At 35.0% G+C, this 72,089-nt stretch overlaps 3 protein-coding genes and 1 pseudogene across 6 annotated transcripts; 1 reads left to right on the top strand and 3 right to left on the bottom strand.

Annotated features, from left to right (window-relative positions):
• Positions 1-27,579: 27,579 nt before the first annotated feature.
• Positions 27,580-28,709, top strand: LOC141723359 (uncharacterized). The gene is made up of 2 exons (XM_074525147.1): positions 27,580-27,711; positions 27,892-28,709. The coding sequence occupies exons 1-2, from the start codon at positions 27,652-27,654 to the stop codon at positions 28,489-28,491; spliced, it is 660 nt and encodes a 219-aa protein (XP_074381248.1). The 5' UTR covers positions 27,580-27,651; the 3' UTR covers positions 28,492-28,709.
• An 874-nt stretch (positions 28,710-29,583) lies between these two features.
• Positions 29,584-33,422, bottom strand: LOC141724165 (uncharacterized). Of its 3 annotated transcripts, none has more exons than XM_074526177.1 (7): positions 33,287-33,422; positions 32,320-32,711; positions 32,038-32,195; positions 31,778-31,858; positions 31,068-31,143; positions 30,885-30,977; positions 29,584-29,976 (listed from the first exon to the last, which is right to left on the bottom strand). In XM_074526177.1, exons 2-7 carry the CDS (start codon positions 32,687-32,689, stop codon positions 29,813-29,815), a joined length of 942 nt encoding a protein of 313 aa, XP_074382278.1. In that variant the 5' UTR covers positions 32,690-32,711; positions 33,287-33,422; the 3' UTR covers positions 29,584-29,812. The 3 variants fall into 3 exon arrangements, with proteins under 3 accessions (XP_074382278.1, XP_074382280.1, XP_074382279.1); XM_074526179.1 differs by lacking the exon at positions 33,287-33,422 and adding an exon at positions 33,066-33,198; XM_074526178.1 differs by lacking the exon at positions 33,287-33,422 and having other exon boundaries at positions 32,320-32,891.
• A 16,038-nt stretch (positions 33,423-49,460) lies between these two features.
• On the bottom strand, positions 49,461-53,516 carry LOC141661403 (uncharacterized). Of its 2 annotated transcripts, none has more exons than XM_074468405.1 (2): positions 52,726-53,516; positions 49,461-52,074 (listed from the first exon to the last, which is right to left on the bottom strand). In XM_074468405.1, the coding sequence occupies exons 1-2, from the start codon at positions 53,481-53,483 to the stop codon at positions 52,068-52,070; spliced, it is 765 nt and encodes a 254-aa protein (XP_074324506.1). In that variant the 5' UTR covers positions 53,484-53,516; the 3' UTR covers positions 49,461-52,067. The 2 variants fall into 2 exon arrangements, with proteins under 2 accessions (XP_074324506.1, XP_074324505.1); XM_074468404.1 differs by lacking the exon at positions 49,461-52,074 and adding an exon at positions 52,089-52,640.
• Positions 53,517-55,091: 1,575 nt separating this feature from the next.
• Positions 55,092-57,672, bottom strand: LOC141660170 (putative disease resistance protein RGA1; annotated as a pseudogene).
• Between the last annotated feature and the right edge of the window lie 14,417 nt (positions 57,673-72,089).

Genomic DNA, 72,089 nt, shown 5'->3' with positions numbered 1-72,089 from the left:
GTTACTGATGCTGTTCAAACTCCAGAGTTATCTATAACACCTTCTCTGCATCAAGATGTTGATGCTCAGACTTTAGGTGAGCATCAGGATATGGCTGTTGATCAGAACTTAGAACCAGATCAGCAACTAGAGGATGTTGAAGCCTCCATTGCTACTCACACTGTTGTTTTATCAGAAGATACTGATTCTGTAAGTTCTGATGCTGCAAATGCTGGAGATACTGGTGATGCTGCTACCAATGCAGATGCTGATGCAGCAGGTCCTTCAGGACATGCTCCTCAACAAACTACTCTTAAGTCTGAACTTGTTAAGAAGTTTGTTACCAGGGAAGCACCAGTGCCTTGGAGTGAAACTACTGCAGGACAGGGGTGGACTAAGGAATGGAACTCAGTCACATGTGTTCCAACTGCACAGAATCTGGCCGAGCAATTGACAAAAGCTGATGAGATGTTAAATACTGATGATTTCAAAATACAGCTTAGAGTCACTGCATTGAGTACTAAATATTTACAAGGTCTTCATTCAAATACTCATGCAGAGTTACATCTCTTACGGGAAGAACTAATGAAGCAAGAACAAGTTCACAAGATTGATAAGAAAAAGTTCTTCCAACCTACCTTTGACAGGATTGCTTATATTGAGAAGACTCAAGATAATCAACAAGCTCAGATTGATGATATTCTGAAAAATCAAGCTTCTCAGCAATTACAACTTAATGAAATTCAATCTTCAGTGGAATTGCTTGTCTCTCTTCTATTACCTGCTGATGCCAAAAAGGGGGAGAAAGTAATTAAGTCCAAATGCAAGACTGACAAGACACTGAAAGGGAAGGATGATGGAAAAGATGATCGAGGAAGCTCTGGAATGGGTAGAGGTCATAGTCAAGGTAGAGGATTCACATCAAGACAAGCTGAAATCACAAGTCACAGGACAAGTTCTGATACTGGGAAAAGGATAAGTTCTGCTACTAGTAAAAGGATAAGTTCTGATGAACTTTTAGATCTTGATGAGGAAATGTCAAGACAGTTATTTCTTCAGGAAAATCCAGGAATGGACTTGGAGAGTTTAATGGAAGAAGAAGCCAGGCTTAAATCAGAGAAAGTCACATCTAAATCTGAAGCTTCTGGTAAAAAGCCACTTCCAAAACTCAAAGGCATTGTGATCAAAGAAAGGACACATTCTGAAGCAACATTGGCTAGATCACAACCACAGATAGATCCAAGATCCAAGGGTAAAGAAAAGGTTGGTGAACCTATCAAGGTTTATGTACCTCCTGAGGATGTAGAAATTACTGATGAAAAGGATGATTTTGCTCTGACTTCAAGAAAAGTTCATAAAACAACCTCTGACATGGCTCAAGTTGTTCAGAGTCAAGAAATTGTAAGTTCTGATATTCAGAAGAAGCAAGTAACCTCTGACATAGCTCAAGTTAACTTGATATCAGAAGATAGACCAAAGACACTCCTACCAGGATTCACTAAAGCAAAACAGACTCAACCTTTGAAGACTACTGCAAGTGGTTTTGAAGCTAAAGTAGTTACTGGAAAGGAAGCAAGAGTTAAAACTGGATTGGGAAGTGCTGATGAAAGGAGAATACAGAACACTACCAATGATCCAACTTCCTTGAGTGAACCAGGTATTGGAGCAACTCCTGAGAGATTGAATCAACTGGAATCTGTACAAATGGTTTACCATACCTACTTGAAAGAATACATCTTGTTGTATTTCATGACAGATGGTAGGGTTTATCATATAAGGCAAAATGCCCTTCCGTTCAAGTATTTTGAATAATTGGAGCATGTACTATTCTTACTTCAAGTGGATGACAGATTGACAGGGACTGCTGCAAACTATTTGAAGGATCAGATTCAGAGACAGAAAAGGCTTTATTCTGTTAAGTTTGACAGCACATACGTTCCAAAGTACAGAGATCACAAGGGTGATATAGTTGAAATGAAGCCCAATTTTGCTCAAATTATAACTACCTTTCTAGGGTACAGGGCTGTGGAATTCAATCTTGAGTCTGATAAAGCTTATTTGATCAGACTGGATCAGGATATAAGAAAAGCAAAGATCAATGATCTCAGAGCTGCAATCTTTCAAATTGGTGAAGATACTGCAGAGCTTAAAGATGCCAAAAGGAGAATGATTGATGAAATTAGATATGCTGAGAGATGTTTTTTGAAGAACTATCTCAGAACAACTTCTGACATCAGAGAGATCAGATAATGAAGCCAAGTCAAAGATCTACAACTGCTTAAATTCTGATATTTGTACAGACTGAAGTTGTTATCAGAAGTTAAATATTGGTAAAGCTTTAAGGAATGTAAGTTGTAGTTATCTAGTCTAATTCTCATGCATTTGTACTTAATGTTTTTGACATCATCAAATATTTGTTAAACTTGTATATTATGCTAATTTACAAGTTGGGGGAGATTGTTAGATATATTTGATAATGTCATGGCTAATATGATTTATGTTTAGATTTCAGATCTTACTTAACAGGACAAATCAGTACTTAACCATTAATCAGTACTTATACTGGAAGTCAGGACTTAAGGATATCAGTACTTTTATTATCAGGAGATAATTATCAGAAGTTAGATATCAGAACTTAAGTGATGAAGGACGTTCAGATAAGGATAGTAGCTGATTAAAGGAAAGAAAATCGAGATAAACATAAGAAGAGATATGCATGAAGAAGGAGTTCCGTGAAGAATGGAATACTTGGAAGAAAAGATATCTGATTGATATATTTTAGGAAGCAGAATTATATTCTATATCAATTAGCGATTATCTTGTAACTGTGTAGTATATAAACACAGACATAGGGTTTACACTATAAGTGTTATCATAATCGAGAAGATTATTTATTGTAACCCTAGCAGCTCCCGTGATATTTTTCACATTGAGAGGTAACAGTTCCATACTGTAACAGAGTTTATTGTTTCAATAAACTTTGTTTTCTGTTACTTAAGATATTAAAGTTCGATTTGATTGTATTATACACTGTATTCACCCCATCTACAGTGTGTGTGACCTAACACATATATACATCACCACAACAGTATAACGGGTAGAAAACTTGCCTGAGCGACTGGGGGTGGTAAAAGTCCTGGGATGAGTCTGGTAACCTATAAACCACATATAAGTTGGAATTAGACCAAAGTCGCTTAAGAATCTATACTTTAACCAATTAGACCCGAACGTTCGCTTTTGCGCTTAACGATTCACTTAAGTCGCTCGAGTACCCTCAGCTCCACCATTTTTAATAAATTAACCATTAAGGGTTTTAAGGCGATTCTTTCGCGATTGCCTTACCAACTGCATAATACACTTCACATAAATGTTTCATACTCCAATTAGTCTTTTAAGGTCTTTAACCTATGTTTCAAAGTAAGGCGAGGGGTAATGGTTCGTTCACGAAACGCCGTTACTTAAAACGGCCATTTCTCCTAAACCGTACATCGGATTCAAACGAACCACATATCAAACCGAAGATCGTAACATGAACTATCTAATCATGGCAATGGTCAAAACCTAACAGTGAGTTATCGGGTCCTGATGTTAAGAACAAAAACAGTCTAAAGTAAATCGGACATTACGACCGCTATGTTTACGCGATTACCAATTTTTATTCTACTCCAAACCAACCACCAATCAATCACAATTCATTCATACAACCAAAATCCATCCATATCATACTAGAACAGCCCCAACACCTCAAGTTCTCCAATTTATATTATTCTCAAACATGAATTAAAACTATACTTAAGTTCATTAATCAATAATCCAAGAATTACAACTCCAACTCATTACAAAACCAACCACACTCTAAGTCTACAAGAATCATGCTTCTCATGAACCATAACAACAAAACTAAACCTAATACTCAAAGTAAAGTTAGGGTTTGGAGGGGTTATACCTTTCTTGGAGAGTGGAGAATCAATTAACTAGCTTGGAATCACCCTCGAAAGTCCTATCCAAGCTTAATCTAAACAAAAACTCAAGAACAAAAATTTAAGTTCTTGAAAAACACTATTCACCCTCTTCTTCCATGATTTTTAGGAAGAGATTGTGAATGAATTTGAAGCTTAGATTCATGGGATAGCTATATCTATGTATAAGGAACCTTGGATAATTACCTCATGATTTAACAATGCTTGGATCTTGGATTTTGATTTTTTTCTCCTTGAAAATGAAGAAAAGCCGAGAGCTTCTTGTTGGATAATGAATTCAACTTTGTGTTTTGTGATTTGTGATTTGTTTTGCTTGGTTGCTTTGTTTTGTTTTGCTTAATTACCTTTTAACCATGGTAACTTTTGCATGGCCAAGAATCAACCAACAACACACTTCTTTTTTGTCATGCTTATGTCACCTTGTTATGTCATCCTCCCACACTTGTCCTCTTCTTATTGGTTTGATGACATCATCCTCACTAACCTCTTTGATTAGCTTCTAATTACTTGGCTAATGACCGCTGATCTGTTATACGGTTCGCTTAACTTTCGTTCTCGTTTATCATTTGAGGGATCATACCCGGGATCTTATTACTTGGGTTCCCCTAAACCTTTCTCAATATTTTATATTCCTTTTATGATCCTCTCTTATAATCCTTGAATTTAAATCCTTTTAATCATGTTACCTTATACTCAATTCTTTCGGTATCTGGTGGATTTTCGGGAAAAATCAAAGTGTTCGGATTTGGATTCTGAGGATCTTGACATACACTTATATACCACATAGAGTACTAATAATATCTCAGAATATTAATAAAAGAACCCCTACATAGTGTGGTATGAAAAGTTTTCTTATTCAGCATAATCAGCAAAAGCACTATTCATAAGGGTTTCAAAAATTCCAAAAATTGGGGTAATTACAGTCTCCCCTCCTTAAAAGGATTCCGTCCCGGAATCAGATAGAAAATGAATAGGGATACTTTCTTAGCATTGCACTTTCTAACTCTCAAGTAAATTTTCCCACATTGTGGTTCTTCCATCAAACTCTGAATAGTTTGATAACCCTTCTCCTAAGCACTTGTTCCTTTTTCAATCTATAACCCTTCCTGGTTGCTCCATATAAGTTACGTCTGGTTGCATGTCTATGCGCTCATATGCCCCTATTTATCTGGCATCTGAATTACACTTCCTTAACATTGATAAGTGAAACATGTTATGACTTGCTACATGTTCGGGGGTAGGGCTAGCTCATATGCTAACTTCCCAATACGTCTTTATATATCCAAGGGTCCAACAATTCGTGGACTTAAACTTTCCTTTATTTCCAACCCTCATCAATTCTTTTTTTTAAGGAAATACTTTTAACAATACAAGGTTCCCTCCTTCATACTCTTTGTCCTTTCATTGTCAAATCAGCATACTTCGTATGTCCATCTTGGGCTACTCCCTACCGTCCTCTGATTAGATCTATTATATCCTTGGTCCTTTGGACCACTGCTGGTCCGAGCATCTTGCGCTCTACAACTTCATCCTAACATAAGGGAGATCGACATTGTCTTCCCTCAAAGATCTCATAAGACGACATCTTGATACCTGACATACGATCTATTATCGTGAGAAAACTCAATCCGCGTTAAGTGATCATTCCAAATTATTTCAAGTCTATTGCACAGACTCTCATTATAGCTTTTAGCATTAGAGTTTTTGCTTCTCAATACCCATTCTTTTCTAGTTCGTAATCGCCACTACCTTCCGTTCCTAATATTATACTGGTTGTACTTTTGCTCGTTAGCATTCTATAACCTTTTAATAACCACGTCAACCTTAGTATCACGAATGTGTTTCTATTCCTAATACCACCATAACTTTACTACTCTTTTATCAGCTGTTCTATTTTCCAAAGTTTGATCCATCATATAGAAGTAAAGGAATTTGTTGAGAGATCACTATGATCATGAACACTTGTTCTATTGCATAGTTAGTACAGAAGGTGGCCAGCCTTTAGTACTTGACAAGCAATTAAACAATATGTGGTATCCTACTAGGCTTTTGTCACACAGATAGATAGTCATTCGGCAATACCTCCCCTTCTGGAAGGGTTGTTCTTCTCAGCTTACATGAAATGAAAAGAAGAGAAAAGAACGAACTGAAGAGAATTGTATATACGTAAAAAAATTTATTGCCATAAAATATCTGGCTTGGAATCTACCTCTGAACTATAGAGGTTTGTCATAGGAGAACAAAACATATATGTATTTATATTAACATCAAGTATTATAGCATCGTATTTCACATGCCTAAATATTTTTGCTATTCCGTCCATCATTCTATGGACCCATGCTCTTCCTCGAGCTTATACACAATCACCTTTGAAACTCCCTCGATATCGAAAATCGAATCTGGGATCTCATTCTAGACATCATCGTTACTAGAATTATATGCATGCATTGTAACCTTCCTCGTATAGTAATACGACTATCTATTGATAAGAAAGGATAAATATTCAAAAGGTAAATAATCGACCTAGTTTTTCTATCAAAGATAACTTATACGTCAACACGACCCGATTAGGGGTACTCAATCTCAACATCCATTCCAATACAACTCTCACGGTTGTAATCGGCTCATTACTCGCAGAATCATTGCTGCATTACTATGGTCCACCACTGACCTACTGTCGCCATTCACTTTCCATGAAATCTTAATATCTAACCATACGGAGTCCATACATGTCGTATAGAATTCTTCTAAGGAGTTAACATAATCACCATTCATAATTCATGAAGAACACTCCAAATTCTGACGTACTTTCATGACATGAAGCAGATAAAATTGCAGAAGAGTTTCAATCAAAGCAATGATAGCAAGTTAATACCATTCTTAATCATATGCCTTAAATAGAAGACTTAACTTAAGATTCGTCTAGTCCTTTTTGAAACATGGTCCTGTCTTATCTCAAGATAGTACCTTCTGAGATAGATAGCCCGCTCATGGCGATTACACGAGTTAAACCTTTGCCAACTACTATTACGGTTGGGTATTGCACAGTCATCAGAAGGAATATCAATCTTCCAAACCATAATACAACCTTCACAGCTTTAACCATCATCACTGTATTCCTTTGGCACAAGCGTCTATAATTATCCTCTTACCTTTAAAGTGTCGGCCACCTCTTTAGTCTTTCCTGATAGTAAAATTTCCTTACAGTCAATGTCATTTTAACCACCTCCAAATAAATTTTCTACCTCATTTCAATCACTGCTTATGTGAAGATGTTTTCCTTAAAATCTAATGAGTAAAAAAAAATATCACCATTTTTCCATAAGTTATTGCCTCAGTCTTTTGAGGTTAATCACTGTCACGACTGACTCTCGTGGTCCTAATTTCCCTGAACAATTTCGACCTTTACTAGTTTGATTCATACTTTCTCGTGGTTTAACACGTGCCCCACTTGGCATCATTATAATTACGTCATATTTCCTTTATCAACATTTCTATTCTTGAGAATTTCGAATATTACCTTTCTCCTTGTAAAACCTCTAAGGTTATCCTTGAATCGTTCCTCCTGTATTCCCTAGATACAGGGCATATCAAGATACCATTTATTAATACCAGAATCATTGTCTATATACTTCTGAAAAATTCCTCCACTGATTCTTAAAGGTTGTTATTACCTTAATCCTTTCCAATTAATATTGTCAAACTCATACTATCCCTATTAAGGGTGAAGTGCCAACCTTTATGCATTCCCCTAGGATTCATTTTAAGTTACTGATGTTCTATCCTTAATTCCACCTTTAGAAAAAGTACATGCATCCTTCCATGGATAAATCAAGTCATATATCCCTGATAAGGGTGTCTTATTCAATCATTCCCACCTCGATAGTATATGCCGAATTTCACAATAAAATCTGTATTCAAAATGAGGTCAATCAATATGGCCTCCAAAAGATAACAACGATTATCCGCTTTTCTTGCCTAAATTGGGTAACGATAACAAGGATGTTCTGGAAGATATTGGTCGTGTTCAACGTGAACTTCTTCTTAATAATTCCTTATTTACTTTTGTTGTTTATCTCAACAGTCATCTCAATGTTGGGATATCTTTCATACCTGGCGTCTCCCTTTCTGGGTATCAAGCCACCGGTCTTACACTTCACATTCTTGAAGGTCACTTCCTTCATCCAATTTTCCTAATTTCTTACTTTCTTGTCTCCTCGGTCCATCCGCCTCTCATTATTTATCCTTCGAACTACCTCAAGGTTTCCTCGAATCCTCCCAACTTACAGGGGATAAAATATATGTATCTCTTATTCCCTCAATCATCAACTTTAACTCATGGTGAATCACCCTCATCCTGACGATTACATACTTTTCTATTTCTATTGCTACGAGTCTTTAGGGTTTCCTCATACCCAACTCCCTTATCATTCCTCAAACTCTATTGCCTTTATATTCCTTTCCACTTCAGTTTCTTTTTATTTTCCTTTCTCTTACAATCATTTTATGAACCCACTAATCATTTACTTCAAACATCACGTCGTTCTGGGATTCTTGTCCTCATAATGAATCTTGACAACTTTTACAACTTAGATTCATAATTTATCATACTCGTCCGCCTTTGTTTCGGCTCTAAAGCTTCTATACTATTTCCATAACCTTGGGAAGTACTTTTCCGAAAACAATTGACTGAACTTAAATCAGTTTATTATAATCTCTTGCTTCGTGCCTTCCTTGGCCTTTCACCAGCGGGTGGCCTCTCTCTTAGGAGGGTAAGTGACAAAACAGTCTTTTGTGATTCGTCAATCATTTAGAATCTCAATTGATTCCTATATTTCCTTTAGCCAGGCTCTTGCCTCGACTGGGTCAGCTTGTTCCTTGGAACTCTGAGAGCTTAGCGACTTAAAGGTCCTGAAAGAATTTTTCACCGCGTTGTTTCCTCAGGGTGGTGGTTGGGGATAATAGTCTAAGTTCTGTCTAGAAAGGTCCATAAATTATCGTATAGGAGTACCGTCTCGGGTCTCCTTTCCTTACTCGACTTCTGTTTCCTTAGTCTGAACGTTCCCTCCTCCTCCCCATAATCGGGGTCATCCTACATGTTTTAAATCCTCATTTTCCACTTCATTATGTTATGGGTTCCTTCTATCTTGATGGCGACCTCCCTGACTATCACGTTCAGGGTTTGCTCTAAATCTTATTCCTCAAACTAGCTTTCATCTAAGATCTCATCTTTAAGCTCTTGAACATTTGTAACCCAAATTCTGTAGGAATACCTCATTATTCCCTTATCATCTTTCTCGGTATTAATCTTTTATCTAATTGTTGGCTCTCTGCCTTCATTCATCACTTTTTCTGGCACAATATGTTCTTTTCCAATAATTCGGACTGTATTGCAATCTCAAATAGCTTTTCGGTACCGGCTCCGGTTACCTTCACTTCTATTTCCATTTTCTCAAAATCTCTTATAAACTCTCCCAAAGACATTATCATCTTGAGTCTCTCCTTTTTTACTAAGGGCATCAGCCACCACATTGGCTTTCCCCGAATGATAAAGAATCTCCCAATCATAATTCTTGATTAGCTCTAACCGCCTCCTCTGGCGTATGTTGAGCTCTTTCTACGGGAAAATGTACTAGAGCACTTATGGCTTAGGTAAATCTCACAATTCTCTCCATACAAGTAGTGCCTCCAATCTTTAGGGCAAAACTATTGCCATGAGCCCAAGCTCATGGGTGGGGATATCGAATTTTATATTCCCTTAATTTTCTTGACGCGTACGCGAGTACCTTGTTGTGCTGTATAAGAGCACCCTAATTCCTTATGCGAAGCGTCAATATAAATCACAAATTCTCCTTTTTCCATCCGGCAATACCAACATAGGGGCCATCACCAATCTTTGCTTCAGTTCTTGAAAGTTGTTCTCGCATTTCTCTGTCCATTCAAACTTTTCAATCTTACGAGTAAGCCGCGTTAAAGGGCTAATATCTTTACAAACTTGAACGTACCTCCGGTAGTGACCGACCAATCCTACCTCTGGTAATCGCCCTAACCATAGTCATCAATTCCTTAGTGGTCCTTTATTCATTCTTGTCAGGATCCTCCACGGGATTCTCCCTAGCAACAATCCCTTCTAGGACAACATCCTCAACCGCTACATCCTCAATATGAACGTCATCTGGTCCTGCGTTAGGACGCTCTATCAGATCCACAATCCGATCTCCAATTAGTAATAAAACATCATCGCGCTGTCGCTTCTCAACCTCAGGGTTCAGAGTCCCGCTACCATATACGATAACGAACTACGCTTCTATCACGATATTTATAAGGGTTCCCATAAGGGTTTTAACTGTCAGTACTACGTTAGGTAGTCCGACTATGAACTTGGCAAGAGTTCTTATTTCCTTAGTGAACTTATTATCTTAACGTCACATCATCTCTGAGGTTTATAACGCTCAGCTCTGATACCATTTCTGTAACACCCCCAAATCCGGGGTCGGGGATTCGGGTTGTCACGAGTTCCATTTCCCTTATCAATACTTAATCTTAACAGTCAACCAACTACTGCGTACTGTGACCCCAGAATATACACACACACACCACAAGTTATAGTCTCAGAGATGAATACCAAAAATAACACAAGTCATTTTATTCCACGATTATAAACCATTTTACCATAAAAAGGGTTTCTGAATAATTTACAAATTCAATGCCATTATTACAATTCATAAGTATACATAAGTCTGGCACAACAAAATTTGAAAGCCTAGCCTACTGGTAGCTCCTACCTCAGCTACAACGGCATCAACGCCTACAGGAAACTGCGGAACGTTTCCTAACCGCTCACGAATTGGGAGCTTGATCCTATTCATCTTGTCTATCTGTTGTTGTGTGATGAAAGAAGAAAGCAAGGGTGAGCAACAAGCCCACCGAAATAATATGTATAATAATTAACAATATATGAGCATTCTCATAGTACTCATGAAAGTCTTGGTCAAGAAGAAATGAACCAAGTTGATATCTTAACGCGACCAAGTCGCAAAATATTCAGTATATACATACATATATACTTTTCACAATCTTTGAAATCCTCTGACATGTATAACATACACATAGTTCCAGTTTATAACTGTATAAAAATATCGTTGCAAGGTGATCTCATATATCTAACCTTGTCTCAATGTTTTTCTGAAAATCTTTGATATGCATAAGATAATCATTTACTAGATATAAGTTTAAAAGATGAAGTTACAAGATACTCCAATATACTTATATCTTTTCCGAATACTACTTGAACTACCACCGTTCAAGTTATAATTAGTTTCAAAAGTTCATCACACTGATGAGACTACAAGATAAGACTTGAATAGATTCAATCTTTGAAATATCATTACAAATAATGAAGTCACGAGATACTTCATTAAGTCCTGATATATATATACACACCTATATATATATATATATATACATTTCATACACTCCTTGAAAACTTCTGTTATGAAAATTATAAACAGAGTTGTAATATCCAATGAATTTGGAAAGGAGAAAACCTTGGCATAAACCTGATATCTTGTTGATCAGGCAAAGATACCAATAAGTAACATTTTTTACTAGTAGATGGACGAATTCCCCACTGGTCATCACCCTGGTCGCAATAGGACCTTATGCTGGACTGCCACTCAGCCACTTACGCATTTGATGGACTCCCACTGAGCCACTTACACTTTCATGGACGCCCACTGAGCCCCTGTTGCTTATGCCGACTCAATAGATGGACTTACTTCCCGAACGTTGGCTAAGTAATCAATTCATTTACCAAAACAGCAACCTCGTTGCGAATATAAAATACACCACAGAGCCGGATCACTCAGGTTTTGAGCGAGTATTTAAATCCCCTTTAAAAGGAAGATCTTAAATATAAAAATGAGTTTTGGGATCCGCTCTAACTTTTAAAAATCATTTTGAAGACTCGAAAACACTTTAAAGAGTGTTTGGAGTAATGCTGATTTAATAAAGTAAATCAGTCCCGATATATTAGAAAATATCTGAATATTATTAAATAATATTCCCATGAGGATAATCTCTATATAAATAACTTGAAGTAGAAGTTTTAAACTCATACTTGAAATGAATATTAAATAACCAAAGATATACTTATACGAAAGTACTATCTTTATTTGAATAATCGAAATTAAGTTTGATTATCGAAACATTATTCTTTAATAAAATAAAGAATATTAATTAGTAAATAATCGGAGTCATAAGTCCTCAAATGAATATTCAAATAATATTCAATAAGTAGAATAAACAGAGTCATAAGTCCTCGAATGAATATATTCAAATAATATTCATTAAATAGAATGAACAGAGTCATAAGTCCTCGAATGACTATTCAAATAATATTCATTATTTAAAATAAAGTTATCGAATAAACCTTATTCGATTAATAGTTTTGAAAACTATATTAATATATATACATATAAATATATATATATATAATATACTCGGGAACATCGACTCCCGGTTTTAGAAAATGTTCACATTTGGTTCCCTATACTCAGGGTATACGCAACTACTGCTTATCTCTAGCATAGGTATTATGCAACTAATAAGCATTTGAATCAATAGATGTATATCAATATTACGAAACAGACATTCGTATATATACCATATCAGCATGCTTCAATATATCGCAAAATTTGCTAATTAACCAACATGCATCTATCACAAGATAATGCAAATACATATATACAACACCACAACAGTATAACGGGTAGAAAACTTGCCTGAGCGACTGGGGGTGGTAAAAGTCCTGGGATGAGTCTGGTAACCTATAAACCACATATAAGTTGGAATTAGACCAAAGTCGCTTAAGAATATATACTTTAACCAATTAGACCCTAACGTTCGCTTTTGCGCTTAACGATTCACTTAAGTCGCTCGAGTACCCTTAGCTCCACCATTTTTAATAAATTAACCATTAAGGGTTTTAAGGCGATTCTTTCGCGAGTGCCTTACCAACTGTATAATACACTTCACATAAATGTTTCATACTCCAATTAGTCCTTTAAGGTCTTTAACCTATGTTTCAAAGTCAGGCGAGGGGTAATGGTTCGTTCGCGAAACGCCGTTACTTAAAACGGCCATTTCTCCTAAACCGTACATCGGATTCAAACGAACCACATATCAAAACGAAGCTCGTAACATGAACTATCTAATCATGGCAATGTTCAAAATCTAACAGTGAGTTCTCGGGTCCTGATGTTAAGAACAAAAACAGTCTAAAGTAAATCGGACATTACGACGGCTATGTTTACGCGATTACCAATTTTTATTCTACTCCAAACCAACCACCAATCAATCACAATTCATTCATACAACCAAAATCCATCCATATCATACTACAACAGCCCCAACACCTCAAGTTCTCCAATTTATATTATTCTCAAACATGAATTAAAACTATACTTAAGTTCATTAATCAATAATCCAAGAATTACAACTCCAACTCATTACAAAACCAACCACACTCTAAGTCTACAAGAATCATGCTTCTCATGAACCATAACAACAAAACTAAACCTAATACTCAAAGTAAAGTTAGGGTTTGGAGGGGTTAAACCTTTCTTAGAGAGTGGAGAATCAATTAACTAGCTTGGAATCACCCTCGAAAGTCCTATCCAAGCTTAATCTAAACAAAAACTCAAGAACAAAATTTTAAGTTCTTGAAAAACACTATTCACCCTCTTCTTCCATGATTTTTAGGAAGAGATTGTGAATGAATTTGAAGCTTAGATTCATGGGATAGCTATATCTATGTATAAGGAACCTTGGATAATTACCTCATGATTTAACAATGATTGGATCTTGGATTTTGATTTTTTTCTCCTTGAAAATGAAGAAAAGCCGAGAGCTTCTTGTTGGATAATGAAGTCAACTTTGTGTTTTGTGAGTTGTGATTTGTGATTTGTTTTGCTTGGTTGCTTTGTTTTGTTTTGCTTAATTACCTTTTAACCATGGTAACTTTTGCATGGCCAAGAATCAACCAACAACACACTTCTTTTTGTCATGCTTATGTCACCTTGTTATGTCATCCTCCCACACTTGTCCTCTTCTTATTGGTTTGATGACATCATCCTCACTAACCTCTTTGATTAGCTTCTAATTACTTGGCTAATGACCACTGATCTGTTATACGGTTCGCTTAACTTTCGTTCTCGTTTATCAATATTTTATATTCCTTTTATGATCCTCTCTTATAATCCTTGAATTTAAATCCTTTTAATCATGTTACCTTATACTCAATTCTTTCGGTATCTGGTGGATTTTCGGGAAAAATCAAAGTGTTCGGATTTGGATTCTGACGATCTTTACATACACTTATATACCACATAGAGTACTAATAATATCTCAGAAGATCAATAAAAGAACCCCTACATAGTGTGGTATGAAAAGTTTTCTTATTCAGCATAATCAGCAAAAGCACTATTCATAAGGGTTTCAAAAATTCCAAAAATTGGGATTATTACACTCTCTCTCTTCAATCCCTCTCTTGTACTTCATCCTCTTTCGAGTATAAGACCATGATTGTGTGAGATTTTGCTTTATCTATCCATATATATACATGCACGTCACTATCTTCAAGGTTTTTGAGAAAAATCCAAAGTTGAATTTGGTGGTTTGATTCGGTTTTCATGAAAACAAAAAAGGGTTTTGATTCTTAAATGATTTAGAGTGAAGATATGTGTTTGCATGTGTGTATTTACTTGTGCAAATTGGTGGTTGAAGGTTGGAAACCCCCGAATGGGGGCACCACCGTGAAGCCACCGCCAGCGGTGATGAACTCCGGTGAACCGGTGGTGAGTAATAATGTTAAAACTGAGCTCTAGTATCTTTAAATCAAATTTTCTGTGTTTGTATGTGGTATTTTGATGAAAATCCGAATGGAATTGAAGTTCAAAAGTTAAGGAGTTGATTTTTGTTAGTTATGGATGTTATTCTAGCATAATGTTAAAAGATTAGGGTGATTAAAGATGCAAGGATTTGAAATTAAGTTTGCATGTGAGGTTTATTTGATAAAAGAATAAGAGGCCGAATGGCTCTTAATTTTTGGGAAGATCATGTTGATTTTTGTTGGTGTGAATGATTTATTGATAATTGTTTTTATAAATTGTAGAGTAATTAGAATGAGTTATGGTTAGAGGTCCAAAGTGATGCATGCATGTTTTTATTCTTGGAAATTTCGAGTTTCTCTACTTGATTTTTAAGAAAATTAAGTTGTATTAAGTGTTAAAATGAGTGATCATCCATGATTACGTTTAAATTATGAGTTTAAATGAGTTGTAAGAATGAAATTGAACTAGTTTGGGATGATATACTTGATGCATGTCAATTAAGAGCTTTGCATGTTTGATTCTTGTTATGTTAAGTGATAAGGCCGAATAGGCCATAGGAGTTAAAAGTCAAGACTTGATTTTTGGTAATTGAAAGAATGATTGAGTGTTTATATGTGAATATCTTTGGATTCATTTGTTGATTGTAGTATGTGGTTCGAATTAAGGAATAAAAGAAAAAGTGAACTTAGTTGATAGATTTTAAAAGCTATAAGTGATAGCTATGGTCATAAACATTTAGCTGTGAATGAAATCGTGTACTCGTATGAGTTATAAATGTTTGATTTGAAGAATAGTCAAGGTTAAGCGAGTATAAGTTGAATATTTAGTATATAAAGATATAAAGGCTATGAGAAAAGAATGTGTTATGTGTTATGTGCATGTGTGTATATAAGTTATACTCGTATAGTTCGAGTCAAGAGAATAATCGAGCTATCGTATTGAGTGAACGTTTCGGGAACGAGAGTTGAGAAACTAATTAAGGTTTTGGTTTTGATTGTAGATTCGGAACGTGAGGGCATTCAGGATAGGATAGGGAAAGGTATACTAGGTGGCAGTAGTTCAACCTTCGTGAAACAGGAAAGCGAATTCAGGCAAGTAACTGTAATTACTTGTGTAAATGGTTATAGAGAGGATATTTTTCATGCCATGTAGAGTATTGAACTGTTAAAGTAATGAACCCCTGTTATTGATTTGAGATACCCTTTCTTTGATCTTGTGAAATTGTTATTGATAAGCTTATTAATCCAACCCCTTTGGTAACTCTTTTTCCTGTTCTACTTATTCGATATACCATGAACTGTTATAAACCCTATAAGTACCTTTACGAACCCCTTGTAATGATGTTTCATTCCTTGTTTACCCTATTCCCTATTGATCCTTGAAACGGTTTTGATTTTCCTAACTTGAGTACCTTGTTATCATTGATTCAAGATCCTTAGAATTGAGCCTTGCATATCCTTGATTCATTTCCTTAACTTTGGCTTCTTGAAATTGAATTTAAGAATGAGTTTCGACTTGAAAGAGTCCGAATGATTTCATATTCTTGGTAATGATAAAATGAATTTAGAAAACCTACTTTTTCAGAACTTAAGTGCTGAAGGACAGTAGCTGATTAAAGGAAAGAAGATCGAGATAAACATAAGAAGAGATATGCATGAAGAAGGAGTTCCGTGAAGAATGGAATACTTGGAAGAAAAGATATCTGATTGATATATTTTAGGAAGCAGAATTATATTCCATATCAATTAGCGATTATCTTGTAACTGTGTAGTATATAAACACAGACATAGGGTTTACAATATAAGTGTTATCATAATCGAGAAGATTATTTATTGTAACCCTAGCAGCTCTCGTGATATTTGTTCATCACTGAGAGGTAACAGTTCCATACTGTAACAGAGTTTATTGTTTCAATAAAGTTTGTTTTCTGTTACTTAAGATATTAAAGTTCGATTTGATTGTATTATACACTGTATTCACCCCCTCTACAGTGTGTGTGACCTAACACATATATACATCACCACAACAGTATAACGGGTAGAAAACTTGTCTGAGCGACTGGGGGTGGTAAAAGTCCTGAGATGAGTCTGGTAACCTAAAAACCACATATAAGTTGGAATTAGACCAAAGTCGCTTAAGAATATATACTTTAACCAATTAGACCCTAACGTTCGCTTTTGCGCTTAATGATTCACTTAAGTCGCTCGAGTACCCTCAGCTCCACCATTTTTAATAAATTAACCATTAAGGGTTTTAAGGCGATTCTTTCGCGAGTGCCTTACCAACTGCATAATACACTTCACATAAATGTTTCATACTCCAATTAGTCTTTTAAGGTCTTTAACCTATGTTTCAAAGTAAGGCGAGGGGTAATGGTTCGTTCACGAAACGCCGTTACTTAAAACGGCCATTTCTCCTAAACCGTACATCGGATTCAAACGAACCACATATCAAACCGAAGCTCGTAACATGAACTATCTAATCATGGAAATGGTCAAAACCTAACAGTGAGTTATCGGGTCCTGATGTTAAGAACAAAAACAGTCTAAAGTAAATCGGACATTACGACCGCTATGTTTACGCGATTACCAATTTTTATTCTACTCCAAACCAACCACCAATCAATCACAATTCATTCATACAACCAAAATCCATCCATATCATACTACAACAGCCCCAACACCTCAAGTTCTCCAATTTATATTATTCTCAAACATGAATTAAAACTATACTTAAGTTCATTAATCAATAATCCAAGAATTACAACTCCAACTCATTACAAAACCAACCACACTCTAAGTCTACAAGAATCATGCTTCTCATGAACCATAACAACAAAACTAAACCTAATACTCAAAGTAAAGTTAGGGTTTGGAGGGGTTATACCTTTCTTGGAGAGTGGAGAATCAATTAACTAGCTTGGAATCACCCTCGAAAGTCCTATCCAAGCTTAATCTAAACAAAAACACAAGAACAAAAATTTAAGTTCTTGAAAAACACTATTCACCCTCTTCTTCCATGATTTTTAGGAAGATATTGTGAATGAATTTGAAGCTTAGATTCATGGGATAGCTATATCTATGTATAAGGAACCTTGGATAATTACCTCATGATTTAACAATGCTTGGATCTTGGATTTTGATTTTTTTCTCCTTGAAAATGAAGAAAAGCCGAGAGCTTCTTGTTGGATAATGAAGTCAACTTTGTGTTTTGTGATTTGTGATTTGTGATTTGTTTTGCTTGGTTGCTTTGTTTTGTTTTGCTTAATTACCTTTTAACCATGGTAACTTTTGCATGGCCAAGAATCAACCAACAACACACTTCTTTTTTGTCATGCTTATGTCACCTTGTTATGTCATCCTCCCACACTTGTCCTCTTCTTATTGGTTTGATGACATCATCCTCACTAACCTCTTTGATTAGCTTCTAATTACTTGGCTAATGACCGCTGATCTGTTATACGGTTCGCTTAACTTTCGTTCTCGTTTATCATTTGAGGGATCATACCCGGGATCTTATTACGTGGGTTCCCCTAAACCTTTCTCAATATTTTATATTCCTTTTATGATCCTCTCTTATAATCCTTGAATTTAAATCCTTTTAATCATGTTACCTTATACTCAATTCTTTCGGTATCTGGTGGATTTTCGGGAAAAATCAAAGTGTTCGGATTTGGATTCTGACGATCTTTACATACACTTATATACCACATAGAGTACTAATAATATCTCAGAAGATCAATAAAAGAACCCCTACATAGTGTGGTATGAAAAGTTTTCTTATTCAACATAATCAGCAAAAGCACTATTCATAAGGGTTTCAAAAATTCCAAAAATTGGGGTTATTACACTCTCTCTCTTCAATCCCTCTCTTGTACTTCATCCTCTTTCGAGTATAAGACCATGATTGTGTGAGATTTTGCTTTATCTATCCATATATATACATGCATGTCACTATCTTCAAGGTTTTTGAGAAAAATCCAAAGTTGAATTTGGTGGTTTGATTCGGTTTTCATGAAAACAAAAAAGGGTTTTGATTCTTAAATGATTTAAAGTGAAGATATGTGTTTGCATGTGTGTATTTACTTGTGCAAATTGGTGGTTGAAGGTTGGAAACCCCCGAATGGGGGCACCACCGTGAAGCCACCGCCACCGGTGATGAACTCCGGTGAACCGGTGGTGAGTAATAATTTTAAAACTGAGCTCTAGTATCTTTAAATCAAATTTTCTGTGTTTGTATGTGGTATTTTGATGAAAAGCCGAATGGAATTGAAGTTCAAAAGTTAATGAGTTGATTTTTGTTAGTTATGGATGTTATTCTAGCATAATGTTAAAAGATTAGGGTGATTAAAGATGCAAGGATTTGAAATTAAGTTTGCATGTGAGGTTTATTTGATAAAAGAATAAGAGGCCGAATGGCTCTTAATTTTTGGGAAGATCATGTTGATTTTTGTTGGTGTGAATGATTTATTGATAATTGTTTTTATAAATTGTAGAGTAATTAGAATGAGTTATGGTTAGAGGTCCAAAGTGATGCATGCATGTTTTGATTCTTGGAAATTTCGAGTTTCTCTACTTGATTTTTAAGAAAATTAAGTTGTATTAAGTGTTAAAATGAGTGATCATCCATGATTACGTTTAAATTATGAGTTTAAATGAGTTGTAAGAATGAAATTGAACTAGTTTGGGATGATATACTTGATGCATGTCAATTAAGAGATTTGCATGTTTGATTCTTGTTATGTTAAGTGATAAGGCCGAATAGGCCATAGGAGTTAAAAGTCAAGACTTGATTTTTGGTAATTGAAAGAATGATTGAGTGTTTATATGTGAATATCTTTGGATTTATTTGTTGATTGTAGTATGTGGTTCGAATTAAGGAATAAAAGAAAAAGTGAACTTAGTTGATAGATTTTAAAAGCTATAAGTGATAGCTATGGTCATAAACATTTAGCTGTGAATGAAATCGTGTACTCGTATGAGTTATAAATGTTTGATTTGAAGAATAGTCAAGGTTAAGCGAGTATAAGTTGAATATTGAGTATATAAAGATATAAAGGCTATGAGAAAAGAATGTGTTATGTGCTATGTGCATGTGTGTATATAAGTTATACTCGTATAGTTCGAGTCAAAAGAATAATCGAGCTATCGTATTGAGTGAACGTTCCGGGAACGAGAGTTGAGAAACTAATTAAGGTTTTGGTTTTGATTGTAGATTCGGAACGTGAGGGCATTCAGGATAGGAAAGGGAAAGGTATACTAGGTGGCAGTAGTTCAATCTTCGTGAAACAGGAAAGCGAATTCAGGCAAGTAACTGTAATTACTTGTGTAAATGGTTATAGAGAGGATATTGTTCATGCCATGTAGAGTATTGAACTGTTAAAGTAATGAACCCCTGTTATTGATTTGAGATACCCTTTCTTTGATCTTGTGAAATTGTTATTGATAAGCTTATTAATCCAACCCCTTTGGTAACTCTTTTTCCTGTTCTACTTATTCGATATACCATGAACTGTTATAAACCCTATAAGTACCTTTACGAACCCCTTGTAATGATGTTTCATTCCTTGTTTACCCTATTCCCTATTGATCCTTGAAACGGTTTTGATTTTCCTAACTTGAGTACCTTGTTATCATTGATTCAAGATCCTTAGAATTGAGCCTTGCATATCCTTGATTCATTTCCTTAACTTTGGATTCTTGAAATTGAATTTAAGAATGAGTTTCGACTTGAAAGAGTCCGAATGATTTCATATTCTTGGTAATGATAAAATGAATTTAGAAAACCTACTTTTTCCAACTCAAGGTTTTCCAAACGAATTCCTGATGGATTGGATTTGGACGTAAGAGGCTAGTGGGACTATTTCAGTCATAGTAAGAGGCTAGCGGGGCTAGTCCAGTTTAAGGCTGAAATTATGCCATTAGGTACCTTAAAGACCGGATGGAGGTCGGTACGGGCTGATCACCCGTATTATAATGAAATGAAAGATAAAGTGGTCCAATCAAGGGTTCCATATTGATTTTTAAAAAGGAATTAAAATTTCCTACTCGGTAATTGATTCTTTGAAAATGAAAATGGTTTATATTGCTTTGAAAAGAGTTGATTGTGATATTGTGCAACTTATAACTCGTGAACCCTGATTTTTATTCCGTTGATTATTTAATTGATTCCTTATAATGAAAAAATTGTCGCTTTCCATTCGAAAGATCATTTGTGATCCTGTTAATGATTTGTGATGAATGTCGGCTTTCACCCTACCTTGAGCATTGTTCCCTGAAAGCCCAAAAATCTTCTTCATAACCCCCTTTTCATAACCTAAAAGATAGAAATCTGCCACCTAGAACTGATAAAGTAGAATGCCCTGAGGTTGGTAAAGTATATTGTGGATTCTATATCGTAGAACTGCTTTATAGTTACTTGCTGAGTTTTATACTCATATGTTTGTTTTAATCTAACCATGGCAGTTAAGCAAGAAGATGGTCAGGCTTAGGCGCACTGCTCGTAAGAGCGTACCTGGTGGTTCCTATTGTGTTGAGGGCTTCTGGTTGCCAGAGCAGGTAGTAAAGTTTTTAAGTGAGCAAGCGCTTAGCCAGAGAGTTGTAAAGATATAATGGGTTATCTGTCGGTTCCAAGTCGGGATCGACTATGTATATTTAATATTATTTTGGGGTTGTAAGTTATATTTTATGATTTGTAGTTGTAATCTTGTCTCATACTTTATCCTGTTTCATTCCGTTAGTAGTTAATCGGGGTTTATGCTTATTTAATTAGTAGATTAAAGGTGTGTGGGTCCTCATTTCCTAACCCCGGGATTGAGGGCGTCACAACTTCTCTATAACATTAAATATGTGACTTGTAGAGATCTTGACTTAGAGTATTTTTCTTTAAACAGATTTATTCAACTCCAAGCTTCTTCATAATTCTTCTGAGGCTTGACACTGTTTATAGAAAAAGGCTCCAGTCTGCTCCTTTGATATTTTTATAGACTTTAAATGTTACAAGTACAAAATACAGATTAAGATAACAATACAACTTACTTAGGATTGACAAAATGTCTTAGTCTTGTTAAAGTATAGGCATGTCTTTTACAACAGGCTCCTTATCAACACTTGTTTTTCGTCATCGTCTTCTACCATAGCGACCGTCGTGGTACCGTCATCGTAGCGGTCTTCGCACACTTCCTCCACCATGGTTGTCGTAATCCTTCATCGTAATGATCATTGTAGACCTTCATATATAACTTCACCAATCATAGTCGTAAATTATCATCATCAAATGTCGTCGTAAGCGATTCCATATAGGGAGCACCTGTTAGGACGAAAACACGCGCTAAAATTACACGCAAGTATACGCGTTCGCAAGTAGTATAAGATATAAATCAGATTCATTCCCACAGAGACCGGTTTAGGTTAAGTTCAGATTATGCACTTATACAACAATGTATGGTTATCGTTCAATGCTAAGACAATAACAAATTGTGTTCTGATTAAACTAATAGATTATACTAAACAGTATTAACTAAGAGAATTGAGGTTGAATTACTTATATGAGACAAACATGGGATTCTAACTTCATTAAATACTTCATTCAAAGTCATTGTTCTTAACCTTAGCATGCAATGGTGATGGCAACTAATCAGATAACACAAAACTTGTAAACTCCAACTTTCGTTGTACGAATACCCTACTACCAGACATCCACAAAAGAGATAGAAGTTGAATAGACACCAAATATGTTGAGACCCTATATGTCTATAGAATTTGAAAATATAAAGGTTTAATGCGCAAGTTATCTATCATGATTACATAGGGCAAGTAAGATGGTTAAAATTACCTACGAATCATGCATAATAAATACATGAACCTATGCTAGCATGACAAGTTCTAAACCTCTATATTCACTTTCGCTTCAATAGAGATTAACATGCTATCTTATGAGTTTGCGACACTCATAAGATGAATAAGCACAACCAATACTAGGATATCATACAATCACCACACACTTAGGTATCGAAACAAATTAACTATTGAAATGCATAAGTAAATCCGTTAGAATCCCACGATAATAATTAGTTCATAACCGAACTCATCATCACCGTGGGTTCCGATGAAAGCATGGTAAATAAACCAAGTCTTTATAAACTAAATAAATAACAATGAAGTACATTAACAAGAGTATTAGGTTCAAACAATAAAGAAAACGAGCATCCAAGATTACAACTTAAGCAAAGAATCACAAGTAAAAACTAGTTCTTCTTCTCCTTCATTGAAATTGTGCTATTAGATCTTTTTCCTGTTATCTCCTTACTCTCCGTTATGAAAAACATCTTTAAAAATCATTATATATCAGCCCAAGTCGACCAGAAGTCCAGCAGATCAATATTCTATAGAATCATGATTCTGGAAAAACCACCTGGCGCGGCCGCCCTGGGATCCAGCGCGGCCGCTCTGAGTATGGTGCGGTCGTTCCCAAGTGTAGCGCGGCCGCGCTGAGCTTCTGGAAAAACTTAATTTTTCTTCTTTAATTTCCTTTACTTGATGGTTTCTTCGCGCATTCAATCAAGGCTTCATCCTAACACTCTTTCAAGCATAAATCATGCAATTTACAGTCCTTCTTCCGATTATGCCTTGAAATGCAAAATACTACAAAAAATATATCAAATACACAACCAACTTGAGTACAAAACGCCAATTCGAGCCTTTACGAAGCGTTCTAAGTGGATATAAATGCCACTTAACAATACCCTATAGGGGCGCCCTGGGCTTCAGAGACGTGTTCTGCGAAACTCGTCCGTCCTCTTTCTCGGCGGTGATCTGACCCATTTCCTTAAAGATCTGATAAAATACTCATGACGATTTTATGGTATAACAACTGGTTATTTATTCTGCTACTTTTTTTATTAACTTTTTAAGTAAACTTATAAAATTGTTAATTGTTCATATAAAGTTAAAAATAATAAAATAAAAAAATGTTTGTGTCTGGTAGGTATCGAAGTGGGTTAGGTGTTTAACAACAACAGTGTTTTTCACTTTTCTATGTTTAGAAAACATCAAAATGTTGTTTTCCACAATTTTCATATTGGTAGTTATAATTTGGAAAATACGGGAAATCCGTGTTTTCTATTTTTTTTAGTTTTTTATTTTGAAAGTTTTACATTTGAACATGTTTTTAGTTTTTCCAATTTTCTCAAAAAAAAAATCTGAAAAACTGTTAAAGTTGTTAACACATATAATGATATTATATTATTGAATAGTTTAATTATAATTTTCTTATTAGGATATTTTATTTATTATGTTTGGTTGTTGGCTATATATAAGCCCCTCTTGTATTGTAATTAAGAATAAGTCATATTATAATAAAACTCAACTTTTCTCTCTTATCTCCATACTTTATCATGATATCAAGAGTTGTGGCTCGATTAGGGATAGGTTGATGATGAATTCTATCGGGTTGGGTTCCACATGTGGGGTTTAAAACATGTGTTATGATTATTGTTTATTTTTGTCTCCTTATTCAAATCGGTTATTTTTATTTTCTTAGATGATTTTGAGTTCAAATCATGACTACTCTTTTTTTCTTTGATTTGGTTGGATTTCTCAGGGTACTTGATTTTGGTTGAAGTCTTTTTTTTCTTCTGATTTTGGTTGGGACTCTCATAAAATTTTTCTGGTGATTTTGGTTGAATCTCTCATATAATTTTTCTGGTGGTTTTGGTTGGAACTCTAATATATACACTCTCGGTCTCGATATTGATGATATTGGCTCCTTCTTAATATTTTTTTTCTTTTTTTCCCTTCATCTTCCTTTTCTTTTCTTGTGTTGATGATGGGGTAGCTGATAAAGTATGAAAAAAGAGAAAAAAGTAGGGTTTTATTATAAGTAGAGTTTTATTATAATATGACCTATTCTTAAGTATAATATAAGAGCGGTTTATATAAACAACAACCAAATATTATAAAGAAAAATATACTAACAACAAAATTATTATAATAATAAAAATATTCAATAATATAATATAATTATATGTGTTAACAGAAGTAAACATCCCCTTAATTTTTACTTACATCTTATATTTGAGACAGATTAATGTATACTGGCATACCTGCATGCACGTCAGCATCCATATTTTTATTACGCTAATGAATAACGATGTTATCGCGGATTCTTATTGATAATCAGCCCCCTTCGAGATAATCATCGCCTTTTTCAGTATACAACTGCTTTTAAAAATCTTATCAGTTGTCTTATATATTTGATTATTACTTGTATTAACTAATAGACAGTATCCGCTTTCTGAGAAATTAACAATCTGAGTGAAAATTAAATTCAAACGCTAGCTAGATTACTTCATGATGCTCAGAAAGTCTAAGTTAATTATCAATATCTTAATTGCTATATATTGTAACGTGTTATTATCAAGACTGCAATCTAATGATTTTGGTTTTTTAGATCTTGCAATCTAGTGGTTGGATATATCAAACAGATATGTTAAAATTATAAGCAGTTATGCTTATATAAAACATACATCGGTTTCATTTGGATGGTGATGGAAGTTGACTCTCTTGTCCGTGCTTATCTCAATAATCATTTCTATTTTTTTAACACACAGTGGCGTATTATTATTGATAGTTTATATTGTTTTGTTTACTTCCCGATCAAAGTACATATCAGTTGCAGTTCATTTTTCTAAAGTATAATCCCCCAGCTAATTGCACTAATTCAGGGGGTATATATTATTGGTTTGTATGATTTCAAACTTAAAGAAAAATATCATGGCAGGTTATATTTCTTTGTCACACTTTTAAACACATTGTGCCTGTTTTGCTATAGAAAATTAGTGACACGCCTATTGGTTGCATTGTTTTTTATAAAGTTACACCCATCTCAACTAATAATAAGAAAAGAGTTGGCATAACATTTTTAGCAGACTGATAATCATGTTTAGATATATATTATTCTTAAGTGTTTCTCATGAAGTATAATTTATTAGTATTTGTTGTGCTCAAATTTAATTTCACCATAGATGAAAAATACTAGTAATATAAACTTGAATTTATTTACAAAGTAAACAGGAGCAAATATCTAAATTACTGGCGTTTGAGCTCATCTACAGCAGACAGATTACCAGTGAGCAGGAGAGAGATATATAATATTATCTTCCATCATCTTCTTGTCAAGTTAGATGATAGAAAACTAAATTAAAATGAAGCAAGGAGAATAAAAATGTAGAGGAAGAGGATATACCATAAGATATCATAATAAACAATATTATAATATGATTACTTAATTAATTAGACGACAGGCATAAATTAACAAATTATAGATTACGGGGTGAACAAGTTTAATGAAGCTTGTTAACAAATACCCACTTTTTATATAAAAACTTAATTAATTAGACCGGTCAGTGTAGTACAACTTGATTGTTTAGAGCCTAGTGCTGCGACTTACCAACTGTATAAGCCTAACTAACAATCTATGAGCTTCCATATTCAACATAGATTCCTAGCTATCTTTTAATTAAAGAGACAAAAATAACTTGTGTGCATCATGATAATATTACATATTTGGGTTATATTAATAAAGCTTTAAATTTAGTAATGTTAGCAAAAGTCACCAACTTATAGTAAACTTAACTATGACACGAGTAAAGATATCAAGTTGTATAGTCACTGTCAGCACCCCCAGTCATACGAAGATGATAATAGTGATACACATATCACTGAAACCTTGATGAGTAAACACCGTAAGTTTGATCAATTCTCGTAACTTGGTTTTAAAGGATATATATATATATAACTAGACTCTTTAGCAGGTGCATGCTACTATGCTAGCTAGTTCACGGTTTGGTTCCTTTTTGTTTAGCGCTCTACTAGAAGTAAAACTAGAAATAAGGGCACCAGTACAACCACAAGTTCTTCCCTAGCTACTGGATTATAATTATATATGTTGGTCCATTGCTAGTTTTAGTGCACTAACTATTTATATAGGTCTTTACAGATTTGTTCCGGATTCTCTCAGTACTTGATTAGTTGGTCTAACTGTTCTGCAGTTTCCCTCCAATTTTCATAATTTGGGTTCTTATACAAGTCACGGCTAATTAATTCGCTATGATAATTTTGGTTCAATCAGAACCAAAATTCTTATTTTTTATTTGAGCTACTGTACTTTAAAAGATAAAAGTACGTAGTACTGAATTCACTTTATTAAAATTGTAAAATCATATGGACGGCTATTTTATAATAACAAGTGATGTGGAATATATGAATATTGATTCTTTCTACTCAGGAATACCGTACCTTTCACCAACTGCTGGAACATCTAACTTAGTCCATCGTCATAAAATTAAAAATTTTCATTAGTTGTAATTCAAATGTACAAACGTTTTTATATTATTGAGTTATACGTCAGTCAGGCTTATACTTGTTTATTATATAGCAATACCTAAGAAAATAACTTATATGTTTTATTTCAGCACAGTGCTGCACACACAAATTAATCTTAAAAAAAGTTATAAAATGATATGGCAAATAAGATTAAAAAAAAAAAAAATCAATTAATGATATTTATTTGAATAGGCTACCTATTCTAATTAAAACCTACAGCATTTTATTTTATGAAATTTTTTGTGCAAGTTGCTGTTGGGTAACAAAATGTCAACGGCTTCATTAGCCTAGATTCCTCTCTTTAAAAGCAGCCAAACTGTTGTTTTTGAAAATATCATACATCTAATCTTTTTAGTTTTAGCCACCTCATAAAGAAATTCAACTGTTCTACCAGAGAGAAGAGCAAAATAGAGAAAGATGAAGCTAGTTTGGTCACCTGAAACCTCTGCAAAAGCTTATATTGACACCATCAAAGCGGTATGTTCTTCTATATTATCATCAGATAATATTGGTTTACAAGTTTATTCTAAAACGTTAAATGTGAGGAGGGAGACTAAACTTGATCCATAATAAGTATCTTTAACACATAACAGCCATTTACTGACTTGAAAGTCATTTAAATTAAGTAACCTTTTGTTAATTTTTTTTATCATGCAGTGTAAACTTATATCTGGATCTGGGGAGGCGGAGTTGATATCAGCCATGGCTGGAGGATGGAACCCTAAATTAATAGCAGAGGCTTGGTCTCATGGTAGCTCAATCACAACAAGTATAGGTCTAGCTATAGCTGCTAACCACTTGGGTGCACGACACGTCTGCATAGTACCAGATGATCAGTCAAGACTAGCCTACATAGCAGCCATGCAAAGCAAAGGCACTGCAGAGTATTTGCCAGAGATAGTTGTAGGAAAGGCAGAGGAAGTGGTGGAAGAACTCACCGGGATTGAATTCCTGGTTGTCGATGGCCAACGCAAGGAGTTCTGCAGGGTGGTTAGAGCTTCCAAGTTGAGCCACCGGGGTGCAGTCCTGGTGTGTAGGAATTGTAGTGTATGTAACATGGCTGGGTTCAGGTGGAGTAGGGTTCTTAATAACGCGACACGAGTAGTTCGATCACTGATTCTTCCAGTTGGAAAGGGTTTAGATATTGCGTATGTGTCGAGCAATGGTGGAAATAATAAGAAGGCTCAGAGCCGCTGGATTGTGCACATGGATAGGCAATCGGGAGAGGAGCATGTATTCCGGGGATTAATGGATTGAATTTGTTATTTTTTGTTCTTGCTAGTTACTTGTACATACTATGAACATTTTTGTTAGGTAGATGCAGTTTTTTTTTATTAAGGTAAGATCAATAATTAGTAGTCATACGAGCTCGTACCGAGATTTGCAGATACATAGAATTAAAATAAGACCTGGAACTGTACTGGTGTGAGCGAGCTTACACTAAAACATGCATGATGTAAACATCTAGAATCATAGTATACGTATTTAACAAGTTCCTCTCCATATTGCAAAAAAGAATGAGAAACAACTAACAAAATTTGATTTTGCCTAGGCCAAGACTATGAAGAAAGAATGTAAAATATAACCATTTATTATTAATTAAGAAAAATAAAATTACCAATTGTCGGGAGAGGTGGTTATTAATTAATACACATTTCAATACCCAAACCACATATGCATGCATATAAACTTTTTCCACCTTATTTTTCTTCACAGCAAGATTCAAGGTTTTTATTCTTCACTGCAAGATTAAAGAATTTCGGCAAACAAACAAAGAGATACTGGTGTGAAAGAAAAACAAGAAAGAAGATATACGTGAGAGATTTGGTCGAGTGTGTATGTGGAGTGTATCATCTGTTGTTCAATCTACAGTACATGCGTATCCTTCAATATTGTCTTAACCCATTGTCAAATGCGTCTCTTCTTTTATCCTTGAATAGTGTATTACTACGTTGTTACAAAGGTGTTATTTCCATATATGTTTACTAGAAATCCATTAATTCTAGTCTTCACCAAAGAAATCCAACTGAAGGCTGCTTGTTTCGCTTAATTTTAAATTCAATTGGAAGGATGCTCTAAAATTCTCGAGGTAACCATGATCTGCCAGGTTTTGATTCTAACAGAATTCCTTTCTGCCTTTAGCTTTTAGCAAAGCCTTTGACCATTTTCAACAACAATACCAGTTTTGAACTAGTCATTGTTCAATTTGTACTCTACAAATATGCACTTACTCTGTTTATATTTGTAAGAAATATTTTGCAAAAGAGTTCTCTTTAATCTCTTTTTGATTTCCATCAAGCAAAGAAAAGCCTTCGATAAAGAATACAACCACAACTTGAGCATGAGACATTCAATAATAATCTACTGCCTGGCTTCTTTATTTATGCAATACAAGTTCGAATTGTCTACAATCAAAGAGCACACACAAACCATAACAAGTACACTGCAATACATGTAAGAGAAAATCTAAATCATAATATTGCAGCTTCTCCGATCCACATATTCATATATGAAAATTAGAACTGACACACAAGGCCAATGTCATTACAGATGATACGATTTATTCATTATTTATGATTTATTCGATATTTATCCTGACAACTTTTTTCGTTTTGCCTCTACTTTGATCCTTCTTGGTTTCGATATTAGGTCTCATCCTGCCAGTTTCTTCAGTATTATTTCCAAACGGAAAACCCATAGCACCCCAACCTGCTTGGGTGATCTGATGACTGCCACTAGCCCCTGCATCATTGTTAGTTTCACAATGTTAAACCTAGCTTTTGAGTCGATAGGCAAGAGAGAAGTAACAAGACTTCAATACAACTGTTGTTTCACACTAAGACGAAAATTAGAAATATGCATGCTTCAGAACTGACATTTTGTGCAAATTGCACACTCAACAGATCACATATCCAAAGCGCTTCTTTGGGTAAAGGCTAACCAATTCCCCCTAGGATATGAAAAATCCTTTAGTTATGCTGCCCGCATTTTTGAGTTTTCATCCTCCTACCCATTCAGTATTAGCTCAGTACAAAAGGAAATACCATAAGAATAAGAGAATGGCCATGAGAATTAATGTAATTCCTCCGGGAAGGAACCTAATTCCAATGTTACAACTTACAACTATAGAACTAGCACTTTAAGAAAGTAACTCAAATATTGGTCCACACTTAATTTGGAGAAGTGAAGTGCCACTATTCAACAACAATAATTATAGGTAGATCAGAGCAACTAGTCACATTCACATATATTCTCTCAAACATACCATCCTTCGCAATCAACAGCTTCCAAACATGTCAAAGACATTATTTTTTCAACAGAGGGCACTAGGTAGTTATAAAGTCAATATTTAAGAGGGGGGGGGAGCCTCTTCCTGTCACTGATATTCTTAGGTTTTAGATATCCCACCTGACCTAGCCTGTCTACTCAACATTTCCATTATCATGCTACTAAAATCATGGATATCCACACTCTTTAAGGATGGAAAACTACTTTTCAGGATCCTTGTCAACTTTGGATGATTCCAGATATAATTTTAACGTGTCTAAAAATATTGGCGTTGTTCATCATGAATTCATGACCAACCACAATAGTGATAATAATATAGTAATTTATAAAAAGAGAACATAGCAAATTGTAGTCATGATCACCTGCATCTTCGAAGTATTTGGATCCATCACTCCAGCCAGGAAAATGCCTTTGTACATTTCCTCTCCAAGCATCTTCAAAACCAGTCAGTTCATCTGCGAGAATAACAGAACATAATTGAACTCCCTGATTAATTAATGGAACATAAATTGAAAAGGTAGCTTATAACTAAGTCATCAGCCTACCTTCCTCCAAATTATGTAAAGTTTGCACTGTGTCCACCTTGCCATCTGAATCAATCTTCCTTAGAACAGAATGACCCTATTGACAGACGAGCATTATTGAGATTATCTGAAGCTTCATGTCTAGACTTCTAGAGTTACACAGATTTTTTTTTCTTAAAGAAAGAGAAAATACAGAAATCCATACCAATAAAACAATATTAATGTCACAAGATAACCAATAATAACATGTAATTCCACAAACTCTGCTATTTGTCCCCTAGATCGTTCCAAAGACTTGTTCTTATCACTTGCAAGTTGCACCTTTTTAAACATGATTACAACCATTATATACATTGTAATAAGATTTTTTTCATCAAAAATTGCTATGTCGTACAATATTGTCGCAAAAAATGAGTTTTTAGGTATGTACAGAAGTGCTCTCCTGGCAACTTTTTATGGAAGTGGTAAACGAACATTGTTTATTCTTGCATATTTGAAAGGAGTTCTAGTGCAGTTCATGTAGCTAGATACTCGAATCACATAAAATTATAAGCTTGGACAATAAAGTTCTCTACAGGGATTCATAAGTTTCATTATTGATATTACATGTACACGAGTAAACACAAAAGAGAATGTAGGCCTCAGTTTTTAAATGATACTAAGAATCAAATAGTCCATGCTTTCATTATACACATATATTTAGTACCTAAAGGATCAGTCGAGAGTTTTACCCTATCATGTAATCCTCTAGAGATCCTATGTGTGGCCTGACCAGTTGTTTTATCAGCTTCCTTGCTTTCCTCCAACAACGCCTATTTTTCAGAAAGAAACAACAAAATTAACTATGAGATAAATCTATTTCATTCTTATCATGCTGCTATAAAAGTAAAAGATAACATATAGATTTAACCAAAAGAAAAAGAACAAAAAAAAAGCATATAACATACTATCATATACTATTACCCCATGAATAAACGTTAAATTAACTCACCCCATCATTTCCCTTCCTTCTCGATGTTGTAGCAGTGTAATATGTTCCATCTACACCCCCATATGTTACTTTTTGGAAACTAAAAATCCGACTATGAGGTTCTGCTCGTTGGACCTTGTTATAATTGGCCCTACGGGATTTATTTTCCCTCTGCTTCTCTGCCAGATGAAAACAGCAATCAACAAGTCATTAACGATAAACAGTACCAAACACGGATGCGCCTAAGCCCCTACTACAATTTTGAACTACGCTCAAATGGTCTAAAAGGAAGGACCGAAGTACCATTATCTTCATCATCAGGGTGCTCAACAATAGGGTCTTTGTTCGAACAATCAACATTCGAAGCTTCACATTTCTCAGATTTAGCACTTTTATCATGACCACCTTCGTCTGCTTCTTCTCCTTCATCCTCACTAAACAGTTCCTCAATAACCGGTCCTTTCATTTCACTAACTTGTGATGAACTACCAAATGGACCACTAGAATTGAACATTCCAGACCCGGAAATACTACCAAATGGACGAGTGAAAGGGTCATCAAACGGATCCCTTCCCCCAAATATGCTAGGCATCGTACTTGTACGATCCCGGAAATCATCAAACAAGTTACCAGCCTTCATTTCATCATCACTATTCTCTCTATTCCTCTGCATCTTCTACTCACCAACGCAACCCCTGTAATCCAAAACTAATTTATCCAAAAATGCAAAATTCAAGCTACCCTAATTACCAAACAAACAAATTAGCAGTGAAGTGCACAACAAATAGTGACAGCATGAGAATAAATGTTGCAAAAATATGTAATAATACAAAATTTAAAAAATAATCAAGAAGCAACTAGTTTCAATAATTCAATTTCAGCCATAAAAACAGACCACACAAAATGAAAAGACGCTAATTTAATACATAAGACTTTTAATTCATGTATATCATAGCAGAAAAACACAAAAAGGTGATATCTTTAAAACACAAACAAATAACTCGATATCTGTAATCACAACAGAACAGAATGCATACAGACATACATACATATATACGTATACATATATGAATTGAATAATGGTCTCCAAGAAAATCACTTAAGCCTCGAACATTACAATAATTCTCAGTTCTTTGGTTTATTTCCACATATTTTCATGAATAAATTATTGATATAAATAAAAAATATAAGCATACTGATAAAAAAAAAAAAAGCAATAACATAGATTTATTAACAAATTAGAGAAGCAATAGATGGATAAAAATGGTACCTTTGTGCAAGCAGGAGTTTGTTCGAATTGTGGTCTACGAGGAGGATGACTCAGAACGAAAAGACAAGTTTTTGAAGACGGGGGAAGCCTCTAGAGAACCCGAATATTCTACATTTTTAATTATTTCTATATCTATTTCAATATATTAGTAATGGCTTATTTGTTAAATCTGAATACATTAATATGAATAATTCAAATATCTGGATGATTAATGAATCTATATATGAATGAATATTATTATTTGGTACATAATTTTTCTGAACCAATGGAATTTTTAGAAAATCAAATATGTATTATAATATTAGTATCATTTTGAAAATATTAATTTTTGATTCAGAAAACAACTTACAAATTTTATGACTACAACTTATAAACTAAACACTTTAAATACATAAAAAATAAGTTGGGTATTAACTAAAATAAAAACTTTATAATATTAAAATATGAGACAAATATAAATTTGGTAGAAAAATGGTTCACCGAACAAAAATAATATACAGAAAAATATAAATATAATTAATATAATTATTAAAGATAAAATAATAAAGGGTATGAAAATGAGGGCATAAGACCATCTCCAGTGCAATGCCCATTTTTCCAGTTTTGTGGGTCCTGTTATCATTGTCAAATAATCAAAAAGGGAACCGGGTTTGGTTGCTCCAATGCACAATTTGTTATGGTCAGTATTCGACACCATCCAAATATATTATAATACATTTTGGTGAATCTCTTCAACCAATTAATCAACTCAAATGAATAAAAAATTAATATAAAGGACGGTTGGTGCAGAGTTGGCTGAGCCCGGGAATATGGGACTGAACCTACTTTCTTCTTTTCCTCCAATATATAATTTTTAACTGGGATCCTTTTCACGGTTTCCAATACATGAGTTGGGCCTGTATTGGAGATGGTCTAACACGTTCAAAACCATCTATGAATTGTTCAGGCAGACTTTTAAGCAATTCAGTGAATTTTTTTTATAAACAAACAAGCTGATTCCCAGACTCGGTAAGACTCGGTAAGCTGCTACCTCGTTCAGCCCTATTCATGGCCAAACAAATGGACCTTAATGTTGTATTTGGATGGGGGTTGGGAGGGAGTGGGTTGGGAACGGGCTCATGAAAATCATGTTTGGGAAAGTTTGTCAAAATAGGGGTTGGATTTTGTGAGGGTTGATCAAGGGTTGAAAGAGGTTAATTTGTAATACAAAAATTGAACTTTTGTTTTATTCATCCCCTCTCTTCATTCTGTCTCTCTTTCTCTCTCTCTATTAAAGTTTTTTCATTTTTTTTCTTTTTGTTTTTTTTTAATTTTTTAAAATTTAGTTAAAATTTTTAGATTAAATTTAAAAACATTCACTAGTTTTTCAATATATAATTTATACATGATAAAAATCAACCTTACTCAAACTCAAAACCAGATATGTCAAGGGTTCAACCCCTACTAACTCCGCATCTACATCCAAATGAGTTAAGAGTTCAACCTAACCCAACCCAACCTAACCTAGCCTAGCCCAACCTAGCTCAACCCAACTCAACCCCTCCATTCTCAACCCCAATCCCTAAGTCACAGCAGTTGCATGATTTATTTGTTATTTATAAATCAAATCAAATCATATTTAAAAAAATCTAACCAAACATACACTGTGTCTAAAATTTATGCACCCCATATATGCTATTTATATAGCGGGGAATGTAAATACGGACAAAGGCACAATAATGATACTCTTTTTGTCTCATTTCAATTTTTATCTTGAATTTACTTTAAAACGAAATAGTGTAAATTTTTAGTGAAAAATAAGAAAAATAAGTAAAATGATGAAATAAATTAATATTGAATGTATTAAAATATTATAGAGGAGGAAAATAACATATATATTCAATTCTTATATTATAAAAAATTATTATTTTATGAAACTTTTGAAATATAAAAAATGATAGAAACGTTTCAAAAAGAAAAATTTAAGAAAATAAGTGGGACTTAGGTAGTAACTATATTTTTTAAGTGTAATACAACAATGAAAACGAGTAAAGTGGTAAAAAATCTTAAATCATAATAAGAGGTGTTTGGGCACAACTAATAAGTCAACTTATCATTTATAATTTACAATAATTTATTAACGAGTATTTGTCAATTTAATTTATGAGTTGCATTTATTACTTTTGAGATGATGATAGAGTGCAATGTTAGTAATAACATATATTTTCTCAACTTATTTTGATTTTTTTTATTAACTATAATTTTAAAATATATGTTTATAAATGTGAATGTAATTTAAAATTTACCAATTAAGATAATCATATTTAAAAATTATTTATTTTAATTCATTTAAGTAAAAAAATCTAACTTATAAGTAAAATTATTCAAACTCTCGTATAACCTCTCATATTATGAATGCTCAAATTATTCTGTGTTAGGATATCAGAAATTTCTTTCTTAACAGTTGATGATGTTGTATCAGACATATTAACAATATCAAAAAAACTCACTGATAATACCATGAACATCAACAAACCCAAGCATAATAGCCATTTGTTATTTATGTGCTTCATCAACTAAAATGCAGAATTTAGAATTTTCCACCTCGGTATGAATTTTTTCTTACTTTAGAAGTAAGGATATGTAAAATATCTTTTTTGTACTTTTGGAGAAGTATATGTGGCATTTTTTGGTGCATTTTCCAAAATAACTTTAGAAATATCAACACTTAGTCTACCAAAAATTTTGACCGCCTCAATAAGATTACCTCTGTTACGAGAAGTTGATGATTCATCATGATCCCGTAATGCACATGCTTGCAAAGGTATCTAACATCATCTATAGTAACTCTCAAACACAGTCTATTCTTCTTTACTTCTTTCAAAGATTGACAATTTAGGACCTTGTCAATATGCCTTGTAGCATTTTGCAAACCCTCGAGAGATATTAATGCCTTTTTATGTGGTGAATTACTGGTTCCAATATGCACCAAGAAAGCACATCTCTGACCATCTTTGACTCTTTTCCAACACCTAAATCCATCAATAATAAATACATATTGTGTAGATGTATCACCATCAAATAAAAAGTACGAAAAACAGAACGCTACATCTTTCGAAACTGAATACTCTAGCCAAGTCCACAAGAACCAAGATTCTTGAAATCAACGCCATTGATTTCCAAACCGAGTAGATGGATATTGATTTTTCTGCAATATTAGTTGACATGCTCCGATTCTAATATATTCATGTCTAATGTCATCACGAGCATTAGGTGGATACTTCCAAATTGGACGTCGAAGACCCAGATCACGTTCAAGTGATGCAAGATTAATATGACCTATAGTAGGTGTTGGATGAGCACTAGGATTAGTTACAGTTGTAGAAGGGGCAGTAGAAATTGTAGCTATAGGAGGATCACTAGGAGTAGCTGCAGCTGTAGCAGGGGCAATATGAGTTGTAGATGTGGGAGGTTCACTATGAGTTGTAGATGTAGGAGGAGTACTCGTAGTAGTCGTAGGAGTACAAAAATAGGAATATAACGTTTTACTCTTTCGATCTTGATTCCCGCAACAATTCAAAATATGACATTATATTTAATTTATGTAAGTACATAAAAAATTATTGTGTTCAAACTGAACTTGAATGAATGTGTTAAAATTTTCCCATAATGAAATAAAAAGTAAATGAAATTTCATTCATGTAAAAAAATTAAATTATTATATCATTTAATTTATATTAAATTTTAAATATCTCTGTCTATGAAATAAAAAATAACAGAATTAACTATTAAACTAAGAGATTGATCACTAATAACTTACAATAATTACGGGATTCACAACCTAGTTTCTTAACTAGTAATATTAAAAAAAAAAGAACATCTACACACATATATATATACACACATAATACATTACACATTGTTATTCCTAGAGGACTAACAATGAGATTTACAGAAGGGGGGGTTGAATGTAAATCTCAAAACTTTTTCAAGTTTTGAGAAGTTTATTAAAGCAGTGTGTTCTAGATGAACAAGTGTATGAATTGCTTTGAGCTAATGCAGACAGATATATATTCAAACACAAAATGTAAAGAACACAACAAACTTTAAAAACTTTTCTGGTGGATTTGTTGTTCCACCAGAGATGGTATATTAGAAAATCTGTGTTCAACAATGTTGATCACAGCTGCATCCTAGTACAAACTAGATGAATTTTCTCTCAAGATATTTCTTAACAGCTCTGGAAAAATCTCTATCTAATTACTAGCTTCTTCTTGGTTTATATATTACCAAGTGTACAAGTGAAAAACAATATAAAATTACAATAGTAAAATAAGTTCTTCACTTGCTTCTTTTCCTGTTCACTCAAGTACTTTGCTGACTATTGCATCTTTGTACTAAAGAAGAACGGCTGCTTTTTCTGTTGATCCTGAAATTCGGCTACCACATCTCAGTTTTCTCTGTCAACCCATGTGCCTCTGTCTGTAGGTACAACTACCACTTATCAACGGCTAATTAGCAGAACATCCGTTGAAGCTTTCATCCGTTGATGCATTTATCCGTTGATGCTCTCATCCGTTGAAGGATGTTATCCGTTGAAGTTTTAGAGACATCCGTTGAAGCTTAGCTTCTCATCCGTTGAAGGTTTTTAAGTCATCCGTTGATACCACTTCATTTATACAAAATTACAAGGCATGAAATATTTACAATTGGCCTTCCTATCTGCATATCATCTAGTAGTCAACATGACTCATAGTTTCTCTCAACTTCTAAGAATTACATTTTAAATACAGAGACTGAAATATGCTACAATACTAGACTTATTTCTAAGTAAAGCTACACCATCAACGGATAGCCAAAGTGGTCTTATCCGTTGAGGCTACTGACACTAAATTTCTACTTAAGTGTTTTGTTAAACATATCATCAAACTAATGCACATATATTCCTAACAATCTCCCCCTATTTATGTCTATAAGAACTGTAGGCATAAATTCAGGGTTAACTTGATGATAACAAAACACTTAACAAATATTTGAATTGAAACTAAGTAGAAATATAAAAAGTGCTGCAAAAGTGTATGTACTAGGAGGTAATTGAAGATTTACAGTATTTCCAAGGGTGCTCCTCTAGCCTGAGCAAATCATCATTTTCTTCTTTGTTCCCTGGTTTTCTTTCCTAGCCCTTTGTCATTTTCCTCAATTTGGAGTTGGAGTTGTCTGAAGAATTCAGCTTCATCTTCATCACTGATATCCAACTTAGATTGCATTTCCTTGAGAGTTTCATTGCTGGCAATCTTGAGTTGGTCTTCAAGTCTGAAAAATCTTCTGACTCCTTTGTCATCTCTAAATTCCATCAACCAATGAGGTGATTTGTGAATTTTAGTTCCCCTTTCTTGTATGAGTAAGGTTCTGGGCAAAGCATTTGGTTCCCTCCAAGTCTTCCTTATGTTGGCAATCTTGTTGAGAATTTCAGTCTTGGCTGTTCTGGTAAAGCCAGAATCCTTTTTGATGGCTGAAAAGACTCTGATCAAGGTAGAGTAGCCTTCATTTAGAATCCTGTAGAGAGGCCATGTTCTTTCCCCAGCTCCCTTATATCTGAACACCAATCTCTCTGGTAGCTGTCTGTAGGCAGCTATTCCCCTTACTTCCTCCAGCTCATCCAGATAGAGATTAATGTCTGAAGCTTCTTTTATGTCACAGATGTGAACATAATCATCTTTAGAAATGGGTGGCTTAGGGTTAGGTTTTTGTTTTTGAGTGAATTCCTTAGAGGTTAGGGGAGGTGTAGATTTAGATTTTCTTTTCTGTTTCTTTGGTAGTGGTAGAGTGGTTAAAAAAGTAGGCAATGTGATGTTGTCCCAATCAATAGGTTCCTCTTTTGGAATGATTGGTTCACCATGGATATTTATAGAGGGATCAGCAACAAAAGGTTCAGGTATGGAAGGTAGTGGTTTAGATATAGATTTGGTATCTTCAGGGTTATCTTCACTCCTTCTATGTGCCTTGGCTTTTCTTCTGTTTCCCTTCTGCCATTCCTCTCTTTCTTCCACACTCTCACCAAATATACTCCCTAAAACCTCATCTAGGTTTGTAGTCTTGTCTTCACCCCTGACTTCAATCCCTTCTTCTTTTTCAACTAGACTTGACTTTAGCTGTTGTTCAAGCTTTGCTTGTGCTCTTTTGTCAGCCTTTAATTGCTTGTCTTCTTCCTTCTTGGCTATTGAGAATTTGGGATGTCCTTGCATCACACATATGCTCTTTCCCTCTCTAATGATAATAGCTCTATTTCTCCTTACAGCCTCATCCATGGTCTTTTTGAGATAAGCAATACTCCTGCCTAAAATCTTGTTCTCATCAGCTTTTGGAGGAGGAAAGTCCACTTCTTTTAAAGGATTCTTTGTTGAGTCCTTATTGGATCTTTCATTGGGCTTGAGAATTATAGCTTGTAGTTCTTTGGAAAAAGCTTCTCCATCCTTATGACTCCCTACTGGCATGAGCTCCATGTTGATTGGTTCAATTTTTGTGCTGTATTTCACAGATGTTGATTTGTCTTGTGTAGAACCAAACAACAGTTGCAACCTTTCATCAATTCTCCTCCTTTGTTCTTTCACTTGAATTTCAGCTGCTGCTAGCTGAATCAAATCAATTCCATCAGGCTTGCCCTTGATTTGAATGATTGGAGAAGTAGTGATGGCAGGAACTAGCACTTTAGATATGTTAACTTTTGTAGAGGGCTCTCCTTCCCCTTCCCTTTTACTCTCCCCCTTTTTGTTATCAGCAAGGAGAGGGGTCAAGCCTTGTGCTTTTGCCAGCTGCATTAGGAGATTGGTTTGAGATTGTTGGTTGAGAAGAAGGGTGGCCACAGAGTCTTCAATTCCTTGAACTCTGTCTTCCAACTTGGCCAGCCTTTGTTCAGTAACTGATTCCTTTTTCAATCTCGAAACCAAGTCCTGCAAAGTACCATAGGGCATGACTGAATCCAATTTTTCTGAAGTGAAGGATTTCAAGTCAGCAATATCTTTCCTGAGATCATCTAGACTCATATTTTGCTTTACTTTCTGCAACTTCATGAGATGCAGTGAGTCCAGGTGAGCTTGGAGGATAGCCTTGATATTTGCATTTGAAGTGTTCTGAATGGCCTGTTGAATAATGATGATTTGTTTGACCAAGTGGACATTGAATTCACCTGTTCTATGCTCCTTAGTCAGGGCCCATTCAGGTAGATTAGGAATGGAACTAGGGTCTTCATCTCCCCCTATGTTCATGCTTCCATCAGAAGAAATAGAGTCATCATCATCAGAATTTACTCCAAATTCCTCAGATGGCTCACCAGCTGTAGAAGGCATCCTGTTAATAGCAGCTTTATCCCTTTGAAGAGATTCTGTTGAGTGCACTAGATGTAGTGTCCTTTCTGCCTTCTCATTGCCCTGAGCAGCCAACATTTGATAGGCTGTCACAGGATGAGTAAAAGTGTCAGCATCCAAGGAAATGTTATCAATTACAGCTTTGTAATGTTGCTGAAATTGTCTTTCCTTTTCAGCATCATCCACAATCATTGACTCATGAGCAATGGCTGGTTCCACCCTTGTATCAACTGTACCTGCTTTTCTCTCTTTTTCTCTATGTTCTTGCATCAGGGGCTCCCCCTGGATCACACATCTCACTCCCTCACCTTCACCTTCTAAGGTGGTACTCCACTCACTGACTTTTGCCATGCTGGAAGAAATAGCATGCATTTTTGTGCTCTCAATCTCTCCTTTTGCCTGGGAGCAACCCAGCCTCTCACTCAAATTTTCACTCCCTGCCCTCAATCCTAAAAGTGATTGCACAGTATTCATGTCTTCTACACTTGGAATCATTTCAGTTATTTGTGTAGAGACTATCAACGGATGTGGAATATCCGTTGAAGTTGAAACTGTTGTTATCAACGGATAACTGCTGTTAAGCTTATCCGTTGAAGAGCAACCACTTGTCAACGGATGAGTGATATCCGTTGAAGAAGGAAAAGAAGATGAAATTGAAAGTGATATAACTGTTGAATCTGTATAGATTGATTTGATATGTGTTGATACAGATCCTTCAATTATATCTGAAAGAATTTGCGGGTGATCCAACAAATCATCTAAAAGATGATGATCACCTGTATTTGAGTGGGGCTCCTCCCTGAGTTGTAAAGAGGGAGAATCAGGAATTGATGGGAATAACATATCCACATCCAGAGATGGTGATGAAGTGTTTGGTGATTGATGTGTGATTATTGTGAGAGAATGGGGCTGTGACTCCACATTTATTGGAGTCACATCAAACTGAGTTTGAGAAGGCACAGAGACAGATGGATGTATCTGTGCAGTGTGTGCACCCTGTGTAGAAGATTGGGTTCTAGCCTTCTTTCTTCTAATAAAAGCTTTTGTAGGTGAGTGTTTGGCTTTAGTGTCCCTCCCTCTTTTGTTCTGTGTTCCTGGTTGGGAACTCTTTTCAATAGTAACATCCTTTTGGGAGGATGCTACTAGGGATGTGCTAGAAACCTTTTCAACCACCACAGCTTTTTGAGAAACTGGGGCTTGGCTAGCTTGGGAAGCACTCAACTCTCCTTCCTTATCCTGGGGGTTTCTTTGATGTTCACCCCTCCCCTCACCACTCACACCCTGTTCACTTCCCTCAGGGTTAATGGTTGTTGTTACAACTGTTGTCTTTTGAGAAACAACAGAGGTGGTTTTCTTTGTCTTGGATTTTGAAAGTTTAGATTTGGTGACCTTGGTAGAAATCTGTTGGGGCATTGACACAGATTTCATGGCCACACTAGAAGATAAAGAAATAGAGGGGTTGGAAGAAGTAGGAGTTGTAGAAGCAATTACCTCACCTACCTGGGGTGCATTCATGATTGGTAAATATACCAATTGCACACTGCTGTTGAGATCCATTCTCAATAAGTCTGCAAGAACTCTTTTCTCTTGTGCCCAGCACTTGAGTTTATTATTCTCATTGATAATGACTAAACCTTCAGCAACATGGTTAGCCAATAACATAAAGAATCTAGCATAATAGATGTTATTAGGTCTATTAGCTTTGTTACCTAATCTAGTACCTAATTCTAGCATCACATAGTTGCTAAAGTTAAAGTACCTATCAGAAACAAGCATATAGAACATATTAACAAGAGATGAAGTTATGGCATCAAAATTACTAATTTTCCCAGAGAAAACCTTTATGAAGGCATCCCCAAGAAAACTCCATTCTTTCCTAAGGCCTTTTCGTCTAATACCCCCTAAATTAGCAGAGTTAAGAGAGTAACCTATGGAATCTAACATGCTGGATACATCACTATCAGTGTGTGGTGTCATGGCATTGTTCTCAGGTAATTTAAAACATGCTTGTAAGTCATCACAGTTAATACAGTGATTTTTACCTTTGAGAGTGAAGGAGATAGTCATATCCATGGAGTTGAACTCAGCAGTTGTCCAAATCTCCTCAACTACTTCACAGAAAATCGTTGGGGCTTCCAGCATTGCATAGCTAAGTTTACAGTTTTTGATGAAGTCCATCATTTTGTGATAATCTGAGTGGGCTTCATTCTTTTCTACCAGAGCTATGAAATTGTTCTTCTCGTAGATGAACCCAGATTGAGACATAATCTTCACGACTGGTGCCATTGTTGTGAGTAGAAATTGCAGAGAATAACTTGAAGGTTTTGCAGAGAGAAAATGGTAAATGCTTGAAATTCTAAGAAAGCGTAAAGTAATAATGAACAATCAGAAGGGCTTATATGCTTTCAAAGAAAAAGAAATAAATAAAGGATTAATCAATAAATAGGTGTTAGTGAATTTCAGCCGTTTAAGAATAAACTGTAAGTATTCTAATAACTACCTTTAAAACCAATACATACAGATGTATGTATGGTATCAACGGTTAAGAAAATAGAATCAACGGCTGTGAAACACCTCAAACGTCTGATGTGACATTTCAACGGATAATGTAAATTGTCATCCGTTGAAAGGTACTTCAGCTTTATCCGTTGACGGATAAAAGTTCCAGAGATATACTTGTCTTTCAACGGATAATGAATATCCGTTGATAGAGCAATTTTGACTTTCAACGGATAGGGAACATCCGTTGATGGAATAAACTTTGTTAAAAGTCAAATTTGTTCTAGCAACTAATATATTTCAGGCTTCTCATCAAATTGCAAAGAAGACATGAATTTTAAGAGTAATTAAGCATACCTAGCTCACTTACCAATCTTGTGAATGTTGATTCATCAAGTGGCTTGGTAAATATGTCAGCAATTTGTTGTTCACTTGGAACAAAATGTAGTTCCACTGTACCATTCATGACATGCTCCCTGATGAAGTGGTACTTAATATCAATGTGCTTGGTCCTTGAGTGCTGCACAGGATTCTCTGTTATGGCTATGGCACTTGTGTTGTCACAAAAGATAGGTATTCTATCAACATGAAGTCCATAATCAAGGAGTTGATTCCTCATCCATAACATTTGAGAACAGCAACTTCCAGCAGCAATGTATTCAGCCTCAGCTGTAGAAGTAGAGACTGAATTTTGCTTTTTGCTAAACCATGATACAAGCTTGTTTCCCAGGAATTGGCAGGAGCCTGTTGTACTTTTCCTGTCTATTTTGCAACCTGCATAGTCTGCATCTGAATAACCAATTAGATCAAAGCCAGATTCTCTAGGATACCAAATTCCTAAATTTGGTGTACCCTTGAGATATCTGAAAATTCTCTTGATAGCAATTAAGTGAGACTCCCTAGGATCAGCTTGAAATCTAGCACACAGACATGTAGCAAACATTATATCTGGTCTGCTAGCAGTTAAATATAAAAGTGAACCAACCATGCCTCTATAACTTGTAATGTCCACAGACCTTTCAGTCTTATTTAATTCAAGTTTGGTGGCAGTGGCCATGGGAGTTTTTGCAGATGAGCATTCCATTAAGTCAAACTTCTTTAAAAGATCATGAATATATTTAGTTTGACTAATGAAAATTCCATCACTAACTTGTTTAACTTGTAAACCAAGAAAATAGGTTAGTTCTCCCATTAGGCTCATTTCATATTTACTTTGCATTAGCTTAGCAAACTTTTTGCAAAGTTTATCATCTATAGAGCCAAATATTATGTCATCTACATAAATTTGAACAAGTATACTAGAGCCATTAACATCCCTAAAGAAGAGAGTTTTATCAACAGTACCTCTAGTGAAGTGATTCTCCAAAAGAAATTTTGATAAGGTTTCATACCAGGCTCTAGGTGCTTGCTTCAGTCCATAGAGTGCTTTCAACAGATAATACACATAGTCTGGAAAATTTGGATCTTCAAATCCTGGAGGTTGACTTACATAGACTTCTTCCTCTAATTTCCCATTTAGAAATGCACTCTTGACATCCATTTGATAGACTTTGAAATTGGCATGGGCTGCATGGGCTAGAAATATTCTGATGGCTTCAAGTCTTGCAACAGGAGCATATGTTTCATCAAAATCTATTCCCTCTTGCTGAGAATAGCCTTTAGCAACCAGTCTGGCTTTATTCTTTATGATAATGCCATTTTCATCCATCTTGTTTCTGAATACCCACTTTGTGTCAATAGGACTCTTGTTCTTTGGTTTGGGTACCAGCTTCCAAACTTGGTTTCTCTCAAATTGGTTTAGCTCTTCCTGCATAGCTAATATCCAATCTGGATCCAATAGAGCTTCTTCCACTTTCTTAGGTTCCTCCTGAGATAGAAAACTACTATACAGACATTCATCTTGAGTAGCTCTTCTTGTTTGCACTTTAGATGATGCATCACCAATGATCAGTTCAAAGGGATGATTCTTGGTCCATTTCCTTTGTGGTGGAAGATGTGCTCTAGATGAGGTGGCCTCAGTATTGTCATGATGTGAGACAGAGTGTTGACTAGTTGAAACTCCCCCTGAGTTGTTGGTCCTTTGCAGGGAACTTGGAGTTCTATCAACTGATGATGTAAATCGATTATCCGTTGATGAACTATGATCAACGGATGCTTCATTTTGTACTTCAACGGATGATGCACTATGTCTTTCAACGGATACTGCATTGCTTCTATCAATGGATGCAGTATTTTGTGCATTATCCAGGGGCATGTTTTGAATCCCTTTTGAAGTGTCATCTCCATCAGTCTCCTCTTCACTATCATCACAATATATCTCAATGTTGTCAAATTTGAGTCTCTCATTATGTCCCTCATCTGTTAGTCCATCAATCTTTTTATCATCAAACACAACATGCACAGATTCCATAACAATGTTGGTTCTTAGATTGTAGACCCTATAAGATTTTCCAGCTGAATAACCAACAAATATTCCTTCATCAGCCTTTGCATCAAACTTCCCTTTATGGTCAGATTGATTCCTCAGTATAAAACATTTACATCCAAAGACATGAAGAAAGTTTAGAGTTGGTTTTCTTTTCTTGAACAACTGATAAGGAGTCATGCCTTTAGCTTGATTGATCAAAGAAATATTTTGAGTGAAACAGGCACAATTAACAGCTTCAGCCCAAAAATATGTTGGTAACTTTGATTCTTCAAGCATTGTTCTGGCAGCCTCAATTAAAGATCTGTTCTTTCTTTCAACTACCCCATTTTGCTGAGGTGTTCTTGGAGCTGAGAACTCATGCATGATTCCATTTTCTTCACAGAACAGCCTTAATGTCAAATTCTTGAACTCAGTTCCATTGTCACTCCTGATGTTTCTTACCTTCAAGTCAGGATGATTATTGACTTGCCTGATGTGATTGATAATGATTTCACTTGCTTCATCCTTTGATCCAAGAAAACAGACCCATGAGAACTTTGAGAAATCATCTACAATCACTAAGCAATATCTTTTTCTTGCTATTGACAATACATTGACTGGTCCAAACAAATCCATATGTAGCAGCTGTAATGGTTCATCAATTGTTGTTTCAAGCTTCTTCTGAAATGATGCTTTCCTTTGTTTGCCTTTCTGACAAGCATCACACAGACCATCCCTTGAGAATTCAACAAGAGGAATTCCTCTTACTAAGTCCTTTTTGACTAGATCATTCATTGTTTTGAAATTCAAATGGGATAGCTTCTTGTGCCATAGCCAACTCTCAACTGAACTTGCTTTGCTGAAGAGACAAGTAATAGATTCTGCATCTGTAGAGTTGAAGTCAGCTAAGTACACATTTCCTTTTCTAACTCCAGTTAGAACCACTTTGTTGTCTTCCTTACTAGTGACAACACAGGCTTCAGAATTGAAGGAAACTGTATTCCCTCTATCACATAGTTGACTGATACTCAGTAAGTTGTGCTTGAGACCATCAACTAATGCAACTTCTTCAATGATGACATTCCTTGTTGAAATCAAGCCATATCCCATAGTAAACCCTTTGCTGTCATCTCCAAAGGTTATGCTGGGGCCAGCTCTCTCTTTAAACTCTGTGAGCAGGGAGAAATCTCCAGTCATGTGTCTTGAACAGCCACTGTCCAAGTACCATAGATTTCTTCTATTTTCCTGCACACCACAAAATCAATCAATTTGATTTTGGTACCCAAGTTTCCTTGGGTCCATTCTTGTTAGCCTTTCTCCTAGACTTCATTCCTCCTGCATCTTTAGACTTAGGTGAGTTTGAGTCAACCTTGGTCTTAGATGTGGTTGGTTGAGGTGTAGGGTTAGTCACAACATTATCCAGCACATTTATAGAATTATTAGGCATGGATTGTGCATACATGTTATTCCACATTGGCATATTGTATGGCATTTGAGGCATACTGAATGCAGCAAGATAAGGATTGTTAAAATATGGCATGTTTGCAAAATGTGCATAAGGATTTTGTTGAGACATAACAGGCATAGCATGTAGAGGTGATACAGACATGTTAGGCATGGAAGAGGGTACAGTTATGGGAGATTTCTTAATAGATTTACAATTAGCAGATAGATGATTAACACTACTACAATGCACACAGCTTTTTCTAGGAGCATACTTGTCAGGTGTGTAATTGTTATGTTTGTTAACTCCTACCTTCCCATTTCTGTTGGATTTCCTTTTGGATTCCTTTTTATCCTCAACCATCTTGAGCCTATTGTTTAACTGTTCTAAGGTCATGTGCCCTACATTCACCTTTCTGACATCTTTGGATGTGCTTGCTTCTTCTTTGACAAAGTTCTTTGAAGTTGAACCAAACTTTTTGTTGAGTTTCTTTAGATTTTCTCTTTTAGAAACATCTGCCTGTTTTAATTGAGGAACCTTCAACGGATGTTCCTTTTCTTCCTTCAACGGATAACTTTCATCATCCGTTGATTCCACATCCGTTGACAGTCCATCAATTAATTCCAGTTTCTTTTTATTTTTATCCCAGGCAGTTTCACAGAATGATTCAATTCCTTGGACTTTGGCAATTTGAGCACTTACATCCCTAGATGTTTTCCAGGCTTTAATCACCTCTTGCTCTTTCTCTAATTGATTGGAAAGTATTTCTACTTTCTTAACAGATTCAGCTAGTTCATTTTCAACAGATATACAATGCAATTTGGTTTTCTCTAGGTCAATCAACTTATTTTCTAACACAGTATTTCTATTACTTAAAAACAGATTGTTCTCTTTGATCCTACTATTTTCTTTAGCAAGAGATTTAAGAGACACACGCAAATGATACAATTCAGTAGACATGTCATTGAAAGCATCATTGCACTCTTCTTTAGTAAGCTGTGTTAAATCAGTAGTGATTACCTGATTGCTTGATGAACTAACTTCGTTTTCTTCAGAATCAGCCATGAGAGCAAGGTTGACATAATCCACATCTTCATCCTCTTCATCTCCATCAGCTGCCCAGTCCTTTTCTTGAGTAATGAAAGCCCTTTCCTTCTGTTTGAGTAGATCAAAATATTTCTTTTTGTAATCTACTTGTTCAAATTTCTTCTTTTCAGAGGTTGGCTTTCTGCACTCACTTGCAAAGTGTCCACTTATACCACAATTAAAACACTTGAACTTGGATTTGTCCACCATGTTCTTATAGGGTTTAGTGGCTCTAGTGTTTTTCCTGAACTTCATCTTTGCAAATCTCCTGGACAGAAATGCAAGATGCTCATCAATACCATCAGAGTCATCTTGACTGGAGTTGTCTTCATTTTCAGCAACTTGCTCTTTACCCTTGTCTGATTCTGGATTTCTTACACCATCTTTGGAGCTTGATGTAGATCTCACAGTTTCTTTTCTGCATTCTTTCTCATTTTCAGCTACCAATGCAACTGAACCTCCTTTCTTTCTCCCCCTCTCCAATACCTCATCCTGTTCCAACTCTAGTTCATAAGTCTTCAAGATTCCATATAATCTTTCAAGAGTAAAGTCCTTATAATCCTGAGAGTTTCTTAAGGAAACAGTCATGGGTTTCCATTCCTTTGGTAAGGATCTCAAAAATTTAAGATTTGAATCCTTCACCTGGTACACTCTACCATACAGCTTCAGTCCATTCAACAGCTTTTGGAATCTATTAAATGTGTCATTTAAAGATTCATTCTCTTCAAAATGAAAGTACTCATACTGTTGAATGAGAAGCTGCATTTTGTTCTCTTTTACTTGTTCTGTACCTTCACACAGCAACTGAACTGTGTCCCAAACCTCTTTGGCAGTTGAACAATTTATCACATTATCAAACATATCCTTGTCAAGACCATTAAACAAAATGTTCATAGCCTTCTTATCCTTGTGGACTTCTTCTGTGTCTTCCATTGTCCATTCTGCTCTAGGTTTTGGAATGGATTGACCAACAGCAATTGTGGCCGTAGCAACTGTGGCTACTTTGTGGGGAATGTGAGGACCATTCTCAATGCAGTTTACATAACCTTCATCTTGGGAGAGTAGATGAAGGTGCATTTTCACCTTCCAGTGGTGATAACTGTCTTTGTCAAGAACTGGGATCTTTACTCCAATATCCTTCTTACTCATCTTTGTTAGATTCCAAGATCTTTAAACTCTTTGTGTGTCAAGAGCTTGCTCTGATACCAATTGTTATTCCTAGAGGACTAACAATGAGATTTACAGAAGGGGGGGTTGAATGTAAATCTCAAAACTTTTTCAAGTTTTGAGAAGTTTATTAAAGCAGTGTGTTCTAGATGAACAAGTGTATGAATTGCTTTGAGCTAATGCAGACAGATATATATTCAAACACAAAATGTAAAGAACACAACAAACTTTAAAAACTTTTCTGGTGGATTTGTTGTTCCACCAGAGATGGTATATTAGAAAATCTGTGTTCAACAATGTTGATCACAGCTGCATCCTAGTACAAACTAGATGAATTTTCTCTCAAGATATTTCTTAACAGCTCTGGAAAAATCTCTATCTAATTACTAGCTTCTTCTTGGTTTATATATTACCAAGTGTACAAGTGAAAAACAATATAAAATTACAATAGTAAAATAAGTTCTTCACTTGCTTCTTTTCCTGTTCACTCAAGTACTTTGCTGACTATTGCATCTTTGTACTAAAGAAGAACGGCTGCTTTTTCTGTTGATCCTGAAATTCGGCTACCACATCTCAGTTTTCTCTGTCAACCCATGTGCCTCTGTCTGTAGGTACAACTACCACTTATCAACGGCTAATTAGCAGAACATCCGTTGAAGCTTTCATCCGTTGATGCATTTATCCGTTGATGCTCTCATCCGTTGAAGGATGTTATCCGTTGAAGTTTTAGAGACATCCGTTGAAGCTTAGCTTCTCATCCGTTGAAGGTTTTTAAGTCATCCGTTGATACCACTTCATTTATACAAAATTACAAGGCATGAAATATTTACAATTGGCCTTCCTATCTGCATATCATCTAGTAGTCAACATGACTCATAGTTTCTCTCAACTTCTAAGAATTACATTTTAAATACAGAGACTGAAATATGCTACAATACTAGACTTATTTCTAAGTAAAGCTACACCATCAACGGATAGCCAAAGTGGTCTTATCCGTTGAGGCTACTGACACTAAATTTCTACTTAAGTGTTTTGTTAAACATATCATCAAACTAATGCACATATATTCCTAACACACATATACAAAATCAATTAAAAATTCAAAAAGTTAAAATTACTCACATGACATGGTGAGTGCCTGAGTGGTCCAATCGACAATCGACAATAGAAGAATAAAGAATCTAATATGCCAATTGAAGACATGTCCGTGAGAATTGTTGTGTCGAGCGTCAACCTAAATTTTTAGTTGTATATATTTTTTATGTTTTTGAAATTTTTAATTATTTTGTTTCTCTCTTAATTTTTATTTTCTGCTTTATGTCCTTATTTTGTTATATTTGTACATCTCTAAAGTGGGCTAAGAGGATCAAACATGATCAAACTTTCTTGCTAATATTGGGCTGAGTTTTTTTGACAAACCATTGGAGTGACTTATATACACACACGCCTATTTTTTTCTTACCGGGCCTAAAGGTTTATTGTCTAAGAATTATATATGGGCCGCTAGACTTCTAACCGGGCTGGAGCCAACCTCAGCACATATTGAAGTCCACCCCTATATACACATAAATCTTCAAGAAAAAAGTCGTAGGCATAAACCCCTTATCATATGTTTATATCTTGACCCTTACTTCAAAAAATCACTACTAAATCATTATCACCGTATTCCAGAAATATTTTTGGGAAGAAAAAAAAAGAAAGTTAAAGAATATATTTTCATTAGTCATTCCACAATAATTTTTTTTGGAGAGAAAATAAAAGAAGGCTAAAGATTAGAAAAAAAACCTAAATTTATATTTGCCTCCAAAATTTTCTTTCCATTTTTGGGAAGATTGGAAGGGAAGAGAAAATAAATTATTTTCAATTCTATTCTTTTATTTCTGAAGTTCGGAAACACAACCTAAATATTAGGTATTTGGAGAGAGTTATCTCAGGAAATAAATTGGACATATCTAGTCAAAGATTATATAATATATGAGAGAGATTAACATGTTGAACGGAAAATTGACTTAAAACTTTAGAAAAAAAACACAATTTTTTGTCACCGGAACGTGCCCGAAAATGTGACAATTTGTAATTCAAAAGTTTCGGACAAATAAAGGTCATGATGTATTTATTTGGTACATTAAGGATTGTTATGTATGATTTTTTGTTATGAGGATCCATTCGAATATTATATTATCTTGGAGGTTTAGGTTATAATTAAGCGTTATTCAAATATGTACTCCATAGTTGATGTCGGGCCTGGTAATCCAAAGGTAAATTAACATTCCGAGAAAAAATGACAAAAATACCTCTTTTTTTAGAATTTGTGACAAAATAATTTTTTTTAAAATTTTGGCCAAAAATACCCGTCTAATACACATTTTTCAGTTGGGTATTGCTAATACGCATTTTAAAAATGGGTAATTCGTATAAAAAAAGTTAAAAAAAAATAAAAAAAATAAAAAAATAAGAGATACGCATTCACAAAATGCGTATCACCCATTTGATTCTGGTGATACGCACTTGTGACATGCGTATCACATGTCCTGCTTTTTTTTTTTTATGTAATACCTATTTTTCAGATGCGTAATAGATTTATCCAATTCTAAAATGCGTATTAGAAGAGTATTTTTGGCCATAAACTGCAAAAAGTGGTATTCTTGTTATAAATAGAATATAACAAGTGCACATTGATAAGAACTTGCTTTTTACGAGTGACGAAGATGGCACCACACAAACACCTAATCTTGAGGTAAAACTAACTTAAGGTAAACTTTTTTATAAGAGCATAAAAAACCTCATCCCTGCTTCCTCTGGAGTCTCCGGTCTTTCCTCTGGAGTCTCCGGTCTTTATGACCTATTCCAAAGTCATCAGAAAATCCCAACATAAATTGTAAGAATTCCGGAAGAAAACGTTCAAGGGCACATAATGTTGAAGAAAGAACAAAAAGGAATAAGCAAGAAAGAAAATAGTAAAGGTTACATATGACAAATAAAGCATAACATGTACAAAACAACTGGCACTGAACAGGCTGGTGAAAATAGCAGGATCTAAACATGAATATATGTATCAAAAAACCAAATTAAAAATGAAGCATTAAAGACGATACTAAAAAATCGTTTGCAGTAGTCAAGTTATTTGCCTCATATATACTAGTTGTAAATGCTTGAGAGAGCTAGCATTTGTGCTCACGGTTTCTACTAGCATCAAGTTATTATTTTCCAAACCTTTGGTTTTTTAACGTTTTAATGGATGGAAACAACTACTGAGGGTCGGCCCTGAAAATTTTGAAACCTCAAACAATTTTTTTGTTCCTATATACCATCAATCAAATATCTTGGATTAATATGACCTGATGCGACAAGCAACTGCAATATTTTCGATTCACTAGCAGGAAGGTAGTGATAGTTCATTAATATGACCTGATTCAACCAGAAAATCCAAATATTTTCAGAGTAATAAATAACACAAAACAAAACGAAGAGAGATATGTAGATGTAGTTTTACCGATCTATAATTGGAATATGATGAATCTTGAACCACTCTGGCCCTCCCTCCTTTTTGCATCTTTCTGCAAGAACAGGACACCCAGATACTTCCATATATCGAGGGCTATTAGATTTGTGAAATGAGGGTAAACTGCACAAATTCTCACAATTATAAATATATAGGTCTCTAAGAGTTGGAAGCTCTGCTAGTAAATCCGGGAGAGCTTTCACTCCTTCAAAATCATGTATACCCAATTCAGCCAAGGCAGGGAAGGCGGAGGAGAGACGGTCCCCAATTTTCCCTGAAGGCAGTATTGACTTCACATTATCCCAACCATGCAGATTTAGATCTTTAAGTTTAGTAAAGGAAATTACAGAAGCAGCTAAAGAAGAGAATGGCCATAGAAATTCTTCTAATTCCTCCATGAATGGACCTAGTACCAATTGTACAAGTGTTGTACTCATACTTTGGACAAACACCCACTCTGAAAGAGATGGGCAACTTGCAATCCTTAGATACTTTAGACCACCTGAACCTTTAACTATATTAATCATAGCCAGTTCAGGGCAATGATACACTTCTAATAGCTCAAGAGCGACACCAAGGGTCAAATATGTTAAGCCCTTACACTGATGTATGTCAAAAGGTCTCAAAGACAGAGAATTGTTTTCTAAGAGCTTGTTAGTAATATTGTCCACATTTAAACAAGTATAAGAACAGTCTCCTTTTCCATCAATGACACAGCTATAAAAATAGATACCTGAGAGAGCTAACATTTTGGCTCATTGATTCAAGTATCATGTTGCTGCTGTCTAAATCTCGGATTAGCAATTGCTTTAGGGATGTAAAATAATTCATTGGGATTCTTGTCAACTTTGAACAATTCTTGATATCCAAAATCTCTATCTTAGGAAATAGTAGAGGAGCATTTTGGTCTTCACCCCCTGTAACAACCCGCACTTCCGGACTATTAAATTCTAAATCGAAAACTAAAAATAAAATATATTATTACTCGATAATTCTAATAGATCACGAAATTCAAAGCAGCGGTCAAACTCAATAATCAAAATCATAAAAATAGAGACGCAGCTCCACAAATCCGATAATAATTGTCTAACAGATAATTAAATTTATTCTCTAAAAACAAAATCTTTATTCTAATTCAAATAGCACAAAACGAAGCAGCACAGATCTCCACATAGTTCTCATTCCTTAATCTTAATATGCTCCAAATTCCGAACCTGAAATGTTAAAAGGGGTGAGCTACACAGCTCAGCAAGTACAAATTGACTAACTTTTAAACAGAAAAACAATGGGTGTTTTGATAAAACGATTTTTCTTAAAACAATAATAATTTTGTAAAACATTTTCTAAAATAAATCCAACCCAAAGTTTTATATTTTAAAATTCAGAATTTAAAACAGAACAGAGCAGAATTTATAACAGTACAGATTTTATAACAGATCTGAGCAGAATAAAACAGAACGAAACGATAATTCTTATAAATACCACAGTCTTGATCTACGGCCACACTTTGCCAGTAGCCGGCATCTAATTCTTATTCTTATTCTTTATACCACACTTTGCCAGTGGTCGGCATCTAAAGTTCAATAATTACGCGCCCTTAATAGGTATCTAAAGTTGCACACTTGTGCGCCTACTAAGGGTATCTAAGGCTAGTTCCGGAACTATAGCGTAAATTACGAACGGTTCGAAAACGTAGAGACTGGGTTCTAAAATTCACAAATACTTATATCTTATAATTTCGAAATCAAAGTTTTTATATCTTATATGAAATTAAAAACTGAACTGAAATATCTTTTCGGAAATTTAAAAGTAAGTCAAAAGGTACTTACCTCAAAGCCTGACCAGATCTGAATTTACTCTTTTTGACCCTCTAAACGATATTTTCTTGAAAAACACGAAACACGAAAGCTGAAGATAACGAAAAGACCTTTCTGAAAAGTCCAGAATCACTGAATTCTGACTTACGATGAATTTTCTACGAATTTTACAAGACAGCTGATTTTTGCTGAGAAAGTCCTACGAATTTTAATGATAAAAACAAGGAATACGAATATGGTGTATTTATAACGATACAAAACCCTATATCTCAACTAGGAAATAATAATATTTCCTCCTAAAGATTTACAACCTCTCCAAGTAAATTCCATAAATAAAATATTTGATACACACAATTACCTAAACTAAAAAAATTTCGATTTTCTAAATTATTCTTACACTTATTTCCACAAATAACAAATCTTTTCACAAATCAACTACCTTGCACAAAATGTTTTCAGAATATTCTAATTTTAAAATATTTATCTAGACAAATTAATATCTAATTTCTAATAAATAAATTAAAAATAAAATTACGAATTTTACAACCTGAACTCATAGTTGATTCCCCACCATTCTTCTAGCTTTGGCACATCCCACAAGATGAGTTTGGTCAATGATGGATACATTGTTGTAAATATTTTTAGTGCCCTGCATTCACTGAACTTACTTCCACCGCTATCTATGCCTCCACATATATTGCTCCCTATCACCTTGACATTCTTCATACTATTTATCTTTATCTTCCTCAATTTGGGAAGCTGACCCAGTGCTAGAAATTCTTCACATCTGTTGGAATCTATCATCGTGATATCAACCAAGTTGGTCAGCATTGTGATCCATGATGAGAACTTTTTTCCCTTGAAGTTAACCATAGTCAATGTTTTTAGATTTGCATGAGGTGTCAATCCTTCCATTACCTCCTCATGGTTGTATTTTCTGTCTTCCGTATCATCTTCATTATTGCTCCAGCCTAATAGTAAACAATGAATATTAGGCTTGCTCGAAAGCTTTGCATTGCTTGCTTCTTCCATGTTTGCCACATCATTAAGGCCATAGAGATCAAGTTTTCCTCTAAGATTCCGCCATCCCAACTGTCCAATAAGACAATTTTGATCTCGACTCACAACAAAATGAGGCAATGTTTGCGGATAAGTTACCTTCTCTATACCGATAAATATGCATCTTGAAGCGTCACTGTCATTTCTATCCACATTTTTTTCCCTAATTACAAGATATCTCAAGTTAATTAAGTTGCAAAAAAATTTCGGAAGCTCTTCTAGATTCCAAACTCTCAATGTCTGCAAGTTGTAGAGTTCGGAGATGTAATTACGCATTGTACCGTGGAAGCAAGAAATATCAAGATATTTAAGATATTTTATCTTACGCAAAGAACTTGGAAACTTATAAATAACTTCATCGGAATTTAGAACCAACACAGTCAAGTGTTTGACGAAAGGCAACACATTATCAAGGATACGAGTCCCCACATATAGTATCTGCACACTATCAAAAGTTCTCCTCAGAATAGTTAGTTTTGATTTTGAATCTGAATCCCCTTCGTGGAGCCTCACATATATAGCCTTGGAACTATGACCCAATTGATAACCGTCTTTCTCAATTACAGTGTGATATTTAGATAGATCTAGTGCAAGATCATGCACTAGATCATGCATCTTGTAATAGGCGACGCTTCCCAATTTAACCTTATCGCCTTCTTGTAACAGAGAATTTGACAACAAAATATCAAAGAACTCATCTCAAATATCTTCCATCAGAGCATTACTTCCACCAGGAGGCAAGAGGAATCCTGATGCCATCCATATTTGTATCAGTTCATCCTTATAAATTTCATAATCCTTTGGCATAATAGAGCATTTTCAAAGACGAATAAGGTAAATTGTCATATGACAACCTTAAGGAAGGCAAAACTTTTTCTGATTTCCAAATTTCACTATTTTGGATTGACAACCACTCTTGCTCAGATTTCTTTGTGTGCAATAAACCCCCAAGTGTTTTTATTGCCAAAGGTAAGCCGCCACATTTTTCCACCATGCTTCTCCCCAAGGCTGCAAATATCTCTGTCTCTAAAACTCCTCCATGTGAAAAAGCAATTTTTCTAAATAATTCCCAGCTATTTTCTGCCGATAACTTATCAATTGAGTATGAAACATGACATTCCAGGGCATCAACTACTTGCTGGGTACGTGTGGTAACTAAAATATTGCTTCCTCTTGCACCTCCAATTTCAAGTAAATAATTCCTTAACTTCTCCCACTCCTCGGGCTTCTCGTTCCAGATATTATCTACTCTAAGTAAAAACTTTACCCGCGCTAGATGTTTCTGAAGCGCTTTGATGAGTCATTCTGTGTTTGTCAACATGGAAGGCTCTGAAGTGAGTGATTCTACCATTTCATTTAAAATCTTCATAAAATCAAACTCACATGATACAGTTACAAATATCTTCTTTGGGAACATATTGATCACGTCGTTTGCTTTGTAAACCATACGAGCAAGAGTAGTCTTGCCTTGACCTCCCATACCTACAACAGCAATGACTTGTAAATCATCTTCATAATTTTTGCACACCATTTCTACAACCGATGATATATCCTTATCTCTTCCAACTATAAGTGACTTGTCTTCAGAGGGCGCATTTTTGCTGGTCTCCCTGGATTGTGCAATTAAGTCTGAACGTGCTACAGGCTGAATACCGAGATCGGATGTAAAGTTCAAAATTTTGACTAAGGAAGCTAGTATAGACTTGATCTTATGAGCCATCTTGAAACGATGTAATATGCTGTTTTTTTACGGAACGAAGAAGTTGCGTACCTTATGATGATTTTCCACCTTCTGCCGAGTAACTTCATATGCAAGTTCATCCAAAGAAATATTAGCAACATGAGCAACGGATTCAAGTTTGTTGAACCAGTGTTGGACAGTTGACATGGTTAGTTTCTTGGTAATAGCTTTAGACAAGATATCATCAATGAATTCCAATTTTTCACGGAGCAACTCTAGATCTTCATGAACATTCCAAGCCAGAATAACTTCGTCAGCTGCAAGTGAAACAAGCTTGCTAACAAGTCCACTAGTAAAATCAACTAAATTGGCTTCAGCCATTCTTGTAAATACAAAATACTGGTAGCAAGACGATGAAAATGAAATTTTCGTATGAAAGTTATTATCTGAGTGTAGTATTTGTGATAATGAATGAATCGAGGGACCAACTCCTTAGATTCAAAAAGAACTGTTCGTCAACTTTGAGATTGATATACAGTACTCCATTTCTGTCAACTTGTCCATTAATGATGGAGATTTCCTCTTGCATTTATTATTTTCCAGCATTACTAAACGTGATTTAACAAAGTCTTTGTCAACTAACAACACATGGATGAGTAATTAGCTAAAAAAGACAACACACGGGACATAAATAATTAATAGAAGTCTTACAGAAATATTAGAGAATTGATAATAGTTGCATCCACATGAATTTGCTGGTGTCAACTCTTGTTTCATCTCTTTACCAAGGCACCAATTCTAAAATAAATAAAATTCTAGTAAGTCTAGTAAAGCAGCATCAACCAATTTATTCAAACACAACACTACTTAATTTTTACAATTTCTCTTTTGAAATATCTAAATTCTAAGCTACACAAAATACCTGCTCTAAGCTAAGACAAATTTCATATATATTGTAATGCAGCTCAGAGAGGTTGTTTCTTTTACGATAATGGGATAGCTTAGCATTATTACTGCAATTTACAACCATGGCCTAAAATTTCCCGTGAATTCAGTGAAGGAGATGGTGCATTCGAAACTGCAATCTAACGGACAAGCATCATTAGCTATTGGCCAAAACAAGGAGTCTTAAATTATTACTGAATACTTTGGCCCATATGAAATAAAGAAAAGAAGAAGTCTTCCTCCGGATGGACTTGCCTCAACATCTAGCATCCATTAGTCTTTCATGTATTGTATGTAAATATATAGGTGAGACAGAAAAAAAGCATTCAAATTGTTCAGTAAAGTTAATAAGTTAGAGGTTTAATTAGTTGCTCAGTTCTGAAGACCATAATCACTGCAAAGAGAGGACATGCCATCTGCTATCATTTTGGTCTAGTATTGATCGGATAAATTAAAGAAAAAGAGGTTGTTAACTGTCAAGGGTAATGTAGACATTTTATGTTTGTAACTAAGGGTAGTCAAGACATTTCAATGTAATAATTTGTTAGGAAAGTTTGTTACAGTTCTTGCTAGCCGGCTTGTTCTATATAAGTTCAAGTCTGTCTTCATTGAGGGGAACTTGATGATTCTGAGATCTAAATAGAAACTTGATTGAACAATCAATTGCATTGCATTTCTTTATGGTATCAGAGCCGTGATTGATTGTTCTTGAGATCAACAGCTTTCACAAAATAGATCTGTGTTATAGTTCATGAAAGTTTAAAGATTGTGTAATCAACAAATGATTATTGATCGAATCACGAATTAAGTGATATTTCACAAATTCTGGTGATCATAGATATGACGTCTGGAAGTAGATTCTCGTTTGCAGATATGCAAAATCCGTTGTTTCTTCATCCGAGTGATGGACCAAACTCCATTAATGTCACGAAGCTTCAAGGTTCTGGTGATTATCGAGCGTGGAGATGATCCATGAAGATTCAGCTTGCATCGAAACGAAAATTAGGCTTCGTTCAAGGAACAGAGGTTCGAAGCTTGACAGATGCAACAGAAGCAATCCAGTCGGAGACTTGCAATAATATGGTAATTTCTTGGTTACATAACAATATCTCAGATCCAATCAAGAAATCAATACTGTTTGTTAACTCTGCAAGTAAAATCTGGAAAGTACTTGAAAACGTTTTCAATTAAACAATGGATCCCATAAATACAAGCTTGCTAGAGATCTATTTCACATTCAACAAGATCACAGATCATTAGTTGAATATTACACTGAAATAAGCACTGTGTGGGAAGAATTAGAAGCTATGAACACTATGCTTATTTTAACTAATATTATGCCTGAAGTCTCTGCATTTGTTAAGGCATTAGACACTCAGAAATAAGAAGCTAGGTTATTTCAGTTTCTAAACAGCCTGGATGAAGATTATAATGCTCAATGAAGTCAGATTCTGATGATGCTTGTGTTGCTTAGTGTAGAAATGGCTTGTTCTGCTATTCAGCAAGAAGACTATAGTCTCAGCGTGATAATTCACAAGTGTTCAAACCTGAAATAGATGCTATGTACTCTAGATGACCTACTTATAATAGCACTAAGATTAGTGAGTGCTCAGAGTGTGATAAGCGAGGTCATTCCAAGGAAAGTGTTGGAGTATCAGTGGATATCCAAAGTGGTGTAATAAGAATAAACCTGTGCAATCTCAGAAATTTGCTAAGAATAACTTGTAGTCTGGTGTTAAGATGGCACACAATGTGTAAGCTACTATGGGTGAGTCTAACTCTGAAGATTTGAGAATTTCTTCCAAGCAACTTGAACAGCTCCTGAAGATGTTACCATCTATTCAGATTTCAAATCAATCTAGTTCATCTAATGTATTAGATGTATCTGAAGTGGATAGTCCTTTTTCTAGAATGGTGTATTGTAATACTGTACAAATGGATATAAGAGAGTGGATTGTGGACTCTGGAGCCACAGATCACATGACACATTCTCTGACTACACTTAGTAATGTGATACTAGCTCCACCACAATGTACTATAAAATTACCTAATGGTGATGTGGCATTTATAACTCACATTGGTGAAGTATTATTGAAGAGTGGTTTGGTGCTGAAAGGTATTCTGTATGTTCCTACATTTAATCATAATTTGTTGTCCATACATAAGTTGGCTCAAGATAATGATTGTGAAATTCAGTTTTCTCCAGACAAGTGTGTCCTTAAATCTGGTAAAACTAGGGACATCAGAGGCATTGGAAATTTGAGAAATGGGTTGTATTTTTTAGAAGATATTGATGTCATGCTCAGTCTATAGCAATGAATAATTTAAGCAAGGTGCCTGATAGTGTTCTCTGGCACAATAGGCTTGGTCATGCTCCTTTGACCAAACTTGCCACTATTCCTCATATTAAGTCAAATATAACTTTCTCAAAAATACCTGAATGTGTTACTTGTCCACTTGCTAGATTCATAAAGTTGTCAAAGTACCTCACATGCTGAAGTATCTTTTTAATTGATACATGCTGACACATGGGGTCCTTATAAAATCTCAACCAGGCAGAAGTATAAATATTTCTTGACACTGGTGGATGATCACAGCCAGATGATTTGGGTTTATTTGCTACAGTTTAAATCAGATTTTTTGACTACTTTCAAGAGTTTATGTCAATATGCAAACAACCAATTTAATTTGACTGTGAAAATTTTGAGGACAGACAATGCTCTGGAGTTTCAAGATAAGAGTTGTCAACTATTCTATGCTGCTAGTGGGATTGTACATCGAACTACTTGTATATACAAGCCACAACAAAATGCTCGTGTAGAAAGAAGGCACAAATATATCTTAGAAATGTCAAGAGCTCTAAAATTTCAGTCTGGATTGGATGTAAAGTACTGGGGTGACTGTGTACGTACTTCTGTTTATATTATCAATAGGTTGCCTTCTTCGGTGCACACAACACAATCTCCCTATGAATGTCTAAATAAAAGGCCACCAGCTTATGAGGATCTTAGAGCATTTCGATGTTTAGCTTATGCATCTAATACCGACTCTTCAACAGACAAATTTGCAGCAAGAGGTATACCTTCTATTTTCATCGGTTACCCGCCCAATGTCAAAGGCTATAGGTTACTCAGTCTTCTTGATCATATTGTGTTAAGGAGCATATCTTTCCTTTCAACGTTAACTCAAAGATCACTGATCCATATATGTCTCCTTTACCTGTGCTCATGCCTGTTACTGACAGGTCAAAGAGATATTGTAATGATGACTTTGACATATTTCTCCCAGGGCATCATACAGAATCTTCCACTACTAATGAGGAGACTTCTAATAACACAGAGTCTGATTTAGTTGATAATGTTCCACTAAGACATTCAACCAGAATCAGAAAACCACCTCAGTGGCTTCAAAACTATCAATCTTCTGTAGCTGCTGTAATATCCCATATTTTCATATATTATTATTGTTATTATTTGAAGTGTTTATGTGATTTAATGTGAATTTTAGTGAATTATATGATAAGTGAAATTGATGTTTGGATGTTTATATGTGATATTGTTCGAGTATTTTAATTTTTATATGTCCAGAATAAAATTTAGATAATTGTGATATTTTTCTGGTAATTTTGGACTGTTAGATGATTTTATAATGAGTTATGGTTTTATTAATTATTTTCTGAGTAATTACAAAACTATTTTATAAAGCCGGGAATCGTCCAACTTTAACCGTTTTTGCATTTTTACAACCCCAAACTCTTCGAAAAGCTCCTTCCTAACCTAATCTGGTAATTCAGGACATTTTTTGTATTTTGACTTTTTCGATCCGGATTACGGTTTGACCCATGCGCGACCCGGCGCAAGATTTTCGATACGATAACCATTTCGATAAATCAACAAAACCCGTATTCTCGAGAGACGAGATATTTTTTACATTATTTTCGTATTTGGTGTTTTATGAAAAGCCCGGTTTTAATAATTATCCAATTTTGTTATTAATTGTATCGTTTTTATAGTTACTTAGCGGCTAAGTAATCTATTTTCGGATCGTTTTGCAGTTACTTCGCGGCTAAGCAACAAATTTATCGATCCAATATGATCCAATGCGTACCAATATTTTTATAATTATAAATAGCTTTTTATTTATTAATAATTATTATTAAAAATTAGTTTTTATTTTTATTTTTCAGAAAATCAGATTTTCTCCCAAGAATTAGGGTTAGGGTTTTGATTTGTTCTTGAAGATCAAAGCAAATTTGGGAATGATTCTGTGGTCCAAATCACAAGTGTGAATATCCGTTTTGAAGCCCTCGATCTTCTCTTTGTTAATCTACCATCAAATCGTTTCAACGATTGGTAAAAATTCAATCTCGAACTTTAGGGTTCATATATGAATTTGGGGCTTTTCGTTTAACTGATTGTTGGGTTATTTTGATGATATAGATAGCTTCACTATGTTGTTTACAGTCGAATCATGTATATAATTATCTTGTTTGATTGTTGGAATAGTTAACCCAGTTCATAAAATTTTTCGAAATTTTGATTCATTTTTCTTGTTTACTTGTTAATTGATGGCTGATATGGGTATAGGGGTTTGATTATATGCAGTCTAAGCTTTATTTTGATATATTAATCTTTAAGTTTGGTTACGGTTTCATGTTAATCGACTTACGGCCGAAAAACCGCCGGCGTCTTGTTCGATTTTTAACGGAATTGAAGTTTAAATGATTGTTGAATGATGTGTTGGCCGTGACTGAGTTGCTAAGGTTGCAAGGATCAAGTTGTGTTGAAAATCCAGATCAATTGGTGTGTTGTGGCCTAGGGACAGGGTTTGCCGGAGTCGGAATGGACGGCCGGAATCTGGGAAGGATCCGGCAAGTTCATCTTGACCCGGATTCCTGTTCTTGCCCGACCCGGTTGGGTTTAATCCTGACCCGGGTTCAATCTTTATAAACCATAACCCAAATCCTCCAAACTGTTTTTGCATATTTTGTTTTCAAAATTCATTTTTTATTTTGAAAATCATTATTTTTATTATGAAAATTTATTTATTTTTAATTCAAAAATAAATCCAAATTATTTAATTAATTAATTTTAGTTGATAATTAATTATTTAATTAGTTAATTAATTTAAATATTAATTGATTAATTACTTTAATTAGTTATTAATTAATTTTAATTAATTATTTAATTAGATTTAATTATTTATTTTGATTTAAAAATTCTGAAAAATAGTTTTGAGCTTTAAAATATTATTTTAAATTATTTTCCAGGCTCGATAATTTTTATCAAATTATTTTCGGGTGTTCGAGCCATATTATTTAATTATTAAATGAGTCAGAGACCGTTTTTAATTCCGAAAAATGTTCAAAAATTCATATTAAATCAACCGTTCGTCCGTTTAATACGAAATGAACGCCTCTAGACTCAGAAAGATATTCCGCTTTCAATAAAAATACTTTCGAGACCTAAATCCTTTTGTTTCGAAAGGTCGCTTATTTTATGAATCATTCTGAGTCAATTTTTGATCGATAAATCATATTTTGACCCGATTTTTGTTTTAAACGTATCGAGTCGAACCTTTTGATGAATCGAGTCATATGTGATATAAATTATGTATACGTGGCTTATATGATTATGTGTTTATATGTTATGTGAAATACATGTGTACATGAGTCAAGAGTCCTGTGTTTGTCCGTTATATTTATGTGTGGGCTATCGTATGGGTAGACGATAGGCTTTTGACGCGCAGTTCATCGAGTTATTATCGTTTAGACGATTAAAGTGTGATCTTTTAATTATAGATGCAAGTCTTTCAAGATGATCATGACCAGATGGAATGGATGTAGGCTAGAGTTGAATTGTACGGAATAATGGGTTGTAACACTACATGAGCAGCAGATCAGAGATTTAGCGAAGTAAAAGCGGTGATGCATTGATATTCCAGACTGAGATAATTGCGTTTATACGAGTGTGACTAACTACTAAATCTCAAAGGCAAGTACCTCTGATTTCACTTATCGTTCAAGTGACGTTTATTTCGAATCATATTATGCAAGTATTCCTATCATCACTAATTGTTCAAGTGATATTTATTTTAAATCTTATCATATAAGTATTGCTTTCCCTATTCTCAGTTTAGAATCGATAAATGTTTTACATATCGCTGAATTAAATGATTCTATTTATGCAAGTACTCATCTGCTATTCTATGTTCAGAATAGCTAAGTGATTTTACTTATCCAAATATCGGATTTATAAATGTTTTGGATTTTGAGAAAAATGATTTGGTTGCGAGTTTCCTGCCCAAGTGAATGGGCGAATAAAATTATTTCGGGTGTCGATTATTATGACCCCATTTCAATAAAAGGTTTTAAGATTGGATCATAATTGCGTAAGTGACCGGGACAGACGGTCCAGCGGAGGGCTATTTCTAAGTGTCATATGGAATATTATGACATAATTTTTGCCACAGGAAGGTATATTACCTTTTATTTGAGTACTCGTGTTTTTGGGGTCACGTTTCTACGAATCATGACCCAGTGCTATCACACGGGCTGATCAGCATGTGATAGTACGTCCGTCGGAGAATGATCCCAATCTAAATTATCATATCATTTTTGATATTCAAAGAATAAATGATTTATCAACTGTTTCTGTTCTGGATAAAAGGTAAAATGCAGTTTTAATTCAGTTTCTGCTTGATGTGGATATTTAGGTTGTTGTTAAATATCAAAGGTGGTATTAATATAGATGATTGATGTTGACTTCAGTATGGGATGTTGTGAGCATCAAAGTTCATATTGATATCTAATTTGATATGACAACAACATGAGTATTAATATCAAGAGTCCAGTTTTGAATAAAGTTTATGATTCATTCTATAATCGTTGTTTCATGTAATGCTATTTACGATATTTCCGTAAATACTTTTTACGAGTTTTATTCTCGTCAAGATTCAAAGTATTGTTGAAGCGTTTCACTCGAAAATTTCAAAAAGGGTTTTGAATACAAATGAGGAACAAATTTTGGGATTTCTTCACTAAATTTTATGATTCAGCAATTATGATTTTAAATGTTCTCCTCTAATGCAGATGTTGGGTTTATATCAAAACGACCCTATATTCGCTATAATGATCTTGCTGAGCATTTCTTCCGCTCATACTTGCCTATTTTTTTTAATTTAACCTCTAGTGAGGATTAGCTTGCGCTGTTCAACTGCTAATTCGAGGAAGCAAATAAAAAGCTTTTAAAAGGTGGTTGGTCCAAGATTTGCGAACTAGTGTAATGTCTATTGTGTAAAGTTGTTTATATTATATTATATTATATTTGTGATATTTTATAGTTGGGCCTAGTATACTTCTTTTCAAAGTTATACTAGCGGGTTAAGTTTTGAGATTGAGAATTGTTGAAAAGAGTTTTAAAAGGAAGTAAAAAAATTTATTTATGGAATTTGGATATCTTGTTTCTAGAACTGTAACCTTAAAAGATCTTGGATTAGTTTGGGGTCATTTATGATAAATATCTTCCACTGCATTTATTTATTGATTAAACAGGTTAATTTGGATTGAGGTTTCTTAGTGACGACCAAATCCCTTGACCCCGAATTTGGGGGCGTTACAGCTGCAACTACTAATTCAGCTATTGCAGTAATTGATCAGGTCATAGATGGGTCTTTCTCCTATTTTATTACTGCCTTGGAAGCTAAATCAGACCCTGTTAGATTTAAACAAGTAGTAAAACATCACCACTGGGTAGATGTAATAAATATTGAATTGGAAGCTTTAGAAAGAAATGGCACCTGGATTATTATAACTTTACCTCCAGGAAAACAGGCCATTGGGTGCAAGTGGCTATACGAAACCAAGTTTAAGGCTGATGGCTATGTGGACAGATTTAAAAGCAGACTTGTAATTCTAGGCTGCAAGCAGATCTTTGGAGTGGATTATGGAGAGACTTTTGCCCCTGTGGCCAAAATGGCCACTATCAAGACTTTATTATCAGTTGCTGCTAGTCAAGGCTGGAGTGTTATTCAAATGGATGTTACAAATGATTTTTTATATGGCGACTTATCTGAGGAGGTTTATATGGAGTTTCCTCAAGGTTATACAGGTTTTGGTTCAAGAATAGGCTATGTATCTCAGGGGGAGCAGTCTGTGACAAGAATGCAACTGTCGACTTCTAAACAACTGGTTTGTAAACTCATTGAAAGTCTGTATGGACTCAAACAGGCTCCAAGATACTGGTTCAACAAGTTATCAATCACATTAAAGGAGGATGGTTATGAACAATCAAGAGCTGACTATAGCCTATTCACCAAGGTACTAGGATCAGTGAGAATTTTTTCTAGTCAATAAAATCACCTTCCCTCGACATCCATACGGTTGGATCGTCGAAAAAACATTTTACAATTAGTACTAGAGTATGTTGATGATTTACTGATTGCAGGAAATTCAGATGAAAATATTAACTTGCTAAAATTAGTATTATCCAACACATTTCATATGAAGAATTTGGGAGAAGTTAAATACTTTCTGGGTTTGGAGGTAAGCAGATCATAAGCTGGATTTTTTGTCTCACAGAAGAAGTATGTGCTTGATCTGTTGAAGGAATATCACATTGGAACAATAGTAAGTAAAATTCCTATGGAAACTCATAGTAAACTACTGCCAGATAAAGGTGAACCTTTATGGAATCCTCAACCTTATCAAAGGTTACTTGGCAAGCTGATCTACCTGACAGTGACAAGACCATATATAGTATTTTTTGTTCATATACTTGCTCAGTTTATGCAAAAGCCTAGTCAGGGCATCTTACTAGCAAGTGCGTCAACAACTCAATTGACAGCTTATCGTGACTCAGATTGGGCTAGTTGCAGTTTCTCTAGAAGATCAACATCAGGTTACTGCATTATGCTGGAAAAATCTCCAATTTCTTGGAAAACAAAGAATCAATTTGTAGTTTCCAGGTCTAGTGCAGAGGCCGAGTATAGAGCAATGGCATTGGCTTGTTGTGGAGTGACTTGGTTAACAACATTACTTGGTGATATGGGAATTCAAAATATGCCTGCTACTGCTCTTAATTGTGATAATCAAGCATTATTGGCTATTACTGCAAATCATGTGCTACATGAAAGGACCAAGCATGTGGAAATTGACTGTCATTATGTGAGAGATAGAGTGGCATCTGGAGAAATATAAACTCATCATGTTCCGTCCTATGCTCAAGTAGCGGATATGTTTACTAAACAACTCTCAGCAAAACATCAATCTTATTTGTTGCACAAGCTTTGGTGCTTCCTCTGAGAATCCCAACAAGCTTGAGGGAGAGTAAAGAGAAAGAAGCTGTTAACTGTCAAGGGCAATGTAGACATTTTATGTTTATAACTAAGGGTAGTCAAGACGTTTCAATGTAATAGTTTGTCAGGAAAGTTTGTTACAGTTCTTGCTAGCTGGCTTGTTCTATATAAGTTCAAGTCTGTCTTTATTGAGGGCAACTTGATGATTATGAGATCTAAATAGAAACTTGTTGATTGAACAATCAATTGCATTTCATTTCTTTCTAAATGCTATTAAGAGTTGTGCGAAAGATAAGTGATTTTTTTTTCAAACCGAAGTGTTCTCATATACGGGTAAATTTAAGCTAAGATTTTTTTTATGGAAATTGAAATATTTCTTTTATGCTTTCACTATATTTCTTCTTCTTTCATTATGAATCAGTTCATTTACGATGACACATTCTCACTTAGACAAGGAAAACTCCCTTCATCGATCAAAAGACACCAAATTTAATGACTTATTCCAGGAATGTTTCCACTACTAGGTACCAGCTAACTTCTCACCACTCTTATTGAAAATGTTATCACTACATTTTCCAAAATATTCGAATCAAATTCCTCTTCATTGCGCAAAGGCTCATATTCCCCAATATCGAAGCCCTCCAACGAAGGAATGTGAGGGTATGGAAAAACAAGCACAAAAAATAAATGCACAAATGGTGTGTGAAACATAAAGCACACATGCAAAGCAATAAACATTGACACATGCTGAGAAAAATAGATAAGTATCATTATCAACAAGATTTTTTAATAACAAAGGTTATGTTGAGCAAGATTGAAGCTGTATGTTTATCTCAACAATAATGGTTTGGATAACTCAACATAGAACAAGGAATTTGAAATAATCTATGTTCCACTTGGATCAGTACAGATTGTTTATTGGGTATATGCATAAAAGGTTTTGTTAGCTGTAGTGAAGAAGACTGTTAGGTCACACTTTCACTGTAGAGGGGGTGAATACAGTGTTTATTACAATCAAATCAAACTTCAAGAACTTATGTAACAGAAAACAAACTTTATTTAAACAATAAACTCTGTTACAATCTGGAACTGTTATCTCTCAGTGATGAACAAAATATCACGAGAGCTTCTAGAGTTATAATAAATAATATTCTCGATAATGATAACACCTCTAGTGTAAACTCTATTTCTGTGTTTATATACTACACAGTTACAAGATATTCGCTAATTGATATGGAATATAATTCTGCTTCCTAAAATATATCAATCAGATATCTTCTATTCCAAGTATTCCATCCTTCACGGAATTCCTTCTTCATGCATATCTCTTCTTATGTTTATCTTGATCTTCTTAACTTTAATCAGCTACTGTCCTTATCTGATCGTCCTTCAGCACTTAAGTTCTGATATCTATCTCCTGATAACATAAGTACTGATATCCCTTAAGTTCTGACTTCCAGTACCTTAAGTTCTGACTTCCAGTATAAGTACTGATCAGTTAAGTACTGATTTGTTCTGTTCAAATAAGATCTGAAATCTAAACATAAAACATATTAGCCATGACATTATCAAATATATCTAACAATCTCCCCCAACTTGTAAATTAACAAAATATACAAGTTTAACAGATATTTGATGATGTCAAAAACATTAAGTACAAATGCATGAGAAATAGACAAGATAACTACAACTTACAGTCCTTAAAGTTTTTACCAATTCAACTTCTGATAACAACTTCAACCTGTATAAATATCAGAATTTAAGCAGTTGTAGATCTTCGACTTGGCTTCATCATTTTCCGATCTCTCTGATGTCAGGAGTTGTTCTGAGATAATTCTTCAACAAACATTTCTCAGCATATCTGAGTTCATCAATCATTCTCCGTTTGACATCTTTAAGCTCTGCAGTATCTTCACCAGTTTGAAATATTGCAGCTCTGAGATCATTAATCTTTGCTTTTCTCAACTCCCGATCTAGTCTTATGACATAAGCTTTGTTAGACTCTAGATTGAATTCAAGCCCCTTAATACCAAGATATGTTCTGATCTGTGCAGTATTAGGCTTCATATCAACAATATCACCATTGTGATTTCTGTACTTTGGAACATATCTGCTGTCAGACTTAACAGAATAAAGTCTTTTCTGTCTCTGAATCTGTTCCTTTAAGTAGTTTGCAGCAGTCTCTGTTATTCTGTCATCCACTTGAAGTAAGAATAATACATGCTCCAATTCTTCAAAATACTTCAATGGAATGGCATTTTGTCTTATATGATAAACCCTACCATCTGTCATGAAATACAACATGATGTATTCTTTCAAGTAGGTATGGTAAACCATCTGTACAGATTCTAGTTGATTCAATCTCTCAGGAGTTGCTCCAATACCTGGTTCACTCAAGGAAGTTGGATCATCAGTAGTGTTGTGTACTCTTCTTTCATCAGCACTTCCCAATCCAGTTTTATCTCTAGCTTCCTTTCCAGTAACTACTCTTGCTTCAAAACCACTTAAAGTAGTCTTCAAAGATTGAGTCTGTTTTGCTTTAGTGAATCCTGGTAGGAGTGTTTTAGATTTATCTTCTGATATCAAGTTAACTTGAGCACTGTCAGAGGTTACTTGCTTCTTCTGAATATCAGAACTTACAATTTCTTGACTCTGAACAACTTGAGCCATGTCAGAGGTTGTTTTAAGAATTTTTCTTGAAGTCAGAGCAAGATTATGTTTTCCATCAGTAATTTCTTCTTCCTCAGGAGGTACATAAGGCTTGATAGGTTCACCAACCTTTTCTTTACCCTTGGATCTTGGATCTATCTGTGGTTGTGATCTAGCCAAAGTTTCTTCAGTATGTATCCTCTCTTTGATCACAATGCCTTTAGGTTTTGGAAGTAACTTTTTACCAGAAGCTTCAGATTTAGATGTGACTTTCTCTGATTTAAGTCTGGCTTCTTCTTCCTTTAAACTTTCCAAGTCCATCCCTGGATTTTCTTGAAGAAATAACTGTCTTGACATTTCCTCATCAAGATCTAGAAGTTCATCAGAACTTATCCTTTTACCAGCAGCAGAACTTATTCTTTTCCCAGTATCAGAACTTGTTCTGTGACTAGCTTGTCTTGATGTAAATCTTCTACCTTGACTATGACCACTACCCATTCCAGAGTTTCCTTGGTCATCTTTTCCATCATCCTGTCCTTGCAGTGACTTGTTGGTTTTGCATTTGGACTTAATTACCTTCTCCCCCTTTTTGGCATCAGCAGGTAATAAAAGAGAGATAAGTAGTTCCACTGAGGTCTGGATTTCAGTAAGTTGCGATTGCTGAGAAGCTTGATTTGTCAGAATTTGATCAATCTGAGCTTGTTGCTTCTCTTGAGTTTTCTCAATATAAGCAACCCTGTCAATGGTAGGTTGGAAGAACTTTTTCTTATCAAGTTTCCAAACTTGTTCCTGTTTAATAAAGTTCTCCTGAATCTTGTGTAGCTCTGCATGAGTGTTGGAATGAAGACCTTGTAGATGTTTAGTACTCAATGCAGTGACTCTAAGCTGGGTTTTAAAATCATCAGAATTTAACATTTCATCAGCTTTAGTCAAGTGCTCAGCAAGATGTAAAGCATTTGGAACACATGAAACTGAGTTCCATTCCTTAGTCCACTCCTGTCCTGCAGAAGTTTCACTCCAAGGTACTGGTGCATCCCTGATAACAAACTCCTTTAGCAGTTCAGACTTAGGAAGAGTCAGTGGAGGAGTATGTCCTGAAGGACCTGCTGCATCAGCATCTACAGTTGTAGCAGCTTCACCAGTATCTCCAACATTTGCAGCATCAGAACTTAAAGAATCAGTATCTTCTGATAAGACAACTGTATGAGTAGCAATGGAGGCTTCAACATCCTCTTAATTGCTGTTGATACTAAGTTCTGATCAACAGCCATATCCTGATGCTCACCTAAAATCTGATCATCATCTTGATGCAGAGAAGGTGTTAGTGATAACTCAGGAGTTTGAACAGCATCAGTAACAGGTGTTGTGGAAGGATTATTTGCTGTTGGAGCTTCTAAGAAAAGTATTTCAGGCACAACCAAGTTCTGAATATCAATTTCAGCACTTGTGCCTGGATCAACAAGAGATAAAGAAGGTAAATTAGCCTTGTCAGATACAGGTTCCTGAAATGGAGTTGATGGAGAAGAAGTGACTGGAGCAAATTCCTTGTCTTGTGAGATCAGAGATTCCTGATCCCCTTCCTTAGCTGCTTCCTCCTCATCATCTGAAACTGGCCTCTGTGCCCTCTGTTTCTTGTACTTCCTTGTTGATTTGGATTCCTTGGGAGTTGCAGGAACAGTCATACGTCTAAGCCTCTTGAGAAGCCTAGAACCCCCAATTGCAGAATCCTTCTGAGAAGTTGCCTTCTCAGCTGCATAAATCATAGGTTCTGAAGAAGGAACCTGATCTTCAGAATCTGTTACATCTCTCAAAGTAATCCTCCTCTTCTTCTGAGATGTTTGAGGAACAGTCTTTGTTCTCTTTGGCTTAGAGGATGTAGGCTTCACAGTAGGTGCTGAAGAAGAAGGTTG

The sequence above is a fragment of the Apium graveolens genome, chromosome 5 (assembly GCF_009905375.1).
Source record: "Apium graveolens cultivar Ventura chromosome 5, ASM990537v1, whole genome shotgun sequence".
Taxonomy (NCBI): Eukaryota; Viridiplantae; Streptophyta; class Magnoliopsida; order Apiales; family Apiaceae; genus Apium; species Apium graveolens.
The sequence above is the reverse complement of the archived record's forward strand: the minus strand, read 5'-3'. Positions and strand labels throughout refer to the sequence as shown.

Coding starts and splice junctions, on each gene's coding strand:
- LOC141724165 (XM_074526177.1), bottom strand. CDS start 32,689: ATGCAGAGGAATAGAGAGAATAGTGATGATGAAATGAAGGCTGGTAAC. Junction 32,196..32,319: donor CCCTGATGATGAAGATAATG/GTACTTCGGTCC, acceptor TTCATCTGGCAG/AGAAGCAGAGGGAAAATAAA. Junction 29,977..30,884: donor CAAATACTTCGAAGATGCAG/GTGATCATGACT, acceptor ACAATGATGCAG/GGGCTAGTGGCAGTCATCAG.
- LOC141661403 (XM_074468404.1), bottom strand. CDS start 53,483: ATGTTAGCTCTCTCAGGTATCTATTTTTATAGCTGTGTCATTGATGGA.
- LOC141723359 (XM_074525147.1), top strand. CDS start 27,652: ATGAAGCTAGTTTGGTCACCTGAAACCTCTGCAAAAGCTTATATTGAC. Junction 27,712..27,891: donor ATATTGACACCATCAAAGCG/GTATGTTCTTCT, acceptor TTTATCATGCAG/TGTAAACTTATATCTGGATC.